We start from the raw sequence: 52,500 nt of genomic DNA, 5'->3' as shown, positions 1-52,500 counted from the left end.
GCCATAGAGTGCAATTGGTTCAATTACTGATTTGAAAATTTTGAGCCAAATGCTAATTGGGATTTCTATTTGGATTGATTGTTTAATGGCATAGAAAGCCCTTCTTGCTTTCTCTTTCAGTTCATTCACAGCCAGATGGAAATTTCCCGTAGAACTGATTTTTAAGCCCAAGTATGTGTAGTTAGTGGTTTGTTCAATTTTGGTTGTTCCTAGTGTGAAATTTATTTTGGGTTCCTGATGTCTGGAACACAAGGACTTTGGTTTTTTGGGGATTTATTGTCAGGGCCCAAGTCTGGCAGTACGACTCCAGCAGATCCAGGTTCTGCTGTAGACCCTCCTTAGTTGGTGACAGCAGAACCAGGTCATCTGCATAGAGGAGGAATTTAACCTTGGATTCATATAGGGTGAGGCCGGGTGCTGTAGATTGTTCAAGTAGTTTTGCCAATTCATTTATGTAAATATTAAAGAGTGCCCTCCCCCCTCTCTCCCCCCTCCCCCTCTCTCTCTCCCCCCTCCCCCTCTCTCTCTCCCCCCCTCCCCCCTCTCTCTCCCCCTCCCCTCTCTCTCCCCCCTCCCCCTCCCCGTCCCCTCTCTCTCTCCCCGTCCCCTTTCTCTCTCCCCCCTCTCTCTCCCCCCTCCCCTCTCTCTCTCCCCCCCCAGTCGCTCTCTCTCTCTTCCCCCCAGTCGCGCACTCTCTCTCTTCCAACAACAACATGCCCTCAAAAAACCCTCGGCACCGCCGGGCACCCCCAGCTAGTGAGCTATATAAATGCAGCCTTTTACTACTTTACCTGAATAGCTGTTTTTGGGGGTTTTCTTTGATTGTAAGCGTTGGTTAGACTTTCAGTTGCTGCGGCCTATCGCAACAGGTGTCCCAACACAGTGAGAGTCGCTGAATAGCAAAAGTAAACAACCATGCTTATTTTTTCACTCCTTGAAGGCCTAGAAATTGGGTTGGTAGCGCCGGCGCTGAGCGCCTAAAGAGACCTAGAATTGGGGCGAAGCGCTATGTTGGGGCGGACGCTATGAAGATAGCGCCAACTCAGATATTGACTATACATTTAGCGCCTGCGCTAAGTGTTTGCGTGCGCCCGCGAGCGCAAGCAGCTCATGACGTCATTTCAGTGTGCAACGCCTTTTAGGAGCACCTGAGCGCATATTGGGTGGCGCCCGGAGCCTTAGCGCCCAGCGCTATTAGTGAGAGTTCGAGGGAGGGCTAACAGGCCCTTCTCGGAGTAGGGGGGCGCTATTTAAAGGGGACAGCTCTACTGCAGAATCTTCTGCCACTTGGCCTGCTCATTGCGCTCGCTGCTAGAGTTGGTGAGCTAATGTGGAGCGGAGTTCTGGGATTTGAGCTTTACAGTACTTGGTACCTTCAACCCTGTCCGAAGCACTTGCACCACTACACCTAAAAGCCTTTTGACCAACTGGCATTGGAATGGGAGCTTATTTGGAGGGCGACGGACCTCACCTGCACTCTGTGCAGCAGTCATGACGACCTGCCTTGCCCTGCGGGGAGACGGTGGCCGAACTTGCCTATCCCCCCTGCGTTGCTCCATGCCGCTTGGTCCGGCAACTGGTTCATCCTCAGAGCCACCCCCCCTCCCCTCGAGGGGACTACTATCCCCAGTCTGCAGATGTCTCCGCTCCCTGGATTCTGCAACGGCTGGTCCGGATTCCTCCTGGTCCTCGCCTCCGGTGGCACTGGCAACTTCAGCGCGTTGAGCCCGAGTTGGTGCTGCTTCATCTGAAAGTGGGAGGTGGAAGAGTGGCTTTAGCAAAAGGACAGGTTTGCTGAAAGGCATGCCAGATTGCAGCAAGGCTCTGACATGGCTGCACACTGAGGATGCATGCTGGCGGGGGGACCAAGTGGAAGGCAACAGGTGGAAAAGGTGAGAGTCTTACCCTTGCTGTCGGTAATGGGGTCGGCAGATGTAGTGGTCACTGGACCAGACAGACGTCCTCCAAGAATCTGGTGCACTCTCTCCTCCAGATCTGTGAGAGTGACCACATGTGCAGGTCCGCCACCGGTTCGACGCTGCTCCTTTCTAATCTGTGCCATCTTGGACTGCAGGGGAAAGAAGGGGATGTTCTGTTACATGAGGCCTTGAGACCTCATCGCATGCCCCCCATGGTGCAAGAGCCCTTACATGAGGCCTTGAGACCTCATCGCATGCCCCCCATGGTGCAAGAGCCCTTACATGAGGCCTTGAGACATCTGTCCATGTGTGTGGCCAGAAAGGGCCATGGGTGCATACTGACAGATGGCCATTGGTGCATCATTGCAGCAGGGTGCCCGAAGTCAGCTGCAGATGGAGGGAAGCACAAGTTTGGTAAACCATCACTCACCCTAACGATCCGTGTGAGGTCGTTGAATTTCTTCCTGCACTGAACAGGGGTCCTGGTCGCCATGCTGCTGGAATTCACCCTCACAGCAACCTCCCTCCAAGATCGTCGATAAGCCTTCTGATTTGGCCTCTTGCCATTATCCGGATACAGGACCTCTCGACGGTGTTCAACTGCAGCCATCAAGTGGTCCAGAGCCTCAGTGCTGAAGCACTCTGCTTTCTGCCTACCCTTCTCCATAATGCACAAGTTTCTAACGCCAGACAAGGGCGAGCGCCGAATCTGAGGCCTTCAGGGCGTTGGGTGTTTAAGCTCAGTCTGACTGACCCGCCCCTTTAAGAGCTGGCCGGCGCCTGTAGGTCTCGTGCTTTCCCGTAATTGAGTTCACCTGCGCTGCGCCCGTCCGCGTCGATATTGAGTAGCGCCTGACCTTTTGCGCCTTAAGAGCACCGTGCAACGGCTGATTTAGCGCCTCAATCCCCTTTGGGGGCAATGCAACCCAATATCGCGCCAGGCGGCGATAAGTTTTGTCTGGCTATAAACTTAGCGCGTCGCCAGTTCTAACGCCTCAAGCGGGGCTATACCCAATTTCTAGGCCCTTATTCTTTAAACGTGGAAGGCAGTTGCAGCACCTCATTGTATTGAAAGCAAGTAATTCAGCACAGATTAGGAATTGAACCAGGACTTTCCTGGGCAGCGTGGCTCATTACCATACCACAGATTGCAGTTATTCACTGACTCAATGGATTACACTTTAAATTCTTCAATATATTGTAAGAAGTTCAGCAACACTATTACTGACTTTTATTAATACATGGATGATGTGAAACACTGAAAATATTAACATGATTGATGCACTACTTTCATTGTCTTAGATGAAAATTTCACAGTATTTAAAAAATAAAATGATTGAAAATATCATTTTAAATTAAGATATATAGTCTGAATGCAATAATGAGTACATATTAATTATGGCCCATTGTATCCTAAAATAGTGTGCATTAAAATATTCACCTTTTGTGTAGCTTCCTCAGTAAACAGTTTGACTATTATGGTACTGCAAAGCATATAAAGTACATAGTTTTCTTAAATTAATTTTTTTTAACATCCGAGTTCACCAAAGCGGTTCAAAAATCAACATTTTAAAGAATTCTACAATCTGCATTTAAACAAACATGTCAACAGAGAGAATACATTCATTAGAATTTACTTAAACGTGTAATGCTTCCCAAATTTATTTTGTACTCAAGACATGCTTTTGGTGTTGTACAATCTACAATGCAGTGGAAGCACTGTGTATGTAACAGATGCTAATACATCTGAACTTTACAGATATTAATAAGACTAGTTGCAAGAGTGAATATATCACAGAAAACTGCTGAGACCATTTAGTTACTTTGCACACTGACTGTTTCCACTTGTCATCTCAGCTATAATTTTGCATGACATAATCAGAGTGTAAACATGTCCCTTTCATTCATTAAAGTTTCTTAGTGTTAGTTATTCCTTCAAATTTCTTCTGTTTCAGATTGTACCAGAGTCTTGCTCCAACACATAAACTGGAACGTGTCATGCGAGGCTAAAGTGACAATAGTTCCATATCTGTAGAAGCTTAGACATAGGAAAAAAAAGAGTGCATAATAAAAAATCATATTCAAGTCAACAAAGGAAAACAGTTAGCTTTGAATGTACGTCTATATAGAGAACAGATAGTTGACAGCTTTTTATGCCACAAGTGAGCATTACCAAGAAGCCTCAAAGTTGTGTCTTAATTATGTTGGTGTGTTTCTGAGGGGGACAAATTGGGTGAGTAGCGCTACCTGTTAGCGCCTAAAGAGGCAGGCAGTGGCTGTAGCGCCACTGGCTGTGCCTCCCGCGATATTCAGCAGGGGCGCTAATGGTGGCGTTAGACATTTGCGCTGCGCCGCCACCAATGACGTCATCGGTGTGCGCAGCGCCCCATTCGTGCCCCGTTCGCGATATTTGGTAGCGAACGCCGCAGTTGCGCCGTTCGCTACCCGCGCCCGGTTCACGGGGCCTTGCTGCGCCGGCAGAGGCACAAGTTAAGGTGGAGGTGCGGGGCGGCCGCTTTTTCGGCGGCCGCCTTCCAGCACCTCCGTCCCCGGCCTCCTGGTCCCCCCCCCGTGGCATTGCCGGCTGTTTCCCGAGAGCCCAGCACTTCTCCTTGGTGCCGGGCTCTTTTGCTGGCACTCGCGATCGGGGCTCGCGCTGTTGCAGGCCCCTCCCCCTTAACAGTGGGAGGAAGGCCTGCAGTACCGCAGCGTGCCGTGCCGCAGCGTGTGGCGCTGCGGCATGTAGCGCTGCGAAATTCACTTTCAGCGCCCTAAGAGGGACGCGGAGCGCCTCGAGCCGCGCCCCGTCTCCCTCTAGGGGCACTTCAACTGAATTTGCGGCGATCGCTAATGCGGCGATCGCGGCGCAAATTCCAGCGCCCAGGCGAACTTTGCGCTGCTTGGGCGCCTCAGGCCAATTTCTAGGCCTAAGTCAAGCAGCATTGCTGTCTGGTGTGGCTTCTGATTATAACACAGTGGTGGTTTTAAGCAAGACATGAAAGGCCTTACTGCTAATCATTTGTTGACGCTGTACCTTTAACATCTTCCAATTAAAGAGATGGTGTATTCAACTAAATTGGCACATAATGTGAAATATAATAATTCTGTATGCTTACTAGTGTGCCTCAGTCAACATTCATTACAGTGCTTTACACATAACTGCTCGTTCAAGGCAGTTTGAGAACAACATTTAGTGTAGAACTCCCTCTTGTGGCATGATTTGACTGGCTGTCCATATGTCTAATGTCACTGAACAAGATGTTATCGTATGTTATAAGGGACTGTTCTATATGAATTATATTGCTTTCAAACTATTTCTTACAAGTAGTTTAAAAAAATAAAACAAAATAACAGTAACTGAGACATAGGAAAGTGTACAAATGTCTCAGATTTAGAATTATTAGACAATTCGGTAGAACTTGCTTTCAAGCAAAGAATTTTTTTGATAACCTATGTTGATACTGATTGAGGCACTTTTTGGTCATAGGCAACATTCTTAAGATGATGAGTTCTATTTCAGATCTATGTAATGCCATCACTAGGAACAGCAACTGATAGTGTTGATATGTCAAAGCATATACCTGTCTATTGTTGAGCTGATTCAACTTGGGAAAAGCTATGGAGAAGTAAATAGAAATCCTAAGGGGTGAAATAACACCAAGGTTTATATTGAAGAAGAAATTTTTTTCTTGACTGTGATAAAAAAAGAAATGGGAGCACATACACGCAGGCTGCATTATGGGCTGGCACTCATCCATTATACATGATGACAACAGATGTCATAGCTTTGCTATATGGACTAAGACTACAGCAACAACTTGCATTTATATAGTGCCTTTAACGTAGTAAATGTCCCAGGGCGCTTCACAGGAGCATTAGCAAACGAAATTTGACACCAAGGCAGCTAAGAAGATATTAGAACAGGTGACCAAAAGCTTGGTCAAAGTGATAGGTTTTAAGGAGCATCTCAAAGGAGGAGCGAGGTGGAGAGGTTCAGGGAGGGAATTCCCGAACTTACGGCCTAGATGGCTAAAGGCACGGCTGCCAATGGTGGAGAAATGAAAATCAAGGATGCGCAAGGTGCAAGAATTGGAGGAGCGCTGAGATTTCAGAGGGTTGTAGGGCTGGAGGAAGTTACAGAAATAAACAGTGGCAAAGCCGTGGAGCGATTTGAAAACAAGGATGAGAATTTTAAAATGGGTATTGCTAGGCTAGGATTTAATGTAGGTCACCGAGCACAGATGAACGGAATTTGGTGCGAGTTAGAATATGGGCAGCAGAATTTTTTATGAGCTCAAGTTTAGGGACGGTGCAAGGTGGGAGACCGGTTAGGAGTGCATTGTAATAGTCGAGTCTAGAGGTAACAAAGGCATGGATGATGATTTTAGCAGCAGATGAGCGGAGACGGGCGATGCCAAGGAGGTGGAAGTAGGCGGTCTTGGTGACGGAGAGGATATGGGGTCGGAAGCTCAGCTCAGGGTCAAATAGGACGCCAAGGTTGCGAACAGTCTGGTTCAGCCTCAGAGAGTGGCCAGGGAGAGGGATGGAGTCAGTTGATAGGGAATGGAGTTTGTGGCGGGAACTGAAGACAATGGCTTTGGTCTTCCCAATATTTAGTTGGAGGATCTTTCTGCTCACCCAGGGCGGCCAAGCAGTCTGACAAATCAGAGGCAGTGGAGGGTTCAAGAGAGATGGTGGTGGTGAGGTAGAGCTGGATGTCATCAGAGTACATGTAGAACCTGCTTGTTGTTTGGATGATGTCGCCAAGGGGCAGCACGTAGATGAAAAATAGCAGGGGGGCCAAGGATAGGTCCTTGGGGGACTCCAAAGGTAATGGTGTGGGAGTGGGAAGAGAAGCCATTGCAAGTGGTTCTCTGGCTATGAATGGCTAGAAAGGAATGGAGCCAGGCAAGGCAGTCCCACCCAGCTGGACAATGGAGGAAAGGCATTGGAGGAGGATGGTGTGGTCAACCGTGTCAAAGGCAGCAGACAGATCGAGAAAGATGAGGAGGGATAGTTTGCCACAGTCACAGTCACATAGGATGTAATTTGTAATTTGTTAAGGGCAGTTTCAGTGCTGTGGCAGGGGTGGAAACCCGATTGGAGGGGTTCAAACATAGAGTTGGGGGAAAGATGGACGTGAATTTGGGAGGTGACAAGATGTTCAATTACTTTGGAGAGGAAAGAGAGATGGAGCTATGCTCAAAGTGGTGATATGTTGGAGAATTGACACAGTGCTGTAGCCTTATCCCTGACCCATGCTCCCTTTGAGTTCCCTCCTAGGAAAATAAGAATTTACAGTTGAATTTTCCAGGTCATATTTGGACATCTTGAGGGCGGATTTTCAACTACCGGCTCCCTGTTTCTTGCTGCCCCATTGGTGCCCTAGGACCGCCTGATGCAGTTTTCAGGTGGGCCTGTAAATTGATGAGGTGCTTTATATTCAGGTATGCTATGTATATGGCCATAATACACAACACAAAATATTAATATTTGCTCAACATAAAAGGGCTGCCTTCAGCAGAAGGCGCAGAGTGCAGACAAGCCAACTCTCTCATCATCTGTTGAAGATGTAATCATGGAGGTCATCACTTGGAAAGCTACCCAACGTGGGTGATGCACAAGCTGAAGGAGAGGAACACTCTTCTTGTTCATATAATTATAATTGTGTATCTTTTCTGTGTTTCAGCAGGCGTATTGGACATCACGTTAAATTGTGTTTTCTTGCAAAATCTTCCATTTACTGTTAGTACACTAAAAGATGCCTAATTATGAGTCAGTTTCCACATGTTCGTTGACGACACCCAGCTCTACCTCACCACCACTTCTCTCGACCTCTCCACGGTCTCTAAATTGTCAGACTGCTTGTCTGACATCCAGTTCTGGATGAGCAGAAATTTTCTCCAATTAAATATTGGGAAGACTGAAGCCATTGTTTTCAATCCCTGCCACTGACTCCATCCCTCTCCCTAACATCTGTCTGAGGCTGAACCACACTGTTCGCAACCTTGGTGTCATATTTGACCCGCTTCCGACCACATATCCACGGCATAACTAAGTCGCCTATTTCCACTTCTGTAACATCGCCCATCTCTGCCCCTGCCTCAGCTCATCCGCTGCTGAAACCCTTATCCATGCCTTTGTTACCTCTAGACTTGACTATTCCAATGCACTCCTGGCTGGCCTCCCACATTCTACCCTACTTAAACTTGAGGTAATCCAAAACTTGGCTGCCCGTGTCCTAACTCGCACCAAGTTCCGTTAACCCATCACCCCTGTGGTCGCTGACCTACATTGGCTCCCGGTTAAGCAACGCCTCGATTTCAAAATTCTCATCCTTGTTTTCAAATCCCTCCATGGCCTCACCCCTCCCTATCTCTGTAATCTCCTTCAGCCCCACAACCCCAAGATATCTGCACTCTTTTAATTCTGCCCTCTTGAGCATCCCTGATTATAATCGCTCACCCATTGGTAGCCGTGCCTTCTGTTACCTAGGCCCTAAGCTCTGGAATTCCTTGCCTAAACCTTTCTGCCTCGCTACCTCTCTTTCCTCCTTTAAGACGCTCCTTAAAACCTACCTCTTTGACCAAGCTTTTGGTCACCCGCCCTAATTCCTCCTTATGTGGCTCGGTGTCAAATTTTTTGTCTTATAATACTCATGTGAAGTGCCTTGGGACATTTTACTATGTTAAAGGCGCTATATAAATAAAAGTTGTTGTTGTTGTATTAATTTATCATGGTTTTTTTGTTACGGATTTGCTAAAACCTTAAGGCCTAGAAATTGGCCTGAGGCGCCCAAGCGGCGCAAAGTTTGCCTGGGCACTGGAATTTGCTCCGCGATCGCCGAATTTGCGATCACCGCAAATTCAGTTGAAGTGCCCCTAGAGGGAGATGGGGCGCGGCTCGAGGCACTCCACGTCCCTCTTAGGGCGCTGAAAGTGAATTTCGCAGCGCTACGTGCCGCAGCGCCACACGCTGCGGCACGGCACACTGCGGTACTGCAGGCCTTCCTCCCACTGTTAAGGGGGAGGGGCCTGCAAAAGCACGAGCCCCGATCGCGAGTGCCGGCAAAAGAGCCCGGCACTTCGGGAAACAGCCGGCAATGCCGCGGGGGGGGGAACCAGGAGGCCGGGGACGGAGGTGCTGGCAGGCGGCCGCCGAAAAAGCGGCCGCCCTGCACCTCCACCTTAACTTGCGCCTCTGCCGGCACAGTAAGGCCCCGTGAACCGGGCGCGGGTAGCGAACGGCGCAACTGCGGCGTTCGCTACCAAATATCACGAACGGGGCGCTGCGCACACTGATTACGTCATCGGTGGCGGCGCAGCGCAAATGTCTAACGCCACCATTAGCGCCCCTGCTGAATATCGCGGGAGGCACAGCCAGTGGCGCTACAGCCACTGACTGCCTCTTTAGGCGCTAACAGGTGGCGCTACTCACCCAATTTTTCCCCCTAAGAGTTGTACTCAGCATCATCACTACTCAAGGACGTATCAGCCCAGAGATTCATACTCTGGAGGATTTTAGTTATTTAGATATGAAAGTCCAGGGTGAACCAGTACTAACATGGAAGGAGCAGAGGTGACGGCTGAAGAAGGGCTAGCTGTTGCTTGGTGGAGCTCTAACATCGCCACAGTCCTTGCTGAATCAGGAGCACAAACAGATGCACATTAAATGTCTCCTTGCAGAGTACAATGCAAACAATTAGTACATATTTGGGAAGTGTAATGCCAGAAGAGTTCTGTACTCAGCACTGTTTTTGAGCAGCATAGCAGAAGAGACCATAGGGATGCAGGCAGAAGGTTTAGTCAGAGCATCTCATGATGCACCCAACAGTGTTGGACATTTCAGCTTCTTCTGATGCTACATGCTAGTGTTAATTTTAATGTATTTACCAGCATGTCAAAATAGGGCATCTGTGACCTGAGTAATGCAATGATGAACTACAAATTGACAAATCTTTGCTGAGTCTCTAGCCATTGCCTGCAAGGAGGCTATAGCAAAAAAATGTAATACTATCTCATCATCAGGTTTGCCATTACTGACAGTGCAGTGCTGATGTTGCTCTGTGGTTGCAGATATGAAGGAAGGAAATGGCACAATTTATCCTTGGCTTTCTTGGAGAAATGGCCTCTTTATACATTAATCATTGGTGTGATTGAGCTGGACACACTGCCTAGGGTATTAATCAATCCTAATTGTCCTCCTCCTATGTCTCAGGCATTCTTGACCCTGCTCTGCTGCTCCTTCAGCATGATCAATAAAGACCATAAGAACATAAGAAATAGGACCAGGAGTAGGCCATTTGGCCCTTCGAGCCTGCTCCGCCAATCAACAAGATCGTGGCTGATCTTCTACCTCATCTCCACTTTCCTGCACTATCCCCAAATCCCTTGATTCCGTTAATATTAAAAAAATGATCAATCTCTGTCTTGAATATACTCAACGACTGAGCCTCCACAGCCCTCTGGGGTAGAGAATTCCAAAGATTCACCACCCCTTGAGTGAAGAAATTTCTCCTCATCTCAGTCCTAAATGGCTGACCCCTTATTCTGAGACTGTGACCCCTGGTTCTAGACTCCCCAGCCAAGGGAAATATCTTCCCAGCATCTACCTCGTCAAGCCCTATAAGAATTTTGTCTGTTTCAATTAGATCACCTCTCATTCTTCTAAACTCTAGAGAATATAGACCTAGTCTACTCAATCCCCCCCATCCCAGGAATCAGTCTGGTGAACCTTCGTTGTGCTCCCTCTATGGCAAGTATATCCTTCCTTAGGTAAGGAGACCAAAACTGTACACAATACTCCAGGTGTGGTCTCACCAGGGTCCTACATAGTTGCAGTAAGACGTCTTTACTCTTATACTCAAATCATCTTGTAATAAAGTCCAACATACCATTTGCTTTCCTAATTGTTTGCTGTACCTGCATGTTAAAGCATAAGTTGATGATGCGCTTATGCTGTTCTGTGCTTTGAAACAGCTGAGTCACTTTTTACAATATCTCCTTCTCTGCTCCAGGCTGGACCTCTAACAATCCTCCCCGTTGCTTTAATGTTACCTCTGTAGCTGGCTTCATTACATGAGCTGGGCTGGAAGGCAAGCATGAGCACATCTGCTCATTTGCTGTTAATTGGCCCTCAAGAGGTGATAAAAAGCTGCTAACACGCGTTAAGCCTGTTCAGTCCCAGGAGGAATTTTAGGAGCTTGGGCAAAAGTGCACTAGTGTTTCATTAATCCTAGTGCAAGCTAATTATTCTAAATTAATACAAATTTAGCAAATGTGGTATCTATAACCCTGAATTATTATTCTGTGCAAAAATTATGCAGTTCACAGAATAATAATCTCTATGCTTCGCTACGATGAATTCTTTATTTATCTAACCCCACTTACTATGATGAGATTACCATTTACACTTTGTGCTCTCCTCTTCATTTTGCACAGTTCCAAACTTTGATTGCAGATCCATAGGAAGAACATTAGAAGAATAGATATTGCAACAAGTACTGTAGTGACAACAACTACAAAACACAAGTCCTTATAAACTGGTTCTGTGGAAACACAAACGTTAAAAGAAATGGAAACTTAGCCTGGATAAACTTTTGAAGCCATGGATGTTATATTGTTAGTGGCATATTGTTATAATTAGATTTCTGATTTTGATCTGATTTCTTATAAGGAAAAGCAGTATAATACTATGTTATTGCAATTATAAGTTATGAGGAAACATTCAGTCCGCAGTCAGTCAGTGTGCATTAGTAGACTCTATCTGCGTCTATATGATCAGAGAGGCTATGTGCAAAAAAAGACAAGATAAAATAAATGGAGATGATCTTATAGTATATTGCATAATAACAGTAATATACTGCCATTGATTGGTAGGTTGCAGAATTTCCCGTGCAATTCTGCACATGGATTCTTGATCTCATGCTATCCTGAAATCAGCTTAGTTGTCAAGTGAGGTGCTGAGTAGATGCAAATTGTTCCCTCTGAAATACGGGGTGAAAACCTACATGAGAGAAAGTCAATTAATGTAGCTCTCATGTAGGTTACTCAAGAGGAATAGCAGAGGCTTCACAAAAGGGATCCTGCAAACTCTTTCAGCTGGGGAATGGTAACTCACCTAATTGGCAATTCTTCTTGCAGACAGTGAGGGTTTCATTCCAGCATGGGGGTGTGGGGGACTACGGTCTCCCACGTAAAGAAATAGGCAACACAGCGAGCTACAAGAAATAGGTCTTTACTCCAACTCTCACAATACAGTACTGAATTCGTGAAGCTCGCGAACCTGTGATGACTCACGGATTGGTCACCTGCTGGAACCTGATTGGTTTTCCTTCTATCAGCAGCAGGCAAGTCTGAACGTGCCTTATTCCTCTCAGCTTGCAACTGTCTTGCGGGGGGAGGGGAATACAGCAGTTAAAAGGGGATTATACAGGTTTATCTACATACACACAGTGTTTCCCCAATGTGGCAACGCCACAGGGGGGGGGAGAGGAGTTCTGGCCCCAATCAGCATAATGAGGGGTCTGGCCGTGATCAGGGGATTGGGGGGGGTTTGTCTGGCTGTGATTGAGAGATGAGTGGTGGGGGGTGGGGGGGAGGTGTAATGTATTATCACATGGTTTATCACATGGTTTAGTATGAGCATGCTCAGTTTGCTCTGGCCTAATAAACAAGCACATGAATTAGCAACTCATCGTGCCTCTGTCTTTCATTTGTTCTACCGACATATATTACATTTTGGCGATGAGGATGGGATCCCAAAGCCATTTTTAGAGATCATGGAAGGACACAGTGTTCAACCTTCGAGTGGAAAAGTTTAAAGTGAATTTGTAACACCTAAACTGAATTTTTGCGATGTTTTACTATTAATGCTGATGCAGAATTGTCTGTACTTCATCTTTGCGTGTATATATACACACAACAGCAGCGTTGATTCTCACAAGTACACAGGTAGCATGCTAAGTCACTGTTCGATGGGATTGAGACAACCATGGCCACGCCTACGGGATTCATCGGAAGCCTTGGCATGTATAACTGAGCTCGCAAAACATTCAGTTCTTACATTGAACGGATGGAGTTGTTTTTTAGGGCCAATAACATTATTGAGACCGAAGGTGCAGATGAGAATGTTCAGACTCAAAATAAAGTAATTTTTGAACAGAAGAAAGCAATTTTTCTAACCGAGATCAGGCCAGATGTCGACGGAACTTTGACAAACCTACTCGCGCCAGGGAAAGCGAAGGATGCATCATTTGAAGACATTGTCAAGAAACTCAAGGATCATTTCGAACCAAAGCCGGTAGAAATAGCAGAAAGCTATGGTGAAAATCAGTTCCGCTCCGTTTGGAGATGGTAACCGAATTATCGCCGAAGATTTAGCAGCCAACGTGGAAGTACCGCTCTGGCTGCTAAATTCGGCTTACCACCCTGATGAGGAAACGGAGCGCTATCTTGGGTACTCCACTTCCTCTTGGGGCGGTGTCGGGGGCACAAAACGTGGTATCGCCGGAGCGCTATGCGGCCTTTCTGCGTAGCATTGACGCGTTTCACCGCCCCCCCTTCCGTTAAAGGGGAGGGATGCTGTGAGCTCTGCAGAGCCTCTGATGGCCCACACTAGCCCATCAGGGTGGCGTGGTGCCGTGACGTCATCAATGGCATCGCGGCAGCCTGGGGCGCTACCGGCGGGGGTGCGGCGCTATCAGCTAGTGCTTCAGCAGCGCCCCGCCAAATTTCTTGGGAGGCGCCACCCAGACGATAAGCCCTTTGCGCCCATTAGCACCCCCCAGAGGCGCTACCGGCAGGCGCAAAGCAGCCGAATTTTGCGGCCTAAATGTTTTGTACCAGAAACCAAAAACAAAATGAAACCATCATTGTAGCTCTTAAGAACCTGTCTTTGCATTTTAACTTCGGCACATTTTTGGATCGTGCGTTGAGAGATAAGTTTGTGCGTGGACTGGTGGATGAGTGCACACAGTCCACATGACTGAACATTCCAAACCTAACGTTTGACACAGCATGCAAAGTTGCCCTATCTATGGAGATGGTGTCTAAGAATGCTAGGGAGCTCCGTCCAAACTCAAGTGACTAGTGCAGCTGAGGTCTACAGTCACAAAGCCACTGCCAAACCTAAATTTACGTGTACTTCTTGCAATTTAATATACTGTATTCGCTGCTCACGATGCGGTCTCCTCTACATTGGGGAGACCAAATGCAGATTGGGCGACCGCTTTGTGGAACACCTCTGTTCAGTCCATAGGGGTGACCCTGAGCTTCCGGTCACCTGTCACTTTAATTCTCCGATTCATTCCCACTCTGATCTCTCTGTCCTCGGCTTATTACATTGTTCCAATGAAGCTCAACGTAAGCTTGAGGAACAGCACCTCATCTTTCGATTAGGCACTTTACAGCCTTTCAGACAATAACCCCTGCTCCCATTTTTCATGCTGTATTATTTTGCCATTCCCATTTGCAACATTTTATCTTTCCTGCCTCTTACATAAGCACAATATATTCTTTCAATTCCTTCCTCCCCTCCTAACACCCCGCCCCTCGTCTCTGCACCTGCTTAATATGTTACATCTCCAGCTGTTTCCAGTTCTGATGAAGGGTTCCAGACCTGAAACGTTAACTCTGTTTCTCTCTCCATGGATGCTGCCTGGCCTGCTGAGTATTTCCAGCATTTTCTGTTGTTATTTCTAAAGTTGTGAGACTGGGTTAAAAGCATGTCAGTGAGAGCAGATCAGTGAATTGTTATCGCTGCAATGGAAATCACTCACCACAGCCCTGTCAATACAGAAATGCTAAGTGTTTTCACTGCCAGAAGCAAGGTCATATTTCAGCAGCTTGCAGAGCTAGATCTAAAGCAGGAGTAAGAACCATTCTAGTGGCAATGCAAAGCAGCGACAACAAAAGGGAAGAGCTCACAATATTGAAGTGAACACACCAGATGTTGAAGAACTAGGCATCTACAGTATCTATGCCACTAGCGGCAACACTAGCAGTTGTGAGAAAGACTTCTGTACAAAACTTCTGGTTAATGAGCAATATATTAACATGTGTATCGGCACAGCGGCGGACTGCTCTATCATGAGTAAGGACACATATGAGAGTAAGTTTAATGAAGTACCACTTACAAAGAGTACCGTAGAGTTAAAAACCTACTCCGCAGAAATCCTAGAGACAGGTGGACAAATGGAATGTACAGTTCAACACAATGGCCAGTCAGTAAAGCTGCCTATTATTTTAGTCATGGTGTGGAGATGCCGGTGTTGGACTGGGATCGTCATCAAACCAGCAGATAAAGGAGGAGCCATCGTCATACAGAACAGAATGGACTACAGCGTTGGCGGGAAACTCGAGCGGCAGAGCGGGGCTATAAAAGGCCCCAGAGACCAGGTAAGGCCTCACAGCGTCGGCGGGAAACTCGAGCAGCAGAGCGGGGCTATAAAAGGCCCCAGAGACCAGGTAAGGCCTCAGAGCGTCGGCGGGAAACTCAAGCGGCAGACCGGGGCTATAAAAGCCCCAGAGACCAGGTAAGGCCTCAGAGCGTCGGCGGGAATCTCGAGCGGCAGAGCGGGGCTGTAAAAGGCCCCAGAGACCAGGTAAGGCCTCAGAGCGTCGGCGGGAATCTCGAGCGGCAGAGCGGGGCTATAAAAGGCCCCAGAGACCAGGTAAGGCCTCAGAGCGTCGGCGGGAATCTCGAGCGGCAGAGCGGGGCTATAAAAGGCCCCAGAGACCAGGTAAGGCCTCAGAGCGTCGGCGGGAATCTCGAGCGGCAGAGCGGGGCTATAAAAGGCCCCAGAGACCAAGTAAGGCCCCAGAGACCGGTCTCCGGTCTGGGAACTCGGAGGGAAGGAGAGAGGTAAAAAGTAATCCAAGGGTGACGTCACCAGAAAGCGGGTAAATGATTGGTTGGTAAGTATTTCTCCCTTTTTAAGCTTAAATCTCTTTGGTTTATAGTTTCTAAGGTGTGATATTCACCACCTAGAATTGGGGCAGAGGGTATTTAAGAATAATATTAATAAATTTAATTAATTACATAGAATGGGAGATCAGGTGATGTGTTGCTGCTGCAATATGTGGGAGCTGGTGGACACCATTGATGCTCACGGTGATCACATTTGCAGTAAGTGTTGGCTGCTCGAGGAATTCTGGCTCCGTGTTGAAGAGCTGGAGTCCGAGCTTCAAACACTGAGACACATCAGGGAGGGGGAGAGTTACCTGGACTCTGTGTATCACGAGGTATTCACACCAATTAGATTAATTAATTCAGATGTAGTCCGTGGCCAGGGTCAGGATGGTGTGACTAGAAGTGAGGCAGGTACGGGGATCCAGGAGGTAGTGTTGGAGGAGCCGCAGCCCTTGCACTTGTCCAACAGGTTCGATGCTCTTAATCCCTGTGAGGATGGGAACAGGGACTGCGGGGAGGATGAGCAACCTGGCCACAGCACCGTGGAGCGGGGGGCCATTCAAGTGGGGGGAGTTAAAAGAAATGTTGTAGTGGTAGGGGATAGTATCGTTAGGGGGATAGATAGAGTTCTTTGCAGCCGAGAGCGAGAGTCCCGAAGGCTGTGTTGCCTGCCTGGTGCCAGGGTTAAGGACATCTCCTCTGGACTGGAGAGAAACTTGGAGTGGGAGGGGGAGGTTCCAGTTGTCGTGGTCCATGTTGGTACCAACGACAAAGATAGGACAAGGAAGGAGGTTCTGCTGAGGGAGTTTGAGCAGCTAGGGGCCAAATTAAAAAGCAGAACCACAAGGGTAATAATCTCTGGATTATTACCTGAGCCACGAGCAAATTTGGCTAGGACAAATAAAATAAGAGAGTTAAATGCGTGGCTCAAAGACTGGTGTGGGAGAAATGGGTTTTGCTTCCTGGGACACTGGCACCAGTACTGGGGCAGGAGGGAGCTGTTCCGTTGGGATGGGCTTCACTTGGCCAGTGCTGGGACTAGAGTCCTGGCGGATCATAGAACTAGGGCTGTAGAGAGGGCTTTAAACTAACTAGTGGGGGGGAGGTTCCTAGAGAGCAAATAATAAAAATGACAACAGAGAAGGTCATAGACTTAGGTAGCAGTGGGGAAATTAAAAACCAGAGCGTGTCAGGAAGGGGCAGAAGGTATGGAGTAAAAGGTAAAGTAATAAAAAGGGCAAAAGCAGGATTAAGTGTCACAAAACATATTTGAAAGTTCTCTATTTGAATGCACGTAGCATTCGTAACAAAATAGATGAGTTAATGGCACAAATAACTACATATGGGTATGATCTTGTGGCCATTACAGAAACATGGCTGCAGGGTGACAATGCCTGGGAATTAAACATACCAGGTTATTTAATGATCAGGAAGGACAGGCAGGAAGGAAGGGGAGGTGGGGTGGCTATGTTAACAAAGGAAGGAATCACTGTAATACAGAGAAATGATATTGGGTCAAAAGATCAGGAAAATGAAACAGTTTGGGTGGAGGTAAGGAATAATAAGGGGAAAAAAACACTAGTGGGCGTAGTCTATAGGCCTCCGAACAGTGGCAACTCTGTTGGACGGAGTATCAATCAGGAAATAGTTGAGGCTTGTAATAAGGGAACATCTATAATTATGGGGGATTTTAACTATCATATTAATTGGACAAATCAAATTGGGCAGGCTGCCTTGAGGATGAGTTCATTGAGTGTATTAGGGATGGGTTTCTTGAGCAGTATGTAACTGAACCGACCAGGGGGCAAGCAACCTTAGATCTGGTCCTGTGTAACGAGACAGGATTAATTAAAAATGTCCTAGTAAAGGATCCCCTTGGAATGAGTGACCATAACATGGTTGAATTCCATATTCAATTAGAGGGTGAGAAGGTTGGATCTCAAACAAGCATGCTGAGCTTGAATAAAGGAGACTATGAAGGTATGAGAGCGGAATTGAGTAGAGTGGATTGGGAAAATAGATTAAAGGGTAAGACGATACATGATCAGTGGTGTACATTTAAGGAGTTGTTTTACAACTTCCAAAAAAAATATATTCCACTGAGAAGAAAAGGGTGTAAAATAAAAGACAGCCATCCGTGGCTAAGTAAAGAAATAAAGGATAGTATTCAACTAAAAACAAGGGCATATAAGGTAGCCAAATCTAGTGGGATGATAGAGGATTGGGAAAACTTTAAAAGACAGCAAAAAATAACAAAAAGATTGATTAAGAAAGGGAAGATAGATTATGAAAGTAAATTAGCAAAAAATATAAAAACAGATAGTAAGAGTTTTTATAGTTATATAAAAAGAAAAAGGGTGGCTAAAGTAAATGTTGGTCCCTTAGAGGATGAGACCGGGAAATTAATGGTGGGAAATATGGAGATGGCAAAAACACTGAATGAATATTTTACATCAGTCTTTACAGTAGAAGACACTAAGAATATCCCAACACTGGACAAACAGGGGGCTAAAGGGGGGGAGGAGCTAAACACGATCAAAATCACTAAGGAAGTGGTACTTGGTAAAATAATGGGACTCAAGGCGGATAAATCACCTGGACCTGATGGCTTACATCCTAGGGTCTTGAGGGAAGTGGCGGTAGGGATTGTGGATGCATTGGTAATAATTTTCCAAAACTCCCTGGACTCGGCAAAGGTCCCGGCAGACTGGAAAACTGCTAATGTAACACCCTTATTTAAAAAGGGCAGTAGACAGAAGGCTGGAAACTATAGACCGGTTAGCCTAACATCTAAGGAGACAGTAACAGGACATTTGGATAATCATAATTTAATAGGACAAAGTCAGCATGGTTTTATGAAGGGGAAGTCATGTTTGACAAATTTGCTGGAGTTCTTTGAGGAAGTAACATATAGGGTGGATAAAGGGGAACCAGTGGACGTAGTGTATTTAGACTTCCAAAAGGCATTTGACAAGGTGCCACACAAAAGATTATTGCTTAAGATAAAAAATCACGGGATTGGGGGTAATATTCTGGCATGGATAGAGGATTGGCTATCTAACAGAAAGCAGAGAGTTGGGATAAATGGTTCATTCTCAGACTGGCAATCAGTAACTAGTGGTGTTCCGCAGGGGTCAGTGCTGGGTCCCCAACTCTTTACAATCTATATTAACGATTTGGAGGAGGGGGCCGAGTGTAACATATCAAAGTTTGCAGATGATACTAAGATGGGAGGGAAAGTAGTGAGTGAGGAGGACATAAAAAACCTGCAAGGGGACATAGACAGGCTAAGTAAGTGGGTAGAGATTTGGCAGATGGAATACAATACTGGAAAGTGTGAGGTTATGCACTTTGGCAGGAAAAATCATAGAGCAAGTTATTATCTTAATGGCAAGAAACTGGAAAGTACTGAAGTACAAAGGGATCTGGGGGTCCTGGTGCACGAAACTCAAAAGGTTAGTATGCAGGTGCAGCAAGTGATTAAGAAGGCCAATGGAATGTTGGCTTTCATTGCTAGGGGGATAGAATATAAAAATAGGGAGGTATTGCTTCAGTTGTACAAGGTATTGGTGAGACCGCACCTGGAATACTGCGTACAGTTTTGGTGTCCATACTTAAGAAAGGACATACTTGCTCTCGAGTCAGTACAAAGAAGGTTCACTCGGTTAATCCCGGGGATGAAGGGATGGACATATGAGGAGAGGTTGAGTAGATTGGGACTCTACTCATTGGAGTTCAGAAAAATGAGAGGCGATCTTATTGAAACATATAAGATTGTGAAGGGGTTGGATCGAGTGGATGCGGGGAGGATGTTCCCGATGATGGGTGAAACTAGAACTAGGGGGCATAGTCTTAGAATAAGGGGCTGCTCTTTCAAAACTGAGATGAGGAGGAACTACTTCACTCAGAGGGTGGTAGGTCCATGGAATATGCTGCCCCAAAAAGCTGTAGAAACTACATCATTACATAAATTTAAAACAGAAATAGACAGTTTCCTCGAAGTAAAGGGAATTAAGGGTTACGGGGAGCGGGCAGGAATTTGGACATGAGTCTAGGTTCGGATCGGTCATGCCCTGTGGGTAGCAGAGCAGGCCCAGGGGCCGTGTAGCCTGATCCTGCTCCTATTTCGTGTGTCTAATTCTGTTAGATTCAGGAGATGGTTCTGTGATAGTGGATTGGCGGTTAGGATCAGATCAGCCATGATCTTATTGAATGGCGGAGCAGGCTCGAGGGGCCGATTGGCCGACTCCTGCTCCTATTTCTTATGTTCTTATGTTCTTATTGCAAAGAAGCATACCGACAACTGGACAACCAGGAACACTACAGACAGTTACCCGCAGATCCGACCAAAGAACACACCCGCCAACTCAACAGACTGATCAAGACCTTCGATCCAGACCTTCAAAGCATCCTACGCGCTCTCATCCCACGTACTCCCCGCGTGGGAGACTTCTACTGCCTCCCAAAGATACACAAAGCCAACACACCTGGACGTCCTATCGTATCAGGCAACGGAACCCTGTGTGAGAACCTCTCTGGATACGTCGAGGGCATCCTGAAACCCATCGTACAGGGAACCCCCAGCTTCTGTCGTGACACTACAGACTTCTTACAGAAACTCAGCACCCACGGACCAGTCGAACCAGGAACACTCCTGGCCACGATGGATGTCTCGGCACTCTACACCAGTATCCCCCACGATGACGGCATCGCTGCGACAGCCTCAGTACTCAACACCAACAACAGCCAATCTCCAGACGCCATCCTACAACTCATCTGCTTCATCCTTAACCACAATGTCTTCACCTTCGACAACCAGTTCTTTACCCAAAGACACGGAACAGCCATGGGGACCAAATTCGCACCCCAATGCGCAAACATCTTCATGCACAAGTTCGAGCAAGACTTCTTCGTTGCACAGGACCTTCAACCAACGCTATTCACCAGATACATCGACGCCATTTTCTTCCTATGGACCCACGGCGAAGAATCACTGAAAAGACTACACGATAACATCAACAAGTTCCATCCCACCATCAAACTCACCATGGACTACTCCTCAGAATCGGTTTCATTCTTGGACACACGAATCTCCATCAAAGACGGACACCTCAGCACTTCACTCTACCGCAAGCCCACGGACAACCTCACGATGCTCCACTTCTCCAGCTTCCACCCTAACCACATTAAAGAAGCCATTCCCTATGGACAAGCCCTGCGAATATACAGGATCTGCTCAGACGAGGAGGAACGCGATGGACACCTACAGACGCTGAAAGACGCCCTCGTAAGAACGGGATATGACGCTTGACTCGTCGATCGACAGTTCCGACGGGCCACAGTGAAAAATTGCATAGACCTCCTCAGAAGACAAACACGGGACACAACCAACAGAGTACCCTTCGTCGTCCAGTACTTCCCCGGAGCGGAGAAACTACGCCATGTTCTTCGCAGCCTTCAACATGTCATCGATGACGACGAACACCTCGCTAAGGCCATCCCCACGCCTCCACTACTCGCCTTCAAACAGCCGCCTAACCTCAAACAGACCATCGTTCGCAGCAAATTACTCACCTTTCAGGAGAACAGCGACCACGACACCACACAACCCTGCCACAGCAACCTCTGCAAGTCATGCCAGATCATCAACACAGATACCATCATCACACGTGAGGACACCACCCACCAGGTACATGGTACATACTCATGTGACTCGGCCAACGTTGTCTACCTCATAGGTTGCAGGAAAGGATGCCCTGGAGCATGGTACATCGGCGAGACCATGCAGACACTGCGACAACGGATGAACGGACACCGCACAACAATCGCCAGGCAGGAGTGTTCCCTCCCAGTCGGGGAACACTTCAGCAGTCAAGGACATTCAGCCTCCGATCTTCGGGTAAGCATTCTCCAAGGCGGCCTTCGAGACACACGACAACGCAAAATTATCGAGCAGAAACTGATAGCCAAGTTCCGCACCCATGAGGACGGCCTGAACCGGGATCTTGGGTTCATGTCACGCTACATGTAACCCCACCTGACGTAGGGTCATCCAGACTCGAGTCGTCGTTGGCTTGTTCGCTCCACACAGATGCGGCCGGACCTGCTGTGATTTCCAGCAAAAAAAATGTTTTTTGTCTGTTTTTTTGTTTTTCATACAGACCCCAGCATCTGCAACATTTGACCCCTTGTGACTCCACCTCATTGTTCTTTGATGTAATGTTTTCCTGACTAACCTGTTTGGACACCATTTACACCTTTGATTGCTGTGATTATCTCTCTGCCGAGGTGTGATAAATGGCAGTTAGAAAGATTACCTGTAAACATCTGATATTATTCTCTGACTATATAAGCTGTGTTTTTATGCATCTCTCCACTTCACCTGACGAAGGAGCAGCGCTCCGAAAGCTTGTGATTTCAAATAAAGCTGTTGGACTATAACCTGGTGTTGTGTGATTTCTATTATTTTAGTGAGCTACAACAACAGGCCAACTCTCATGGACAAAGACTAGTTGAGAAAGTTAAAACTAGACTGGAAAAACATCTTCAGTGTAACTGCTTCAAAGAAGCGACTTGACACGATGTTGAACAAGTACGAAAGCATGTTCACAGTCAGTTATGAGGGTATCACTGGGTATGACATGCATATCCGCATCAAGTCCAACACAAAGCCCGTCTATTGTAAGGCAAGGCCGGTCCCCTATGCGTTGAAAAGTCAGGTGGAGAAAGAGCTAGTGAAGCTCAGAGAGAACGGAGTGCTAGTAAAAACTGACAAAACTGAATGGGCTACCCCGATTGTGGTAGTGCCCAAAGGTGACAAATTATACGCTTGTGCGGTGACTACAAAGTTACTATCAACCAAGCAGTTGACGATGAGCAGTACCCATCACCTACATTGCAAGATTTGTATGCAGCACTCTCTGGGTCAAAGGTTTTCTCCAAGCTTGACCTGTCACATGCTTATGCTCAGCTGAATGTTAACAAAGAGAGTCAACGGTATCTCACCATCAACACACACGAGGCACTGTACTCATACACCAAGCTGCCATATGGTGTAAAGTCCTCCTCCAAAATCTTGCAGGCTACGATGGATAAGGTTTTGCAAGGCGTTCCAAATTGCTTATGCAATCAAGACGATGTGCTGATCGCAACAAGCAGCGAGGAAGAAAATCTAGAAGTGTTAGATATAGTGCTTCAAAGGTTGAATGCCCACAATGTCAAATTGAAAAGGAACAAATGTGCTTTTGTGCAGCCTGAGGTTGTGTACCTTGGTCTGATGGCTTGACCAAATGGCTTGCAACCGGTGAAGGAATGCTCCAAAGCCACAGAACTATCTGAGTTAAGATCTTTCCTTGGAATGGTCAAGTACTATGCACGTTTCTTACCCGAGTTAGCGACCATGTTAACTCCTTTGTACGAGCTCCTCAAGAAGGATGTCCAGTGGAAGTGGACGAAAGCACAACAGAAAGCTTATGACGCTTGTAAGAAGTCTCTCTCGTGATGCTCTACTTGTGCACTATGACACAGAGCGTGAGCTTAAGTTAGTGTGTGATGCTTCCAGTTACGGTGTGGGAGCTGTCATAAGCCATGTAATGGATTACAGCCAAGAGAAACCAATTGCGTTTGCAACGCAAACCCTCACAAAGAGCGAAAGAAACTATGTGCAAATTGAAAAGGAAGCACTCGCCATAGTGTTTGGAATCAAGAAGTTCCAGCAGTTCCTGATCGGCAGAAAGTTCACCCTGATAATTGATCACAAACCGCTCCTAGCAATATTGGGGCCCAAATCTGCCATCCCTGCAATGGCTGCATCAAGAATGCAACGTTGGGCAGTGTTGTTGTCACAATATGACTGCACGATTGAATATCGCACTTCAAAGCAAAACGCAATCACAGATGCCTTGTCCTGGTTGCCACATGAGGACTTGTGTGAGAGTGAAGGTGCTATTTTCACGCTAGTTGCAGTTGACAAAGGCTTTTCCGTGAATGCAACTGAGATGGCAGATGAGACTCAAAACAACTCAGCACTGAAAAGAGTGTATAAAAACACCTTGAATGGATGGACTGATCAGTGTATGGACACAGAATTGAAACCATTCCATAACCGTCGTACTGAATTGTCTTGTGAGCAAAGTTGTATCAAGTGGGGAAGCAGAGTGGTGGTACCTACTTTTTTGAGTTCAGAACCAAAATAAAACAGCCCGAAAATTGGTTCAACACCAAACCTTCTTTAAGGAGATCAGGAAGGCTCCGCAAACCTGTTATTAAACTGGATTTGAAATTTATTTAAAAGAAAAAAAGCCAGGAGTTTTTGTTATAGAAACATAGAAGATAGGAGCAGGAGTAGGCCATTCGGCCCCTTGAGCCTGCTCCGCCATTTAATGAGATCATGGCTGATCATCCAAATTCAGTACCCTGTCCCTGCTTTCTCCCCATATCCCTTGATCCCTTTAGCCGTAAGAAATATATTTAACTCCTTGATATACCTATCAATTCCTCCAATAAAAGGCGAAGAGTTACGAAGGTGACTAAAGGTTTTTATTGACTAAATAACAGAGCCCACTCTCGTGGGTGATCCGATCCAAGCAGGAGGAATACCAGCCAGTCGCTCACCTTTATACCTGGCCTGGTGGGTGGAGCCAAGGCGGAGTCGGCAGTGGTCATCCCAGGTATAGCAGTGTGGCAAGAGGCGACCTCGTACCGTGATACAATAGTGGTCAGTGATACAGTTATAACGAACAGTGGTGAACAGTGCTAACTACTAACAGTGATACGATAGTGAACGTGGTTTACCACATTCACCCCTTGTTTAGAATTAAGTCCGGCGGGGTGAAGTGTACTACCAATTCTGGTAGGTCAGTCTGTCCGGAGGCTTCGTAAGCCTCTCCGATCGCCGCAGCGGTGGTGTTGCCTTATCCGGTGCTGGTGCCTTATCCGGTGTTGATGCTGGTGTTTGCGTGGTCGGCGAGGGCTCGTGGGGTTCCGGCATGCCGTCTACCTGGGCTGGGGTTGGGGGGGGTGGTGGCGGTGTTTCCGGATCGGCTGAGGGTGCGAGGTCTCGTAGGGAGACAGTGTCCTCCCGCCCGTCTGGGTACGCCACGTAGGCGTACTGGGGGTTGGCGTGCAGGAGGTTCACCCTCTCGACCAGGGGGTCCGTTTTATGGGCCCTCACGTGTTTCCGCAGCCAGACCGGCCCCGGGGCGGTCAGCCAGGTTGGTAGAGTGGTTCCCGTAGTCGACTTCCTGGGGAAAACGAACATTCGTTCATGGGGGGTGGTGTTAGTGGCCGTGCAAAGTAATGACCGGATGGAGTGCAGCGCTGTCGGGAGGACTTCTTGCCAGCGGGAGGTTGGGAGGCCCTTAGACTTTAAGGCTAAGAGGACGGCCTTCCATACCGTCGCGTTCTCTCTTTCCACCTGACCGTTACCTCTGGGGTTGTAGCTGGTGGTCCTGCTTGCTGCAATACCTCTCTCTAGGAGGAATTGCCGGAGTTCCTCGCTCATGAAGGAGGAGCCCCGGTCGCTGTGTATATAGTTCGGGAACCCGAACAAGGCGAAGAGGGCATTCAGGCACTTAATGACCGTGCTACTGGTCATGTCGGGGCAGGGGAAGGCAAAGGGGAAACGGGAGTACTCATCAACGATGTTGAGGAAGTACACATTACGGTCAGAGGACGGGAGGGGCCCCTTAAAGTCGATGCTCAGGCGCTCGAAGGGGCGGGTGGCCTTGATCAGGCTTGCTCGGTCCGGCCTATAGAAGTGCGGTTTGCACTCCGCACAGGTCTGGCAGTTCCTGGTCATGGTCCTGACCTCCTCGATGGAGTAGGTCAGGTTGCGGGCCTTAATGAAATGGTAGAGTCTGGTGACTCCGGGGTGGCAGAGCTGGTCGTGGAGGGTCTGAAGCCTATCGATATGCGCGCTGGCGCATGTCATTCGTGAAAGGGCATCAGGGGATTCGTTCAGCTTGCCTGGCCGGTACAAGATCTCATAATCGTAGGTGGAGAGCTCGATTCTCCATCTCAAAATCTTGTCATTCTTGATTTTGCCCTTCAGCTTGTTATTAAACATGAAAGCCACCGAACGCTGGTCGGTGAGGAGGGTAAATCGTTTGCCTGCCAGGTAGTGCCTCCAGCGCCGTACTGCCTCCACGATCGCCTGGGCCTCTTTCTCGACCGACGAATGTCGGATCTCGGGGCCCTGTAGGGTCCTTGAGAAGAAGGCCACTGGCCTCCCCTCCTGGTTTAGGGTGGCGGCTAAGGCGAAGTCGGATGCGTCGCTCTCCACCTGGAAGGGGATGGACTCGTCCACTGCGTGCATCGTGGCCTTGGCTATGTCTCCCTTAATGAGGGAGAAGGCCGCGCACGCCTCCTCCGTGAGGGGGAAGGAAGTGGCTTTCAGGAGGGGTCTGGCTTTGTCCGCGTAATTGGGTACCCATTGGGCATAGTAGGCGAAAAGCCCCAGGGTTCTCCTAAGTGCTTTAGGGCAGTGGGGGAGGGGTAGCTCCATGAGGGGGCGCATTCTTTCTGGGTCGGGGCCGATGATTCCGTTCTCCACTACGCAGCCGAGGATGGCAAGGCGCGTGGTGTTAAACACGCATTTCTCCTTATTGTAGGTGAGGTTCAGCCGTTGGGCCGTACGGAGGAATTTCTCCAGATTCGCGTCATGTTCCTGCCGGTCGCGGCCGCAGATAGTGACGTTATCTAGGTAGGGGAATGTAGCCTGCAGTTCGTTCTGGTCAACCATCTGGTCCATCTCCCTTTGGAAGACCGAGACCCCATTAGTGACACCGAAGGGGACCCTAAGGAAGTGGTATAGGCGCCCATTCGCCTCGAAGGCGGTATACTGGCGGTCCTCAGGGTGGATAGGGAGTTGGTGGTAGGCCGACTTCAGGTCGATGGTCGAGAATACTTTATACTGTGCAATCTGATTGACCATGTCAGATATGCGGGGGAGGGGGTATGCGTCCAGCTGGGTATATCTGTTTATGGTCTGGCTGTAGTCGATGACCAGGCGGTTTTTATCGCCGGTCTTTACGACTACGACCTGGGCACGCCAGGGGCTGCTGCTCCCCTCGATAATGCCCTCTTTCAGGAGGCGCCGCACCTCAGAGCTAATGAAGGCTCTGTCCCCGGCGCTATACCGCCTGCTCTTGGTAGCGACGGGTTTGCAGTCAGGGGTAAGGTTAGCAAACAGAGAGGGTGGCGGGACCTTGAGGGTGGAGAGGCTGCAGGTGTTACGTGGTGGGCGGTTTAACGTTTGCTGGTTGTTGACTGTGAGTGGGGGGAGGGGTCCACCGTATGCTAGGGTTACGCTTTGGAGGTGGGATTGGAAGTCCAGCCCTAGTAGGACGGCAGCGCAGAGATGGGGGAGGACGAGGAGTTTAAAGTTTTTATACTCCGTGCCCTTAACCGACAGGGTCACGACACAGTAGCCGCTGATGTCCGTGGCGTGGGACCTCGATGCCATCGAGATTCGGCTGCGCGTTGGTAGGACAGAGAGGGAGTAGTGGCTCACCGTGTCTGGGTGGATGAAGCTCTCCGTGCTTCCGCTGTCGAACAGGCAGGTCGTGGCGTGGCCGTTCACTTTGATGTCCATCATTGACTTGGACAGATGGTGCGGGCGGGCTTGGTCCAGGGTGACGGAAGCTAGTGTGTAGCTGAGCGAGTCGTTGTCATCTGCGGGCGAGGCGGTCGGGCGTGGTGAGTAAAATGGCGTCTCCCACGAGGTAGGGCCCCATGAGGCACTATTGGGGTCGGTTGCCTTAATCAAAGATGGCCGCCCCATGACTCATGTGTGGGGATGCTGGCCTCAGTTGCCCTAAACAAAGATGGCCGCCCCCATGACTCATGTGTGGGGATGCTGGCCTCAGTTGCCCTAAACGAAGATGGCCGCCCCCATAGTTCGCATGCGGCACTGCTGGCCTCTGAGGATCCGCTCCTGCAGGCCTTGGAGAAGTGGCCTTTCTTCAGGCAGGTTTTACATATGGAGTTCTTGGCTGGGCAGCGCGACCTCGGGTGCTTCTCCTGGCCACAAAAAAAACAGCCGGCGGCCCGATCGCGGATGCCCGATGTCGGGGCCGGTGCCGGGGGTGGCGGGGCCGGTCGGGTCCGGGACGTCGACGCAGAGGTAGGTCCCGGGGGCGGCGCTGGGAAGGGTGCTGTGGTAGGGGTCGGGCCCGAGTCCCAGGGTCGCGAGCAGTACCTGGTGAGTGCTTCCTGATCTTGGTGGGCCACTTCCAGGGAGATAGCGAGGGCTTCAGCTTTTTCCATGCTGAGGTCTTTAGCTTCCAGCAGTCTTTGCCGTGAGTACTCGGACCGTAGGCCTTTCAGGAATGCGTCGCGGATATTATCTTCAGTATTTTCGGCTGCCGACACCGATTTAAAGTCACAGTTCCTGGCGAGTGCATATAGCGCCTGTGAGAATTCGGCTACTGATTCTCCTGGCTGTTGCGGCCGTGATCTTAGGAGGTGCCTAGCGTACATGTAGTTTACCGGGGTCCGGTACTTCTGTTTCAGCAGGTTGATGGCGGTCTCGTAGGTAGTCATGTCCTCGATGAGAGTGTATACTCTCGGGCTCAGTTGTGCCTGCAGGACACTTAGTTTGGATGCCTGAGGGACGCTGGATTCTCTCAGGTATGATTCGAAGCAGACCAGCCAGTGTTTAAAGTCTGCGGCTGAGTTTGCTGCTCGTGGGTTCAGGTCCAGGTACGGCGGTCTGAGGGCTCGCAGCCAAGCTGGCTGGTGTGGCTGTGCTCCTGGGAGCTGCGCTGGTGGCTCCTCCGCCGGTTGTGACTCGTTGTCGGACATCATTAAATTTAGTCAATAAAATTGATATACCTATCAATTCCTCCAATAAAAGGCGAAGAGTTACGAAGGTGACTAAAGGTTTTTATTGACTAAATAACAGAGCCCACTCTCGTGGGTGATCCGATCCAAGCAGGAGGAATACCAGCCAGTCGCTCACCTTTATACCTGGCCTGGTGGGTGGAGCCAAGGCGGAGTCGGCAGTGGTCATCCCAGGTATAGCAGTGTGGCAAGAGGCGACCTCGTACCGTGATACAATAGTGGTCAGTGATACAGTTATAACGAACAGTGGTGAACAGTGCTAACTACTAACAGTGATACGATAGTGAACGTGGTTTACCACACTCCTTCTTGAATATATTTAATGATTGGCCTCAACTGCCTTCTGTGGTAGAGAATTCCACAGGTTCACCACTCTCTGGGTGAAGAAATTCCTCCTCATCTCAGTCCTAAATGGCTTACCCCTTATCCTTAGACTGTGGCCCCTGGTTCTGGACTCCCCCGCCATCGGGAACATCCTTTGTAGGATTCGTAAAATTTCCACATTTCCCCAAAGGTTTATCTATATATATAAATCGGTCGATCTGTCATTCTGTCTGTCATTCTGTCTGTCATTCTGTCTATCTGTCTGTCATCGCCTGTGCGTCTGGCGGGCTATGTGCTCGAAAGTTACAGGGCGTACCTACGCGTGCGTTACCTCCAAAGAAAGCTTACGCTTCCGAGACGGTTTTAAGCGTATTTACGTTTCGGCCGGGCTAAAATCGCGCCCGCGGTATCCCAAAAACCTTCAACATTCCGCTCATTAGCATCTCATTATCCGCTCATTAGCGACAGAGTGACCTCGAGGTCGACCAATCGTACGGCGGCTTGCTGCCGCGTGCGGCCGGGCCAATCGGTGCGTGTGTGGGCGGGCCTTATCGTTCTGAACCGAGGTGAGTCGCCGCCATCTTGATTCCAAACTTTTCCTTTCTTTTTCCCGCTTTCTGCGTCTTTAAAAAAAACGTTGCTTTTAAAACACATAGGCCTAGAAATTCATTGGCCTTAGCGCCGCTTTTGAGGCGCTAGAGGGCCTAGCGCCGAAGTTATGGCCAGTTTAGAAATTGACAGGGGCCCTAAATCGGCGTTAGGCCGGTAGCGCTGCGCCGGCACCGATGATGTCATCGGTGTGCGCAGCGTCCCGGTTGCCATGGTAACCCGCCCGAACTCGGAAATTGAGTTGCGGCCGCCTCGCCCGTGGCAGCCGCAAGCAACGTTCTGGCAGAGGTGCCTTACAGAACTTTGCGCCGGCGCATTAAAGGCCCCGCGGCGGCCGGCCGCTTTCCCGCCGGCCGCCTGGCCGCAGCTCCCTCCCCTGACTTCCCTCCCCCCCCCCCGGAACAGAAGCAAGCCCGGCACTTGTCCGAGGTGCCGGGCTCATTTTTAAAAAGATTATCGCGGGCCGCGGCCGGGTGCAGGCAGCTCCTCCTTAACGGAAGGAGGAGGCCTGCACTTCCCGAGCCTGCCGCACCACAGCGGGCGCCGCAGCGCTGGAATAGCGCCGCAATGCGGCGCGTGGCACCAGTTTTGAGGCGCTGAGACCCCTCAGTAGCGCCGGCAGCCGTTTGGGCGCGGCGCTACTGAATTTTTGGCGCGCGCAGGGGGACTTAGCGCCGGCACTAACTTCCGGCACTAAAGCCCTCGCTGCACCAAAACCGAATTTCTAGGCCATATTGTTTAAAAAAAAAATGATTTAGAAATGAATTAACTTATCTAATCTCATTAATTTTCCTACCTTTCCCCGTTTTTCCAGGTAGGCCTCGAAGCCTCGGCTTCTCCTCCGCACCCACGCCCGAGCTAGGCACCTCCCGGCCCCACTCGAAGGCTGCAGGGGCCGGCCTCAGCCCAGCGCCGCTACCTTACTAAAGGGTGCGCGCGCAGCAGGAGCTGAGACGCGGCGTCTCTCTCTGGCTCGGCCGGGGGGGCGGGGCTTGCTGAGCGTCAACGGTTACCCTGGCAACCGGGCCCGCCGGCCGTCTCGCACAGCCGCAATCGGCGGTCTTCACCTGGGGGGGGGGGCGCGACCCTCGGGTGCGCGCGCAGCAGGAGCTGAGACGCGGCGTCTCTTTCTGGCTCGGCCGGGGGGCAGGGCTTGCTCAGCGTCAACAGTTACCCTGGCAACCGGGCCCGTCGGCCGTCTCACACAGCCGCAATCGGCGGTCTTCACCTCGCGGGGGGGGGTGCGACCCTCGGGGGGGGGGGCGCGACCCTTGGGGGGGGCCGCAACCCTCGGGGGGGGCCGCGACCCACGGGGGAGGGGGGCGCGACCCTCGGGTGGGGGCCGCGACCCTCGGGGGGGCCCCCCGCCCTCCCTCCCCTCCTCTCCCCCCCTCCCCGCCCCCTCCCTCCCCCCTCCCCTCCCCTCCCCCCTGCCCTCCCTTCCCCCCCCGCCCTCCCTTCCCCCCCTCCCTTCCCCCCCTTCCCCACCTCCCTTCCCCTCCTCCCTGCCCTCCCTCCCCCCCCGCCCTCCCCTCCCCGCCCTCCCCCCCCGCCCTCCCCCTCCGCCCTCCCCCCCCGCCCTCCCCTCCCCCCTCCCCTCCCTCCCTCCCCCCCTCCCCTCCCCCTCCCCCTCCCCTCCCCTCCCCTCCCCTCCCCTCCCCCTCCCTCTCTTCCCCCCAGTCGCTCTCTCTCTTCCCCCCAGTCGCTCTCTCTCTCTCTTCCAACAACAACATGCCCTCGAAAAAGCCTCGGCACCGCCGGGCACTTCAGCTAGTTATTAATAAAAGGGACCCTGCGTGGTCATTTAAAAAAAAAGGGTACCCAAAGATGGCGTCCGCACCTCGTGGCTGAAAGCCTGTAAGATTTTTAAAGCTTGGACTCTGTGGCACAAGCAGCTTTTGGAGAAATCGAAACCTAACATGCAGTTTCTGTGAAGAAGGACTTTTGTATTTTGAAAAGCAGACAGCAGGACTTTGAATATGTATTAAGCCAAATCGGAGACAGATCAAAAACCAGTTAGGCCTATCCTTAAGGCCATCAAGCAGTTTGCATAAATAATCAGAAACAGCTTAGGGAAGCCATTGAGGCTGGTCAGGCCGATTAAGATGCATTAATAACAATATAGCTCAGACATCAGGCCAGTAGATGCGATTACTGGCCATCTAAAAACAGTTAGTTTAGATTGCTACCATTACTTAAACTAGCCCGCCAAGATTGGGACAAAGAACTAACCTGATTTGGCACGCAGATAAGGGCCATCCGAAGGAGTATAACTGAAGGCCCTGGGTAGCAATCTCTCTCTTCTTCTTCTTGCTCCTCGCCCTCGTGGCTGCTGCTCTTCCCCTGTCCCGCGCTTACCGCCTGGCCACTGCCCGTGCCTTTCCCCATTCCATCAGGAACGCCCGGCATTGCACCAGGCGGACACGGACAAACAAGGCCAGGCGAGGCGGGACACGACGAGGTGAGGTGGCGAGATGAATTGGGAAGACGAATGAGAAGACGATTGAAGAAAAGCTTCGAATAAACGGGCCTTCAATCCAGCCGACCTGTGACTATCTTCATGCAAACTCCAACTGCCGCCCGAGGAAGAGGAACCATCATCCCTGCGAGATAAAGTACCCAAGCAAAGACTTTAACCTTGGGGTATTTGTACCTGGGCGACGCCCTTGCAGTTCCCCGAGACCACGTGGCCAGAAAAAGCAGCAAACCTGAGGATTGGGAGCAGTTTAGGATTCAGCGAAGGAGGACAAAGGGATTAATTAAGAGGGGGAAAATAAAGTATGAGAGTAAGCTTTCAGGGAACATAAAAACTGACTGTAAAAGCTTCTATAGCTATGTGAAGAGAAAAAGATTGGTGAAGTCAAGCGTAGGTCCCTTGCAGTCAGAATCAGGGGAATTTCTATTGGGGAACAAAGAAATGGCAGACCAATTAAATATATACTTTGGTTCTGTCTTCACAAAGGAGGACACAAATAATCTCCCAGAGATGTCGGGGAACATAGGGTCTAATGAAAGGGAGGAACTGAATGAAATCAGTATTTGTAGGGAAATGGTGTTAGGGAAATTCATGGGATTGAAGGCCGATAAATCCCCAGGGCCTGATAATCTACATACTAGGGTACTTAAGGAAGTGGCCCTAGAAATAGTAGATGCATTGCTGGTCATCTTCCAAAATTCTATAGACTCTGGAACAGTTCCCATGGATTGGAGGGTAGCTAATGTAACCCCACTATTCAAAAAAGGTGGTAGAGAGAAAACGCGGAATTATAGACTGGTAAGCCTGACATCGGTAGTGGGGAAAATGCTAGCGTCCATTATAAAAGATGAAATAGCAGAGCACTTAGAAAACAGTGACAGGATCGGACAAAGTCAACATGGATTTACAAAAGGTAAATCGTGCTTGACTAATCTACTGGAATTTTTTGAGGATGTAACTGGTAGAATAGATAAGGGAGAACCAGTGGATGTGGTGTATTTGAACTTTCAGAAGGCTTTCGATAAGGTCCCGCATAAGAGATTAGCGTGTAAAGTTAAAACACATGGGATTGGGGGCAAGGTACTGACTTGGATAGAGAACTGGTTGGTAGACAGGAAGCAAAGAGTTGGAATAAACGGGTCTTTTTCCAAGTGGCAGGCGGTGACTAGTGGGGTACCGCACGGATCGGTGCTAGGACCCCAGCTATTTACAATATATATTAATGATCTAGACGAGGGAACTAGATGTAATAACTCCAAGTTTGCAGACGACACAAAGCTGGGTGGGCGTGTGTGCTGTGAGGAGGATGCTGAGAAACTCCAGTATGATTTGGACAGGTTGGGTGATTGGGCAGATGCATGGCAGATGCAGTATAATGTGGATAAATGCGAGGTTATCCACTTTGGTGGCAAAAACAGGAAGGCAGATTATTATCTGAACGGCAATAGATTGAGAGAAGGGGAAGTGCAACGAGACCTGGGTGTCCTTGTGCACCAGTCACTGAAGGTAAGCATGCAAGTGCAGCAGGCAGTTAAGAAGGCAAATGGTATGTGTAAGATTTCGCAATAATTTACAGCTCTGAAGATAAATTTTTTTGATTAAAGAATCCCTGGGTGATATGCCTTTAAAATTCCAGGGATCAAAATGGCTAACAGACAAAAGGACTTGGAAAACAGCTTTCTGTGTCTGTGGAAGAAAGGTTCAATGGAGCTGCCAATCAAAGGGGATTCCCCACCCCCCTGCAGCAGATAAGCGATATGTTTACAGAAACTGCTACAAGATGTTTGCACAAAGGATTAACCACTTGACTGCGGTTTCAGCCTGACCACAAGAACAATGGCTAACAATGGCTTCTGTTTACACTAGCCTCCCAAGCTGTTTACATAGTAAACATAGAAAGACATGTTTTTTTTCCAAACCAGGACAACTCCATTCAAAACCCATCATGAATGGAAAATGCATTCAAAGCTCAGCACAGACAATTTGAAGAGACATTTAAACTGAGAAAAGGAACAGTTTAAAATGAATGGGTGATTCATCCATACCCATTACTGGACAATGGGGCAGTTGGATCCCTTTTGTTTTAGCCCAGAAACATCTGGATCTGGGTAGGCCCCAAAAGGGGGTATAAAAGATAGCTTCCCAGAAGCTCTCTCTCTCTCTGGCCTCGCCTCCGTGTCCCTCTACAGCGTGGGAGCCTGCCTGAAGAGGTGAATCACCAGCAGTTTACTTTTAAAACACTGGGGTGTTTTTTTTACTTCGGGGCAGTGAAGATCTAAGTTCGCAGGGCACGGAGCAGGCATTTCCAGTGGTTAGCATATATTTTTCTGGCCTTCCACAAGGCAACTTAGGATAGGTATAGGGGTGGGAGTAAAGTGGGAATTTTGTTAAGAACTGTGATTTTAGTCGATCTTCCCTCGTTGTGTTCGTTTCTCCTCCCCTATTTAAGTAAGACGGTGTTGCACTGAGCAGAGGAAGTGCTTCAGTTGGACACTGAGTTCTGTATTTAAAACTGTATTAAAAGGGAGTAGCTGTTTTAAAGTACTGTATTTAAAACTGTATTAAAAGGGGTGTTACATCAAGCTGAAGTGCTGTGGTGAACAATGTATAGCTGTTTTAAAGTACTGTATTTAAAACTTTATTAAAAGGGAGTGTTGCACCAAGCAGAGAAGTGCTAGGGTGAACGGGCAGCACAGTGGCATAGTGGTTAGCACTGTTGCCTCACAGCGCCAGGGACCCGGGTTCGAATCCGGCCTCGGGTGACTGCGTGGAGTTTGCACATTCTCCGTGGGTTTCCTCCGGGTGCTCCGGTTTCCTCCCACAGTCCAAAGATGTGTGGGTTAGGTTGATTGGCTATGATAAATTGACCCTTAGTGTTAGGGGGATTAAATACGTGGGGTTACGGGGATAGGGTGGGATATGTGTTGGTGTAGGGGTTACGGGGATCGGGTGGGATATGTGTCGGTGCAGGCTCAATGGGCCGAAATGGCCTCTATCTGCACTGTGGGGTTTCTGGGATTCTGTGAACACTGTGTTTCGATATTAAAGTATTGTATTTAAAGAAGTGTTGCGCTAAGCAGAGAAGTGCTTCAGTGAACACTGTACAGCTGTATTAAAGTGTGGTTTTTAAGTAAAAGCCACTAAGCTAAGGTGCTGTAGTGAGCAAGGAGTTTCTATTTTAAAAGTGCTGGATTTTAAAATAAAGGAGTGTTGCACTGAGCAGGGAGCTCTCTAGTGGACACTAAGCATACTGCGTTAAGCAAAAGTACTGTACCAGGCATAAGAGCTATATCGATTATTTTAAGTTGTTTCTTTCTTTTGTTTTCAATAAATACTGGCCTGTTTTGCACCCAAACCACGAGTCATGTTTTTTTCTGTCTACATTGCTACCGAATAAGTCCGGCGGTCAGAACTCAGGAATAGGGGAGCACTTCAAAACCTCAAGGGGGTCCCTGGAGCAGCTCAGAGGCTTCTGACTGGCCAGAGACAAATAACCCCAACCCCGCCAGCGTGTGCTAATTCCTTACATATGTTGGCCTTTGTAGCGAGAGAATTCAAGTACAGGAACAAGGATGTCTTGCTGCAGTTGTACAGGGCCTTGGTGAGACCACACCTTGAGTATTGTGTGCTGTTTTGGTCACCTTATCTGAGGAAGGATGTTCTTGCCATGGAGGGAGTGCAGCGAAGAGTCACCAGACTGATACCTGGGATGGCACGAATGACGTATGAGGAGCGATTGGGTCAATTGGGCTTATACTCACTGGAGTTTAGAAGAATGAGAGGGGATCTCATTGAACCTTATAAAATTCTAACAGGACTGGACAGACTAGATGCAGGAAGGATGTTCCCGATGGCGGGGGAGTCCAGAACCAGGGGTCACAGTCTAAAGATAAGGGGTAAGCCATTTAGGACAGAGATGAGGAGGAATTTCTTCACCCAGAGAGTGGTGAACCTGTGGAATTCTCTACCACAGAAGGCAGTTGAGGCCAATTCATTAAATATATTCAAGAAGGAGTTAGATATATTTCTTAAGGCTAAAGTGATCAAGGGATATGGGGAGAAAGCAAGGACAGGGTACTGAATTTGGATGATCAGCCATGATCTCATTAAATGGCAGAACAGGCTCGAGGGGCCGAATGGCTTACTCCTGCTCCTATCTTCTATGTTTCTATGCCGGCAGGCCCCAGATAGCTCAAAGAGCGAACCCCAATCCCCAACATTGTTAGATTTCAGCAGATTTTGATTGGTGAGCATGAATTCTGGCCCCTCATAGCTTAATCTAATTAGGTATAGGGGGTGGGATAAGGAAAAGGAGATTGTTAATGTAGTTTGTTTTCCCTCGATTTGCCGTGTGTTCCCCATTCCCTGTTTAAGTATAGTTATTTTGTATTTGCCTGTAATTTTATACTAGTAACTTCTCGTAAGTTTATGTTCATTTCTATTTCAATAAAATCTTGGTTTTGCTTACATCCAAACCACCTGTCTACTCGAGTCTTTTCTGTATCGCCGCCTATACCTAAGTCCAGTGTCTAGAACCCAGGGGTGTGGGAGCGATTCAAACTGCTCACAAACAGTCAGGGGCATAACTGACTGGGCGCACGCACCAAACCCACACCACCCCCTTACACCTTCCTGCATCTGGTCTGTCTAGTCCTGTTAGAATTTTATGAGTTTCAATGAGATCCCCTCTCATTCTTCTAAACTCTAGCGAATATAAGCCTAATTGACCCAATCTCTCTTCATACGTCATTCGTGCCATCCCAGGTATCAGTCTGGTGAATCTTCGCTGCACTCCCTCCATGGCAAGAACATCCTTCCTCAGATAAGGCGACCAAAACTGCACACAATACTCAAGGTGCGGTCTCACCAAGGCCCTGTACAACTGCAGCAAGACATTCTTGCTCCTGTACTCAAATCCTCTCGCTATGAAGGCCAACATACCATTTGCCTTCTTAACTGCCTACTGGACCTGCATGCTTACCTTCAGCGACTGGTGCACAAGGACACCCAGGTCTCGTTGCACTTCTCCTTTTCCCAATCTATTGCCATTCAGATAATAATCTGTCTTCCTGTTTTTGCCACCAAAGTGGATAACCTCGCATTTATCCACATTATACTGCATCTGCCATGCATCTGCCCAATCACCCAACCTGTCCAAATCATCCTGGAGTTTCTCGGCATCCTCCTCACAGCACACACGCCCACCCAGCTTTGTGTCATCTGCAAACTTGGAGATATTACATCTAGTTCCCTTGTCTAGATCATTAATATATATTGTGAATAGCTGGGCTCCTAGCACTGATCCCTGCGGTACCCCACTAGTCACTGCCTGCCGCTCGGAAAAAGACCTGTTTATTCCAACTCTTTGCTTCCCGTCTGCCAACCAGTTCTCTATCCAAGAGAGTACCATACCCCAATCCCATGTGCTTCAACTTTGCACGCCAATCTCTTATGCGGGACCTTATCGAAAGCCTTCTGAAAGTCCAAATACACCACATCCACTGGTTCTCCCTTATCTATTCTACCAGTTACATCCTCAAAAATTCCAGTAGGTTAGTCAAGCACGATTTACCTTTTGTAAATTCATGTTGACTTGTCTGATCCTGTCACTGTTTTCCAAGTGCTCTGCTATTACATCTTTTATAATGGATCTAGCATTTTCCCCACTACCTTATGTGGTACATGTAATGCTGGGAAAGGTGGGGCCTTAGTTTTGTTGTATTTGAGAGGGGAATACATACTTTTTTTTAAAGGGGAAAGCAGTTTAATATATTGGCCCAGAAATTCGACTCTCCCCGGGTGAGTACGCACGGGTTACTCACCCATCGGCCTGCATGCACTGCACATGCGCGGGAAACCGGCACTTCCGATCCTCTCAATGCAGCGGTTAGGTTTTTTTTACAGGTTTTCCCGGGAGAGTAAGCCTGCAGGATTTACACATTTAAAAAGCAGGCATAAGGCCTGCTTTTTGCAAGGTAAGTGGTCAATTAATTAAAATTAAAACATTTTTTCCACAGGTTTATTATTTTTAAATACTTTAAAGCAAGGTAAGTTTATTTTTAGCCCCATTATAATATAAAATTATTTTTTTCAAAAATTTAAATTATTGTTTAAAATAGTTATTTAATGTAATTTATAAAAGTGTGATTTAAAAAAAAATTATTTGAAGGTTTACTGCTATTTTGGGCCCGTAGTATTTATAAGTTTTGACAGGTCTACCTGTCAATCTTACGAATGGGCTTTTCCCTCCTCCGATTGGCTGCCCATGGCTCACGTGATCCCAGGGGACGCATCGCACTAACTACGCCCCTGGGACACGCAAACACAGCGCGCCGGCAGCTGGGCCAGGCCCCGGAGTGGAATTCCACGGGGCCCTACAGCTCAACTGCAAGGTAAGTGCAGGTCGGGGGCTTGCACCTGCGGGAAGCCCCCGACCCGAATTTCTGGGCCAATATCACATGGTTTAGTATGAGCATGCTCAGTGCGCTCTGGCCCAATAAAGAAGCACATGGACTAGCAACTCATCGTGTCTCTGTCCTTCATTTGTTCTACCCAAGTATATTACAGGAGGGTTTGGCACCGATCGGGGTAATGAGGCATCTGGACACAATCGGGAGATGGAGGGAGTGGGGGTCTGGCCACGATCAGGAGATGGGGGGAGTGGGGGCCTGGCCACGATTGGGAGATGGGGGGGTGGGGGTCTGGCCACTATCGGGAGATGGTGGGGGTGGGGGTCTGGCCACGATCGGGAGATGGGGTGGTGTCTGGCCACAATCGGGAGATGGGGGGGCGGTGGGGGTCTGGCCACTATCGGGAGATGGGGGGAGTGGGGGTCTGGCCACGATCGGGAGATGGGGGGGTGGGGGTCTGGCCACGATTGGGAGATGGTGGGGGTGGGGGTCTGGCCACAATCGGGAGATGGGGGGGGTGTCTGGCCACAATCGGGAGATGGGGGGGTGGTGTCTGGCCACGATTGGGAGATGGGGGGAGGGGTCTGGCCACGATCAGGAGATGGGGGTGTGGTCTGGTCACAATCGGAGGGAGAGGGGAGGCACTGGCCGCAATGTGATGGAGGGAGGGGGTTGGCGGGAAGCGCGGCCTAAGGGAGGCCGAAGGCTCCCTTGTGAGACCCGGAGGAGCCCCTCCTGGCCCACAAGGGAACCTAAAAATAAATTTAAAACTTACCTCTGGGCCTCTTCTGGCCCAGGATCGAGCTCCCAGCAGGTTTTGCCTGACAGGGAAGCCGACACTGCCCCTCCTGTCCCAGCCCCCGACTCAGGTTGAGATTGCAGACCAGGTCCTAATGACAGCATCAGACCTGATCTGCATTTTTAAAACAGGATCCCGCTTCCTTCCTGCGGGATCCTGCTCACCTGCTCAAAAGAGCAAGTTAATATGGGGATGTGGGCAGAGGGGAGCAGGATCGGTGTGGGTAAGTGACTCCCATTATTTTAAGTGCCTGGTTTCCACAAGGTGGGGGCAGTTAAAATCAGGGCCACTGTTTCTGTTTCCAGACAAAAGGAAAATCATAAAACGCAGCCAGAAATAATGAAGGAAAAGAACAGGAAGTGGATCGTTAATTGTAACTTACCATTTATATTCAATACAATAACACCATCCTTGCTACTTCCTACTTTGTCTGTCACTGTCACAAGATAGCAACCAGCATCATATAGCTGAACATTTGAAAGCTGGATGGACCCATTTCTGAATTCCTGAATCCAGTCTTCATAGCTCTCCGAAATGTTTTGATAATTGCCTGGTTCCCAGGTGATGATGTTCTTCATCCCCCATCTTGACAGGTGTTTCCATCTAATAGTGGGTACTCCATTGCACCTGTACTCCACTGATAGAATAGCACTTTCATTCGCTGTAGCACTAACAACATGGCGAGGTATTAGTACCGTAACTCCATTAGCTGCAAAATGACAGAAGCAGATGTGTTCATTATATTTACAAATATGCTTCTACTCTTGTGTTATTTCAAACTACTTGAGCACCTTGTGTTATATAATGAGGCAGGAGATTTAAGAACAATTGCAAAAGTGCTCATTGGTGCCATACATTCAGCACTAAGGAATGGGAAGGTCATAGGTTCCCAGTTCGAGCCACACTGGTGGTCAGGTGCCGAGTGCAGGCTGTGACATGGCATACTTAGGAAGTATCTTGATTAAAACCAAGTTTGAACGAAAAAACAAATCTGTCAATTGTAGTTTCAGGCCTGGAATATTTTCCTTGGAGCAACCCGGATGTTAGAGCCAAAAATGTGCCCGATGCCCCTTTTGCCGATGTCAAGTTATGCTCAAATTTCCCGCTGCTCTGATTAGAATAAACCCGGATGTAAAATGGGCGTAAATCTGCGTATTTGTCCAGTGTGGTTCAAACATAATTGGAACAGAACCAGTGGGGCCTCAGGATGCTCAGCTGATATGTCACTATGTCACTTGCTGCAGCCTGAAAGGAGCCCATGGTCTAAAAGTTAAGTGTAAGAAATCACACAACATCAGGTTATAGTCCAACAGCTTTATTTGAAATCACAAGCTTTCGGAGCACTGCTCCTTCGTCAGGTGAAGTGGAGAGATGACAATAACCTAATACTTTACAACTTTTAAATAAGAACTCCAGGGAGATTAGCAAGTGGCTTCAGGGAGATTGTAGAATCATCAAGGAGATGTTACTATGTCTTGTCAATAAGTACAGCAGCACTATATGTGTTCACAAGAAATTATTTTAAATCAGTGCAAGCTGATGGAATAAATGTAATTCTTAGCTACAATGTGTGCTATAAAAATACAAAAAAAGATATCAATTAGTATTAAATGAGACCTGCTGTTATTCTCCAACAGTGTCTATTCAATATTTTTTCTTGTTCTTTTGCTTCCTATATAGGATAGTCCCTCTACAGTGTTGCTACTTGAATTGCCATGCCCAGTAAAGTGATTTGTAACTATATAAGCTTGCGTCTCATGTTACACAAACCTGTGTATCTGATTGACTTTCTTATTGAGTCATGGTGGAAATGCTGCCAGCAAACAGCCACTTTCGATTTGGTGCCCTTTCTTATTTTTCAAAAATAAACTGTGCTGCCAGTTTGGGAGGTTTGCCTGCTACAGATAGATCATGAAAGTTATAAAATATACCAAAGAATCTTAACACAAGTCTGTAAGATCATTTAGAAATGCAGACTTTCTTTCTCCAGTACAGAAGTTACTGAAATAAGGAATTAAGAAACGTCAGCACAGAAATTCTGTGGTAGCTACATATAGCTGAAGACAAGAAATATATCAGGAAGCTTTGCCCTCAAACTCTTTTTATGTAATCACAAATCAAGGATTATTATTATTATTATTTCTTCATATTTTGAAACATTAGGGAGATAAGTATCTTTTAAATTAAGACCAAGGGTTACATTTTAATGCTGTTTGGAAAATGAACTGATACACCTCGAATCAGCAGATTCACATCATTTCTGTTGATAGATATATACTGGCTGGATAATTGTTGCCTAAAGACAATGAATAAATCCTTTACTTTTAATTATTAAATTAAATAGATGTACTTTAATAATGGATTTAAATGATTAAATGAAATGAACTCATTTTAATTTGAGAACCAGTACAAACCTTTGCATAGTGACCTAATGGTCAAACAAGTGTCACAGGAAACAAAAGGAATCAGCATTTTATAGTGAACTGACCTTTCACCTCTGGGACCCGAGTTTGAATCCAGCTCGGACTGGTGGGATTAATGTCTCATCTGTCTGCCAGCTATAACGGGCTAATGAGAAATAGGTTTGGCTGGTCTCAAAGAACGGCTGTTGTGGGAAGTGGGAAATGGAACAGCACTTCTGTAGGGGAGCTCTTCCGAAGTTGACTATGTTATAATGGAAGAGCAACTGAAGAGCCAATCATAAAGCACTCATAACGCTGCTAACCCAGCTTTGAGCAGCTAGAAATATTTAAACAACTGAAACTTCAAAAATGTTTGCTTCCGCTGCTTAACAAAATTTCAAAACGTTTTAGCTCATTAAATGCCTTGTTGGTTGCTTAATCTGCCATGCTTTTTGTTCTGATTGGCTTAGCTGTTGTACCTAAAAGACCCTGCACTCACTTCCCAATGACAACGCTTCTACTTTTGGAAAACAAAAAATTGCAGCCTGTTTTAAAATGATTATTTGAGGGTGAAATTCTTGATGTTCATTTGATCAGGTTTGTTACCAGCTCCAAAATGCACTGCTGGAACAGGTTAGTAACTTAAAAAATAACTGGGGAGCAAATCACATCATATGCCTCAAGAAACATTGATTTGTTGGGAAATGGTGAGGATTTCAGTTTTGTGGGCTCACTGCTGAACTTGTGCAGCAGCTGTTGTCCGACTGTCCTTTTACATCGGTATAAAAGGCTCTCACAAAATGTGTGGAAGTTTCATTGCCACACTCAATTTAATGTCAATGAGCTGTCCTTAGAATTTCTCAAATTTTATATATGGATGGTGCCGTGCTATTAGTCCACACATATAAAATGAACGTTAGAAGCCAGTTGTGTTCTGGCCTTTCAGAAGGACGTTTCTCAAAGCTGCACTGCTGCAAGCAGTAGTTGTAAAAATGGGTATACCATACAGTGCTTATTGAGCATGAACATGAGCATATCTGACGCACAACTAATTTAGCCATCTATCATCTAATCTGGCTGGACCACATCAAGCACAACTGAGCCTTGTTCTCCTCTGTCAAAGCTGCCCACTAAACTGAGATAATCTTGGAGTTCAAAGATAACCCCCAGCTTCTTTCCTCCACTACTAACCATCTCCTTAAACTCCTCCCCTCTGCCCCTTCCACCCTCACTTCTAACAACAAATGTGTGAAGCTCATGAATTTCTTTGTCATCAAGCTTCTGTGCAGTTGCTGCTGCTTCTTCCCCTATTTCTCTTGCCCACCAAACCAAATCTCCCCCAACTCTCTCATCTCCTACCCTCTTGACCCTATCCCTACTCAACTGCTGACCACCCAACTTCCTTTCCTAACCCCCATACTGGCTGACATTGTATGTAGTTTATTACTCCCCACAGGCTCTGTCTCTCCCCCTTTCAAAGGAGAAACCATCCTTGTTCACAAACAAAAATATAAATGAAATCTAGTCACTTACTTTGTAAAAACAAACCTGCTAAACACAAGATTAACAGGAGACTGTTGTTATTCCAGCTTCTGGTCCTCATTAGAAACATTTAACCATCCATTAGGAGTTGGATTATTAGCACAGCATGCGCATTTTTTTCAGTCTCTGCTTCTTGGAAGCCTGTTTTAAATGAACTTTGTACTGAAAGTGCTCTGGACAAACTGGTTTCCTTTGTTATCTGCATATGAGCTGGCACATGGCCTGACAAAAGAAAGGTGTTAGGATTATTGAGGAAGCATATGTGGGCCTTCTTCCAATGTGTACACATTGAGAAATGCAATGTCTATTGTTCAGCACAAACCCCAGTACATCTGTATGATTCTGCAGCTTGTAATTAGGATAATTTATATTCAGTTGTAGCAGTTATGCTGCAATTATTTTTCATTACTTCCTTAATTCTTAACCTTTGGGCCCCTTGCCATTGTCGGGAGCGGTGAGAGCGGAGGTTCAGTGAGTATTTAAACTCACTTTCGCGGGCTATTTTTCACAGGTCATTGTCGGGAGCGGTGAGAGCAGAGACTCAGTGAGTGTTTAAACTCACTTTCACGGGCTTTTTTCACAGGCCATTGCCGGGAGCGGTGAGAGCGGAGGTTCTGTGAATATTTAAACTCACTTTTGTGGGTATTTTTTCACAGGCCTACCAATCTCGCAGACTGGCGGCGGCGTTCCAGAGCCATGGCATGATTCAAAACGTGACACGGGCAGGAGGAAGCTGCTGATTGGGTGAGTACGGCCAGGTGAGTATTTATACTACTCTATAGTTTGACAGTTAAGGTTCATAGTTTATAAAGTTTAGAAGGTCTTAATTTTGTGGTTATAGTTTCTAAGGTCTCTGTTGTGTAGCGGGGAGTGCTAGGAAACAAGGGCCCTTGAGTATATCATTTAATTGTAGTATAATTGGTGGTATTGATTTAATTTAAATTAATTAAAGGGTAAGTCATGGCAGCAAAGATCGGCCCCGTGGCATGCTCCTCCTGCACTATGTGGGAAATCAGGGACACTTCCTGTGTCCCTGACGACCATGTGTGCGGGAAGTGTATCCAGCTGCAGCTATTGGCAGACCGCATTGCGGCGCTGGAGCTGCGAATGGATTAATACTGGAGCATTCGTGATGCTGAGGATGTCGTGGCTATCACATTTAATCAGTTGGTCACACTGGAGGTAAAGGTTGCATAGGCAGGAAGGAAATGAGTGACCGCCAGGCAGAGTAGCAGGCACAGGCAGGTAGTGCAGGGGTCCCCTGTGGCCGGCCCCCTCTCAAACAGATATACCGCTTTGGATATTGTTGGGGAGGATGGCTTATCAGGGGAAAGCAGCAGCAACCAACTTCCTGGCACCATGGGTGGTTCTGCTGCATGGGACGGGAGGAAAAAGAGCGAGAGGGCTATAGTGACAGGGAATTCTATTGTAAGGGGAATAGATAGGTGTTTCTGTGGCCGCAAACAAGACTCCAGGATGGTATGTTGCCTCCCTGGTGCAAGGGTCAAGGATGTCTCAGAACAGCTGCAGGGCATTCTGGAGGGGGAGGGTGAACAGCCAGTTGTTGTGGTGCATATAGGTACCAACGATATAGGTAAAAAATGGGATGCGGTCCTAAAAGCTGAATATAGGGAGTTAGGAGGTAAATTTAAAAATAGGACCTTAAAAGTAGTAATTTCAGGATTGCTACTAGTGCCACGTGCTAGTCAGAGTAGAAATAGAAGGATATTTCAGATGAATACGTGGCTAGAAGAATGGTGCAAGAGGGAGGGATACAAATTCCTGGGACATTGGAACCGGTTCTGAGGGAGGTGGGACCAGTACAAACTGGACGGTTTGCACCTGGGCAGGACCGGGACCAACGTCCGAGGAGGAGTGTTTGCTAGTGCTGTTGGGGAGGGTTTAAACTAAAATGGCAGGTGTTTGGGAACCTGTGCAGGGAGACAGAGGAAAGGTAAGCAAGGATAGAAGCAAAAGACAGGAAGGAGAAAAGCAAAAGTGGAAGTCAGAGAAATCAAGGGTGTAAATCAAACATGGCCACAGTAAACAATTATTCTAAAAGTTCTAAGAGTGTTAAAAAAACAAGCCTGAAGGCTTTTTGTGTCTTAATGCGAGGAGCATTCGTAATAAGGTGGATGAATTAGCTGCGCAAATAGATGTAAACGGATATGATATAATTGGGATTACGGAGACATGGCTCCAGGGTGACCAAGGCTGGGAATTCAACATCCAGGGGTATTCAATATTCAGGAAGGACAGGCAAAATGGAAAAGGTGGTGGGGTAGCATTGCTGGTTAAAGAGGAGATTAACACAATAGTAAGGAAGGATATTAGCTCTGATGATGTGGAATCTGTATGGGTAGAGCTGAGAAATACCATGGGGCAGAAAACGTTAGTGGGAGTTATATACAGACCCCCAAACAGTAATGCTGAAGTTGGGGATGGTATTAAATGGGAAATTAGAGATGCGTGCAATAAGGGCACAGCAGTTATCATGGGTGACTTTAATCTACATATAGATTGGTCTAACAAAATTAGGATCAATACTGTGGAAGAAGAATTCCTAGAGTGTATACGAGATGGTTTCCTGGACCAATATGTCAAGGAACCAACTAGAGATCAGGCCATCTTTGACTGGGTATTATGTAATGAGAAAGGATTAATTAGCAATCTTGTTGTGCGAGGCCCCTTGGGGAGGAGCGATCATAATATGATAGAATTCTTCATTAAGATGGAGAGTGAAGTAGTTGATTCAGAGACTTGGGTACTGAAACTATGATGGTATGAGGCGTGAGTTGGCTAGGATGGATTGGGGAATGTTACTTAAATGGTTGATGGTGAATAGGCAATGGCAAACATTTAAAGATCGCATGGATGAACTACAGAATTTGTTCATCCCTGTTTGGCATAAAAATAAAACAAAAAAGGTGACTCAACATTGGCTAACAAGGGAAATTAGGGATAGCATAAGATCCAAGGAGAGGACATATAAATTGGCCAGAGAAAGCAGCAAACCTGAGGATTGGGAGCAGTTTAGGATTCAGCAAAGGAGGACAAAGGGATTAATTAAGCGGGGGAAAATAGAGTATGAGTGTAAGCTTTCAGGGAACATAAAAACTGACTGTAAAAGCTTCTATAGATATATGAAGAGAAAAAGATTGGTAAAGTCAAGCGTAGGTCCCTTGCGGTCAGAATCAGGGGAATTTATAATGGGGAACAAAGACATGGCAGACCAATTAAATACATACCTTGGTTCTGTCTTCACAAAGGAGGACACAAATAAACTCCCAGAAATGTCAGGGAACATAGGATCTAATGACAGGGAGGAACTGAATGAAATCAGTATTTGTAGGGAAATGGTATTCGGGAAATTGACAGGATTGAAGGCCAATAAATCCCCAGGGCCTGATAATCTACATCCTAGGGTATTAAAGGAAGTGGCCCTAGAAATAGTAGATGCATTGCTGGTCATTTTCCAAAATTCTATAGACTCTGGAACAGTTCCCATGGATTGGAGGGTAGCTAATGTAACCCCACTATTTAAAAAAGGTGGTAGAGAAAAAACAGGGAATTATAGACCGGTAAGCCTGACATCGATAGTGGGGAAAATGCTAGAGTCCATTATAAAAGATGTAATAGCAGAGCACTTGGAAAACAGTGACAGGATCGGTCAAAGTCAACATGGATTTATAAAAGGTAAAACATGCTTGACTAATCTACTGGAATTTTTTGAGGATGTAACTGGTAGAATAGATAAGGGAGAACCAGTGGATGTGGTGTATTTGGACTTTCAGAAGGCTTTCGATAAGGTCCTGCATAAGAGACTAGCGTGCAAAGTTAAAGCACATGGGATTGGGGGTAAGGTACTGACTTGGATAGAAAACTGGTTGACGGACAGGAAGCAAAGAATTGGAATAAACGGGTCTTTTTCCGAGTGGAAGGCAGTGACTAGTGGGGTACCGCATAGATCGGTGCTAGGACCCCAGTTATTCACAATATATATTAATGATCTAGATGAGGGAACTAGATGTAATATCTCCAAATTTGCAGATGACACAAAGCTGGGTGGGTGTGTGTGTTGTGAGGACGATGCAGAGAAACTCCAGTATGATTTGGACAGGTTGGGCGATTGGGCAGATGCATGCCAGATGCAGTATAATGTGGATAAATGTGAGGTTATCCACTTTGGTGGCAAAAACAGGAAGGCAGATTATTATCTGAATGGCAATAGATTGGGAAAAGGAGGAGTGCAACGAGACCTGGGTGCTCTTGTGCACCAGTCGCTGAAGGTAAGCATGCAGGTGCAGCAGGCAGTTAAGAAGGCAAGTGGTATGCTGGCCTTCATAGCGAGAGGTTTTGAGTACAGGAGCAAGAATGTCTTGCTGCAGTTGTACAGGGCCTTGGTGAGACCACACCTTGAGTATTGTGTGCAGTTTTGGTCGCCTTATCTGAGGAAGGATATTCTTGCCATGGAGGGAGTGCAGCGAAGATTCACCAGACTGATACCTGGGATGGCAGGAATGACGTATGAAGAGAGATTGGGTCGATTAGGCTTATATTCGCTAGAGTTTATAAGAATGAGAGGGGATCTCATTGAAATTTATAAAATTCTAACAGGACTAGACAGACTAGATGCAGGAAGGCTGTTCCCGGTGGCGGGGAGTCCAGAACCAGGAGTCACAGTCTAAGGATAAGGGGTAAGCCATTTAGGACTGAGATGAGGAGGAATTTCTTCACCCAGAGAGTGGTGAACCTGTGGAATTCTCTACCACAGAAGACAGTTGAGGCCAATTCATTAAATATATTCAAGGAGGAGTTAGATATATTTCTTAAGGCTAAAGGGATCAAGAGATATGGGGAGAAAGCAGGGACAGGGTACTGAATTTGGATGATCAGCCATGATCGCATTGAATGGCGGAGCAGGCTCGAGGGGCCGAATGGCCTACTCCTGCTCCTATCTTCTATGTTTCTATGTTATTTCAAGGCTCCATATGTGTCTATTAGTGCTTCAGGTCCCTAATACTACCCAGTGGTAAATCGAAGGTCAGTAAACACTGGCTTAGTTAAAATATGCAGCATAATGTACAGTACATGGGAAGTCGAAGTAAATATGCCTGTTTTCAAGGGAATTATTACTTAAAGGTTATTGCCTTCATAAAGAAAACTTTCTAAATCGTTTTTTAATTTGGAAAGGGGGAAGACTATAGTGTGTCATTTTTTGTCATGATGCATCACACTCAGCTGATGCAATTTACACAATCACATTTACACAAAATCAAAATGCCAAATTATGTTTCCTATAAAGATTACGGCCCTTTAACCGAGTACAGTATTGCAAGATATCTCCATAATAGCATGCCATTTATTCCAGTTATGTAATTTAAATATTCTTGTTAAAGCATTACATGTACTAGCTATGTTTAGATGATTTATATTCCTGGACTTGCACAATAACATTAAAATTTGTTATTTCTAAATATTTTCCTCAAGGGTCATTAGACTATTGCAATTCTTATTTTTTTGGTTGCTGACAGCTGTGCTAAAGTCTAAATAAAGCCCCTTTGTTTTAGACAAGCTGTATAGAGCAGTAGTTGCACCCTAAGCCATAACAGTTCCCTCAAAGGTGTGTGTGCATTTATTTAATTTATCTTATTTAGCTAATATTCACATTTTCTACGTTAGAAAACAAGCACTGGCTCATTTACGACCATGACAAAGTAACACACTGGGCAATTTTCCTTTTGTTACCACCCCCTTTGAGCTCAGAAAAGATCAGTAGTGGATGGAAAATGAGCCGACTACTTGTCCGCTGCTTTGACATGCACTCCCATTTTCTAGTGGACATCATTCCTGGCAGCCAGACCTTCTGTCTGGAAACAATGGGAGGCTCATAAAAACATGTAAATAGGGATCATTTAGACCCCAGTGCCATTTTCTGTTCTCACCGCCTGACTTCTATTAGTTCCTGCTGCTGCCCACCAACCATACGCAATATAAGGTAGGAGACAGCCATTCTGAGCTGCTCTCAGACAGAGCTGTATAGAGCTTTTGGAGATACTTTCCTTGCAGTAGATTGTGGGTTTTTTCAACTTAAAGAATTTGAAAATGCTTGCAGTTGCTGCTTTACTGTCCTGAACCCGTGTTGCCTTCTGCTCCACAGCATTGCTTTTCTCTGTCCCACACAAGAAAATGCAGCTCCTCTTTAAGTTGCTGCAGGCCCTTGCAAAGAGGCTGCATAGACCGATTTCCCATCTCCAAATCTGCAAGTCGCCAATGGGGAGTCGTTTCGTGCTGGCAGCTTACCTCAGCACTATATCATCCACATTACTTGAAGCAGGAGCTACTGCAGGCACGCACAATGTTGAATGTATCAGTGGGCTAAAAGGTCGATAGCCCCCAAAAACGGGCACGGGGATCGCGATGCGTGATTAACCTGCGCCTGTTCAAAGTAATGCAAGCAGCAAGCAAACTTGGTGCTGCCTACTAATTTAAATGATAGTGGCATGCAGCCCAGCGCTAAATGCACTGCCTAGTGACTGCATGCTCAGCAGGGAGTCCAAGTTTGTGTGAGGCTATCATCAATTAAAGGTAGCCCGCACTTCTTAAAGTAAGCCTGCACCTCTTAAAGGGGAGTTGCAGTTTGACGTGCTGGAAGTCATTCCAGAAGGCAGTTTGAACTGGGAAACATTCAGCAATGGCACAACAGGCCAGAGAGAGGGCTCCAAAGTTTTCAGACCCAGCACTGGGGGCCTTCGTACAGGAGGTGGTGAGGATGAGAGAGGTCCTGTTTCTACAAGAGGCCAGACACAGCAAAGGCAATGGGAGCAGATAGCACAGAGGTCAATGCCAACAGCATTGCCCCGAGGACCTGGATGCAGTGCCGGAAGAAGTTTAATGACCTCACATTAGTGGTCAATGTCAGTGAATGCATCTTCGAATGCTATATCCCACAAACTGCAACACTAGCCTCACACAATGTGTAAGAATATGGTATTTTTATTGTATTTTGAGGGATAAGGACTGTAAGATAAAATTTGAGTCCCTTAGGACTGTCTGTTCAAAGGTTCAAAGCGGACACCACATTGGTAACAGATATGATCTTATCTATATATATGTAAAGCGGCTCTTCTGTCTGTCTGTCTGTCTGTCTGTCCGCCTGGTCTCTATACGTTTGGAAGTTACAGAGCGTACCGACGCGCGCGTCGCCTCAAAAGAAAGCTTGCGATTCCGGACCGGTCATAGGCGTATTTACGTTTCGGCCGGACAAAAATCCCGCCCGCGGTATCCCAAAAACGTTCAGCGTTCCGCTCATTAGCATCTCATTAGCGACCGTGTGATGTCGAGGTCTTCCTACAGTTGAGTGTCGAGTGACTCGACGATTGACCAATCCTACGCTTCGGTGACCTGACCGGTCGACCAATCGGTGCGTGTGTGGGCGGGCCTTATCCTTCTGAACCGAGGTGAGTGGCCGCCATCTTGATTTTCCACAATTTTTCCCCCCACACTTTCTGTGTGTTAGGGAACTAAGGTAAATATTTCAATTATGTGTTAGGCAATTAATTAACAATTTATTTGAGTTTTATATTGTGTTTAGCAACCCCCCCTCCTCCTCACCCTCGCGCAGGGGGGACTCGGGGCCTGAAGCTGAGAAAATTTCTCTCTCTCTCTCTCTCTCTCTCTCTTTCTTCCCTCTCTCTCCTTCTCCTCTTCCCTCTCTCTCCTTCTCCTCTTCCCTCTCTCCTCTTCCCTCTCTCTCCCCTTCTCCTCTTTCCTCTCTGTCTCTCTCTACTTCCCCCTCTCAGGTGTCGCGGACGGAGCGCGGGTGCGCCGCCCGAAGTTTCCCGCTCGCTAACGGCCTTGCCGGCTCCCGCGGGCCGCTCGCACTGACTGCGCATGCGCCGCCCGCACTCACCGCGCATGCGCCGCCCACACTCACCGCGCATGCGCTGCCCGCCCACCCGCAGCGGCCGTCCATCAGCCGCGCGATACGCGGGGGACCTCAGCAACGGCACCGGACCTCAGGCGCTAGGCAGGGGGAGGGGCCGGAGAGAGGGACAGAGGGGAGTGGGGGAGGGGAGGGGTGGGGGGGGGAGAGGGAGACAGGGAGGGGAGGGGAGGGAGGGAGACAGGGAGGGGAGGGGAGGGAGGGAGACGGGGAGGGGAGGGGAGGGGAGGGGAGGGAGGGAGACGGGGAGGGGAGGGAGAGAGGGGAGGGGAGGGAGGGAGAGAGGGAAAGGGAGGGAGAGAGGGGAGGGGAGGGAGAGAGGGGAGGGGAGGGAGAGAGGGGGGGAGGGAGAGAGGGGAGGGAGGGATAGGACAGGGAGAGGACATGACAGGGAGAGGGGGGGACACACAGGGGCAGGGAGACCAAACGCCCCAAAATTGCCCTCGCACCCCAAAATTGCCCTCGCAACGCATGGCTCGCTAGGCAGGGGGAGGGGCCGGAGAGAGGAACAGAGGGGAGTGGGGGAGCAGGGGAGGGGTGGGGTGGGGCAGAGGGAGACAGGGGAGGGGAGGGGAGGGGAGGGAGGGGAGGGGAGGGAGAGAGGGGAGGGGAGGGAGAGAGGGGAGGGGAGGGAGGGAGAGAGAGGGGAGGGGAGGGAGGGAGAGAGGGGAGGGAGGGATAGGACAGGGAGAGGACATGACAGGAGAGGGGGGACACACAGGGGCAGGGAGACCAAACGCCCCAAAATTGCCCTCGCGCCCCAAAATTGCCCTCGCAACGCGGGGCTCCCCAGCTAGTCTATATATATAAACGGATACTTCTTTCTGTCTGTCTGTCTATTTGTCTGTCCTTCTGTCTGTCTTCACGTGTGCGTCTGTCCGGCTATGCGCTCGAAAGTTACAGAGCGTACCTACGCGTGCGTTACATCGAAAGAAAGCTCACCATTCCAAAACGATGGTAAGTGTATTTACGTTTCGGCCGGACAAAAATTGCGCCCGCGGTATCCGAAAAACCTTCAACATTCCGCTCATTAGCATCTCATTATCCGCTCATTAGCGACAGAGTGACCTCGAGGTCGACCAATCGTACTCCAGGTTCCTGGCGCGTGTAGCCGGGCCCTCCTACAGTCGAGTGACGGGACGATTGACCAATCCTACGCTTTGGTGACCTGACGGTCGACCAATCGGTGCGTGTGTGGGCGGGCCTTATCGTTCTGAACCGAGGTGAGTAGCCGCCATCTTGCTTCCATTCTTTTTCCTGCTTTCTGCGTCTTTCTTTTCAAATACACATTTGCAGCAAAATAAAATTGCTTTTATTAAA

At 47.9% G+C, this 52,500-nt stretch overlaps 1 protein-coding gene across 1 annotated transcript; it reads right to left on the bottom strand.

Annotated features, from left to right (window-relative positions):
• Window positions 1-11,276: 11,276 nt before the first annotated feature.
• On the bottom strand, window positions 11,277-43,373 carry vstm5 (V-set and transmembrane domain containing 5). Its single transcript, XM_085999925.1, has 3 exons — window positions 43,227-43,373; window positions 39,674-40,000; window positions 11,277-11,466 (listed from the first exon to the last, which is right to left on the bottom strand). The coding sequence occupies exons 1-3, from the start codon at window positions 43,303-43,305 to the stop codon at window positions 11,291-11,293; spliced, it is 582 nt and encodes a 193-aa protein (XP_085856051.1). The 5' UTR covers window positions 43,306-43,373; the 3' UTR covers window positions 11,277-11,290.
• Window positions 43,374-52,500: the final 9,127 nt, after the last annotated feature.

This window comes from Somniosus microcephalus, chromosome 10, assembly GCF_052327205.1.
Source record: "Somniosus microcephalus isolate GS21.2 chromosome 10, FLI_Smic_1.0, whole genome shotgun sequence".
Lineage (NCBI taxonomy): Eukaryota > Metazoa > Chordata > Chondrichthyes > Squaliformes > Somniosidae > Somniosus > Somniosus microcephalus.
This window is presented reverse-complemented; position numbering and strand designations above follow the sequence as displayed.

Bases quoted from the DNA above. Each gene is read 5' to 3' on its own strand.
- vstm5 (XM_085999925.1), bottom strand. From the start codon at position 43,305: ATGTTTCTAATGAGGACCAGAAGCTGGAATAACAACAGTCTCCTGTTA. The intron at 40,001-43,226 runs GTAAGTGACTAG...GTCATTTTGCAG, and splicing joins AGCAGGTTTGTTTTTACAAA to CTAATGGAGTTACGGTACTA. The intron at 11,467-39,673 runs GTAAGTTACAAT...GTGTTTCCACAG, and splicing joins TATTGTATTGAATATAAATG to AACCAGTTTATAAGGACTTG.